The sequence below is a fragment of the Zosterops lateralis genome (genome assembly GCF_965231275.1).
Source record: "Zosterops lateralis genome assembly, chromosome: 1".
NCBI lineage: Eukaryota > Metazoa > Chordata > Aves > Passeriformes > Zosteropidae > Zosterops > Zosterops lateralis.
In genome coordinates, this window is record NC_139762.1 from 135274454 (window position 1) to 135346542 (window position 72089).

General features: G+C 38.3%; 1 protein-coding gene across 1 annotated transcript; it reads left to right on the forward strand.

Moving 5' to 3' along the window:
- The first annotated feature begins 11201 nt into the window (after positions 1-11201).
- Positions 11202-47800, forward strand: EMC2 (ER membrane protein complex subunit 2). The gene is made up of 11 exons (XM_083861965.1): positions 11202-11314; positions 17622-17735; positions 18362-18426; positions 22657-22742; positions 25583-25640; positions 36421-36506; positions 36677-36736; positions 39186-39267; positions 40363-40473; positions 41360-41464; positions 47373-47800. The coding sequence occupies exons 1-11, from the start codon at positions 11227-11229 to the stop codon at positions 47457-47459; spliced, it is 942 nt and encodes a 313-aa protein (XP_083718091.1). The 5' UTR covers positions 11202-11226; the 3' UTR covers positions 47460-47800.
- The last annotated feature ends 24289 nt before the right edge of the window (positions 47801-72089 follow it).

Genomic DNA, 72089 nt, shown 5'->3' on the forward strand with positions numbered 1-72089 from the left:
TATACTTCTTTCTCCTCTGCATATATACACCAAATAAATATAGCCCATATGGCACTCTGAGTAGGTATGTGCTCGCATTCATGCCACACATAGCTATCCTTTCAAGAAGTCACCTGCTAACTTGTGCTATTCTGCAAACTGGAAGTGCTCCTACTGCTACAATACTGCACTGAAGAAGATGCTGATCTGTAGGACAGATGTTATCCCTGAAAAAATTCTAAATCTGGTAGTGTATAAAAGATTGATTTTTCTGCTGAATTAAGTATTGATTTAATTGGAGCTTTTTCTGCCTCCAATTTTGAGATCATGGAACACTATTTCTAACGTTTGTACATATTGCTTGGTGGTTTGCAATATTTCAGTAATGCCTTGAGGCTTTCTGTTTCATTGCAATTGCATTTACAGCAATAAACTGTTCAACAAACACTGAGTTTTATTAAACTGGCAAAATATGTGATAAAGAAAGCTAAACAAGCCCACGGTCAGCTGTGCCAAAAATAAACAAATGCTTTCTTTTAAATGCTAAAATAATGTACAAATGAGGTTCAACAAAACTAAAATGCAGAATAATTCCAAAACTGAGGTATGTATAAAAATAAAGTTCACGAGAATAGTCACACTATCCAGCTGCAGTTCCACTACAGCAGGGATTCATCATTCCATGTGTAAGGAAATCCTTAGCCATTTTCTCCTTTCCATGGCCACAGTGTATTGCTTCTTCAACTTAACTGAGAGACTAGAGCACCATCCCTGAGCTGGAGCAAATGATCCTCCTTTGTTAAACCTTTTTTAGGGTTAACTTTCACCTGTCTGTATTGACTGGTTGAGAACCAGAGAACAGTTGTACCAGCACAACTGAGGACACACTGTGCTCTCAGGATGATAGCTGGACAAGACAGGCAACTCTTCACACCAGCCTTGCTGCCCAGTCTTACATGTGGCATAGGTATGGACCCCTAGAAATTATGTCCTCTGCAATCTTTTCCCTTTTCTTTCTACTTTCCCTTCCCATCTTTTCTTCCATGAACAAGTGTGTAAGAAGAAGAGGAAGCCATGGCCTTGCAGGCCTTCTTCAGCACCCACAGAATGACCCTCAGAGTTCATCCTCCAGCCATCTGGACCATCACTGCAATATTCATATAGAGCAGCAGGCAGCTCACCCCACAAGCCCCTATGTACTTTCAGTGTGGAAAGAAAAAAAATAGTTCCTTCAGTGTTTTGTTTTCAATTGACTACATATAGTTCCTCCTCATTTCCTCTTGTATCCTGTCTTGAGTATTGTAAAGCTACAGTTTGCATTTTATGGTTTCATCAAGACTACAAATATCCAACAAATATCTCCAAAGGTATCACAACAAGGGTAATGCAGAGGTGAACAGTGAAGGCAACACAATGCTGTAGAAGGTAAGTTATTGTTTTTTCAACCAAGTAATATAGGCAGTCATAGAAGCATGAAATCCATCCACCAATGCAATCACTCCAATTTTGCCTGTTCTTAATACCCTTCACTGACAAAGACTCTATAACTTGCCCAAGCAGTCTCTTACAACACTTAATTACCTTCACCATCTTTTTTTTAACTTGGTGGGTTGCAATTTTTTGCAAATGGAAAATGGTTATGACTGATACAAAAGATCTCTTTTACTAGTCAGGGTTCCATAGCTTTCTTCTAAGCTGATCATCTTGTTCAGGATATATTATTTCAGAGGTTCCTAACAGGAAAAGCATGGTGCCTCTTCATGCCAGTGAAAAACTTTCTTCAAGGACACTCTTTTACAAGTCTGGTGACTGCAGAAGATACACATAAAATAAGAGGCACGATCATTTCTTTAACTCATCGATTAATAAAAACTGGCAAATATCACTTCTGTATAATAGCTGGAGAAAAGAAGAACATCACCAGCATGAAGAAAGAAGATGCTCAGGAGCTTTGTGTTGAGAACTTTAATAGCCTATTCCTTAAGAGAGAGAGATTTCCTAAAAGGAGTTTCTTCTATCTCATTTTCAGTGGCTGTAGCAAGGCTTAAGAAAGGACAGGATTGACCCTCTAGAGATAGTTCATCTAACTAAACACAGATATTGTCAATGAAGACATCTGCAGATTAGTCTTCTCAATTCCCTTTACAGTTAATGGAAAGAAAGTGTTGCATTTGGTTGTGATTCTCATTATGCCTTGGACACCTTCTATAGGATGGGACATATCCCACAAATTTACGTAATTTGCTCCACTGAGTATAAACTGAACTTGAGATAAATAACTTGTATATAGACATCTAGACTTTATAGATTTAAAACAAAGTGAGAGGAACCCTTCTGCTGCTGACTTTTAACAGGAACATTTTCCAGTCATTTTATTTGCAGGCAAAATCACAGCCTTGTTCTCATTAACTTTTTTTCTGGAGCTGCAGTCCATTAACACTCACTCATGCAGATTGTAATGATGTATTGTATATTCTTTTTAAATTTTATGTAACAGCTCTAGTATGTAACAATGTCACAGTAATTAGAATCACAATTTTGAGTATTATGAGGCATTTTCTGCTCAGCTGGTGGTTCTAAAATGTATTCTCTGTCATTTGGCAGCTACACTGCCAAGAACGTAGCAAGGTGAGGGATACGTGTAAACAATTTACTAAAGTTTCTATCCCAAATCAAAGCTAGTAACACCCCAGAAGAGTCAAAATCTTGTTTTCATTATCATTTCATGAGAAAACTTTCTCCCCTCTGAAATTCTTCTTTCAACATCAAGCAAAGAGGGCAAATTTGAGACTTCCTGGTAGCAGAGGGTGCAACTTAGGCAGCACTACAAAAAGCATCTGTGGAGAAATTTCCCAGGCCATCTCATGGAGCAGGCTCAGAGCATAGAGGTTTGCACTTGCTGAGAGATACCTGCTATTGCAGTGTCCATGTTCTACCACTGCTCTCCTAGTCTGTTTCTACATCCACAAAGAAGCCCCAAGCTGAAGAACTGAATGAAGCAAAGAGTAGATGAGCATTGAGAGAACCAGTAAGTGTCTAAAATCAGGATTTTGTAGCAGGGAAGTGAAGACTTTCTTGGCCCTTTAACGAATTTCATTTGATTCCCAGCTGAGCTGTTTCATATGCGTGTTGTGCTTGTGGTTCTGGTAAAATAAAAACACAGCTGAGGCGACTGCTATTAATACTGATATGCTTTACTACTACAATGATTGTGTTCACTGTAGCTTCTCCAGACATGCCCTAGTCTTTGGACACACACTACTTTTCTAACCTGTGACTTGAGTATGAGAGCAACTGGTTGGAGTGGTAAAACAGCAGCTAGCTGGCAGTGTGGAAGCTCATAAAGGTTGGCCAAGCAGCCTCGAACAGTTTGTAAGGAAAATGATAGATTAAATGACAAATAATGACAGAATAACTTATTGACACTAATTTTCTAAGAAGTCAAGGCAGGAGAAAGGCTGGAATACCTAGGGGAAAAAATAAAAAATAAAATAATAATAATAATAAATCAGTGTTGAAATTTGACACCTCAAAAACTTATCCAAACTGCAGCAGGACCTGGCAGTGCACAATGAGAGCAGCATGTAAAAGAAATGTGTGTGAATGCTAAATAGCAATATGGTTGAAACCAGGAGTAAGGACTTCCAATTTGGACAGTTAGAAATGGGGAGTAAGTCCTTTGTTTTGCTTTAAGAGTTTAGATAAGTTACATGAGCTTAATATTATAATTTTAATTTTCTCATCTCTAATACTGAGATAAGAAATACATATACAGAATCTGGTTATTTTCCTCAGTATAAGGTGATGCCTTGCTCAAGGAACAGCGTGGAAGTAATTCCTGCCTCTGCTGAAGCAAGAATGAATTATCTAACAAAGACAAACTGTCACCATCATTTTGCCTTGGCAGGTAGAATAACCAATTCCTCTTTCTTTTTAAGGATAAAAACACAAATCACTTTATGCATGAATAAAACATGCTGCCCTACAAAGAGATCATTTCCTCTCCAAATCCTGTGGTTGCCCAGACAAAATCATCTCAGAAACCCCACAAAAACAATGAGATGTAGCTGAACACAAGGAGAGAGCTCAAGAAACAGAACAAAGTTAATAAATAAGGATGAAGGAAAGCACAGGAGAATTATTTGTGAGACAGATATGTGGTTCAGAAATGACAAGACTTTTAAATGGTCAGGATGTCAGGAGGGCATTAAAGAAACATTCCAAGAGCAGACTTCAGCCCAGAGAGAGTACTGTAATTCTCTTAACTTCAGTACAATTTATTTCAAGTTAGTCAAGAAAGATCCCAAATGTATATGACACAGCACTGCAGCTACGAGGAGATGAGTGACTGGGCTGGGAGCTGTAGAGGTGAGCGCAAGACGGAGCATCTGACCCTCCTTGACAGCTGCCTGCCGTGTCCCTGCCATCCCTGAAGGACATCCACGGGCCGGGAAAGAGGGCTGCTCTGGCTTGATGTGCCCTCCTCAGCTCCCACCTGACCCCGCCAAAGGCTTCTCCTAACTACAAAGTGGCTCACTTTAGATACAAGAAAAAAAACAGCTTCCAGCCAAATTTAAGCATCGGCAGTATATTACAAGTCAAGAATTCTTGTTGAGGTGTCTAGTCTCTGCCTTGGCCAGCCCTGACACCTCGACAGTGAAGGGCACGGCTCGGTAGCAGGGTGAACCTCACCGACCCTGTGAGTTCTTGCCTTGCTTGAAGGAGTGAAGCAACCACAGCAGGAAAGAAAGAGGGAGGCTGTTCTGGGTTAACTGCTGGCTTTATTCATCAGGGTATCTGCCCCAGCAGACACCCCTCAGCAGAAGCAGCGGGGGAAAAACGAGGGGAAAAAAGGCTTTGGGAAACCCCAGAATGCAGCACCTTTTATTGGGGGGAGGAACTCAGGGATGGGTTTAACCGGGGACAAATCAGGGGCCAACGGGGCATGGCTCTCTGGATAAATGACAGACATTGTAACAAATTAATAACTCAGGTGGGGAGACAGCTGATTTCCAATCACTTGGGGTCCTTACTGGAACTTTCCAGACTTTTGGGAGAGACCCCAAAGTGACAGACAAGACCCAGGGGCTGGATAACTTCTGACTGACACATAACTGGGGTTGGGGTAAAACCAATAAGGGTGGAACATGGGTGGCATGGGGCAAACCATTACAACTTATAAAAATGAACTTAATGCAAGGAACAAATACATACATAAAACTGATAAAACCAAAACCACACCACTACAAATTCTTACACTTCTTTAATGCCCACAGACACACTTAGGACTCCACAAAAATTCTTAATTAATTATGCCAAGAGGTGTCCTTAGGAGAGCAATTTCAAGCTTCAGCACACTCAGCTAGAAAACTTACACTGCCCTTACTCTGTGGAATCAGAAACTTGGATCTGCAGTGTTTGTTCACCTCACTGCCATTTTAGAATCAGTCTCAGAAGGCTCTCAGGGTACTCAGGTTTGGAGTATCAAGCCATAGAGGAAGTGTTGTTTGACTTGCTTATGAATCACTAACATTGTCAATTCATCAAGCTGATTTATATTTCTTTTCCCCAGCTTTCCAAAGTTGTCTCCTCTTTGCCTTTTCTCATGGCACACTGAATGATGTGATTTTGACATGTTCTCCAGTTATGATTGTCAATAGCCAGGAAGATTTATAGCCTAAGGTTAAAAAAATTCCTCTAGCTATGCTCTCCTCTTGCTCTTTAGCTTAGGAGTCAGAAACATGGAATTAATTTTAAATTGACTGTGAATACTACTGCTGGATTAAACATTCAAAACAATACCACTTTGATATGTATGTTTCAATATATAATATTTTGTGGAAAATTTTGCTTTTTTAATGAAAAAGCCTCTGATTTTTCAGGATGACTTGAGAAATTTTACTTGCCACTTCTTACTGTGGTGATCCTGTGATAAAAACCTAAAAGTATGTTAAAATGTTCTGCATATATTACCCATATATTACCAATAGTAATTCTCTTAAGGCAAATGTATTATTTTTTTTTTACTGATTTTTTTTCATTTTGGTGAGTTTTAAATGTGACGTAAGAAAACACCTGAAGCTCTAACACTTGTAAATGAATGCCAACTAGGATCAGATGCAAAGTCACTTACATTAAAGCACAAAGTCCTTAAATTGCATTATTATTTTTTTTTTAATTCCCTACATTTTTCATCCACTCATTTAACTTCTGGGACTGATCTTTAGCATCACTAAACAAGTAATATCTTTAAATGCTCCTCACATAAAATGAAGTTTGTCTATATCTGGAATCTTAACAAGCAAATGAATCATTGATTCACAGATAATAAATTCTCACTTTATTAATTCTTAACATACATGGATCCTACATGTGTACATTCTTCCTTGCATCATGGCTGTCCTGGAGTTATGCCACCATTGTTACACTACTAAACTTTGCTGGAACCCACTTAGATCCTGCACCTGTAGAGACACACAAGCATACCCTTTGCCCCAAGTTATTAGTTGGAAAGGACCTTCAATCTGTCCTGTCTCAGGGTTTGTAATTAAAACAGGAGGATTCTCTCTTAGTTTCGCCTTTGTGTTATTTGAAAAATGCCTAAAAATTGGTGGGTCGGTGGAGTGGTGCATTTTTTAGTTCTATTTGTTAAATGTATGTTTCATTAATGGTTTGTTCCTTGTATCCCTTAGCTCCTCCCTGTTTGGTTTACCCCAAGTTACAGTTATTTGACAATCTTATGTTATATAACCCCTGGTCCTGTCAGTCACATCGGGGCATCTCCCTGCATCTGGAAAGTTCCAAGGAGAGCATCATGTGGTTGGCCAGGTTCCCTCCTTTCCCCCAGGGATTGGTTCCTTGGGAAGTCCCTCATCCCTGAGACCACTCCCAAATTGTCCTTGATTGGGTCCTTGCCTGACACTTCCCCCTTGTTCCTCCCCTAATAAAAGCTGGTGACACAGGGCAGTCTGTGCTCTGCTGAGGCAGACTGCTTGATGTGAATGTTGCTCCTTTTGGCGCACTAATAAGCTTCTGTGGCAGACCCCTCAACAGAATCTTCCTTTTTTTCTCACTGCATTCACATCTTCATTTAATCAAGGACTCATAGGATCAGCAAGGTTTGCCTGCATATCAAGCCATACCTTACTTGTCTCCTGCGCCAGGGCTGGCTGAGGCAAGGTGGGAGGAAACTCCTGGAGACAGTGACAGCGACAGGTCGGGTTCTGCAAAAGAGCGGTTCAAAAAGTGAAAAACGTACAAAGCTTTGGTCAACCTCATCTATGGTGTCGCCTCTGCTCTCCCCTTCTCTTGGTCTAGAATGCATTTTATCATGTCTTTTCAATAATTGCTTGACCTATGGGGGGTGGGGAATACCAAAGGTGTGGTGAACACCCCAATCCATTAAAAATGTGGTCACTTTTTGGGATGTATATGCTGGCCCATTGTCTGGTTTTACTTCTTGGGGTACACCTAATGAAGCAAATGCTTGCAAAAAATGTTGACAGGCATGATTGGCTCTTTCACCTGTGTGGCCAGAGGCAAAGACTGCACCTGAGAATGTGTCCATTGACACAGGGATGATACTTACTAAGTGATGAGCCCAAATGTCTGTATGCCCCATATCTCATGCACAGGACACAGACTTCCATACTTCGCTATATTGGTAAGCTCCAAATTAAACTATTATATTTTTCTTCCTTAGCAAGTATCACTTGTCTGAACAGCAATTCTGACTGGGTTATTTTTGAACTGACAGATTAGTTTCACAATAAAAAGAAAGGTTTTTAATAGCACACAGAGTAAAAAAGCCAACAAAAATTCCTTTTTTAAATTTCCATTTTGTAGAACTGGCCATGGTACCTACAAAAAGTAGGTGGTGAGTTTGCTGCACTTTAAAATAATGCCCTCGAAAAACCTGTGCATTTACAACTTACTATGTGAAATTGCGATCCTTATCTTCCTACTTGGTTCCTGTAGAAGTGGCAGAAAATGACAGAAAAGCAGAAAATGACAGATCCAGAAAAGAGATTTCACATGACTGTTCTCTTTTTAGAGCATTTTAAGCTTTATTAACAGAACACTTTAAACTTTGAATTAAGTGATGAAACTCCTTGGCATTAGAAAACAGCTTTGTGAAAACCACTGTTTTAGTTTCCAAGAAGAAAAAGCTTAATACTAAAAACATTTCTGTTTCCAACTATAACAATATCTGGCATAATGTGATATTGTAACAGTAATTCCCATCTCTTGGTGAGTGTGGATGACTTTCTGCTCCACAGTAAGAGCAGAGGTATGCAGTGGAAGGGTCAGCTTTGAGCTTGGCAGAACACAGCATATGTGATTTTAGGCAAGTCACTCGAGGCCACGTCCAAGAAAGGCAGCAGGCAACACTTAGAGTGCATAACTTCAGGGCCTGGTCTCCTCTTACAGTTCAGGTGAAGGACTGCATAACTGGGGAATTGTCTAAATCTAGCTAGGAGAGGGATCACTGAAAACAGTAACTGGACTGGGTGCCTGTGGTGTACCGTCGCCTGCTTCTTGACGAGACACACTTGTGGGCAGGTGCACAAGCACAGGACTAGACGTGCAGGAAAAGTCCAAACCCTTCCCAAATGTGATTCTGATCTTTCAGCTCCTTCAGCATTAGGTGATAGCTGAGGGGGCTTTTAAAAGGATCAAAATTTTGGATTTATATGCCTAAAAGTTCTGTCTGTCCAACATTAGGCATTCCAGCAACACTGAACTCTCCAAGTTAATTTTTCTTTTTACCTCAGCTATTTCAGTGTTACCCATAATGTGCGGAGCAGGTGTGTGCTAAATTCTTTTTGCATCTGGATCATAATCATTCCATATTCATTCCTTTACATGTAGAACAAGAATCAGTTCCCTACTCATATACTATGAGAACAAATATAAATATTTTTGTAAAGTGTTCAGATAATACAGACACTGGCATTTTAAAATTAGATGGGACTACAGCTATGCTATACCAGGTCTAAACAATATAGTACTTAGAAGATCAGAAACCACTTTAGAGGGAAGAAAAATCAGGCATCCCCCATCTTTCTAGACCATTTGAATTCCAGTTAAGGCCTTTTAGCTGTCAAAGTTGTGATATGTAATTACACTGTATATAGTAGTTTATTAGAACTAGTAGTTTATTCTAGTCAGAGGAGGAACATAAATACAGAAATCATTCTTGATACTAAGATTCATTTGTTGATGGAGCTAGGGAATTAATTTTGTGTGCTGAGTCTGAGGGATTCCCCATAAAAGATCTTGTCAGAAGTAAATGTCAGACAAATAAGTTTCTGGTGCTATTTTCTAAAACCCAGTTTCTTTAGTATATCTGAAGTTAAAAATCTTTTTCCCCCCAATATCTTCAGCAGAGCTACATCTATTTCTTACCAACTATACAGTATTGAAATCAGGAGCCCTATTTACTAGGAAACACTTCATCTCCACAGCAGAAGCTGTGATGCCAGAAGGTAAATAGAGGAGAGGACACAGAGGTGGGCATGGCTGGTCCCACTCCTGCACTCCTGTCTGGTAGAGCCCCTCAGGGCTTCTCCAACCCACTGTGGTCAGACATTTATCACTGTGGTGGTTCAGTGCCCATGGGGTGTCCTGGGGCACACAAAGAGTGTATTGGTTTTGCACAGCCTGGTTTCTGGTAGCAGGGGCACCACAGAGGTGGCTCCTGTAGAAGCTGTGGAAGTTTCCACCATGTCCAGCAGAGCCAATTCCTCACGGCTCTGAAGATGAATGTGCTGCTGGTCAAAACCTGGTCAATGAGAGAGGCTGGTGAGGGCTGTGTGATGACACATGTAAGAAGGAAATCCAAACAAAGTCAGATTTTACACCTAGTCAGAGAAGAGGAGGTAAGAAAATGTGAGGGAAACCACATGGTGACACCAAGGTCAGTGGAGAAGGAGGGCAGGAGCTGCTCCAGGCACCAGAGTCGAGATCCCTCTGCAGGCTGTGGTGAGACCAGGGTGAGGCAGCTGTGCCCCTGCAGCCCATGGATCCATGAGGGATGCAGAAATCCACCCACAGCCCAGGGGATCCATGAGGGATGCAGAGATCCACCCACAGCCCGTAGGGGAAGTGCCCATGCTGGAGCGGGTGGATGCCTGGAGGAGGCTGTGATCCCATGGGGGACCCAAATAAAGACAGAAGGCCCCGTTCCCAGCCTGGAGCAGCCTGTCCTTGGAGTGCTGCACTCCATGGAAGAGTGACCCCCGCCGCAGCAGTTTTGGGAGGACTGTCGGCCTGTGGGAGAGACTCAGGCTGCAGCAGATGTGGTTTGGGTGCTGCTCACGAGAGTGAACCAGGCTGGGGAATTTCACAGAGAACTGTCTCCCGTGGGAGGGACCCCACGGCCTCACAGGGGAAGGATTCCTCTCTTGGAGCAGGGGAAGAAAATCTCGGTGATGAACTGACCAAACCCCCACGCCCTCTCTCCCTGCACTGTCGGTGGGAAGGAGGGAGGGGCTGGGGGAAAGAAGGTGTTTTAAGGGCTTATGTTACTTCTCATTATCCTCCTTCTGTTACTAATAAACTCACTTTGCGACCTTAAAATTGAGCCTGTTTTGCTCTTGAAGTGTTTCTCCTGGTCCTTATGGCACTCATGAAGCGTTTGTGAATTTTTCCCCTCCCCGCGGCCCAGCACTGTCAGGGGAGGGTGAGGGAGCGGCTCCTGTGGGTGCCTGGCCATGGGTCAGCGTCAAACCACGACACAGAAAAGCCGATGGTTCTCCGTGGACGGTTCATGCCCCTCTCCAGGATGCCACGGGCAGGAAAAACACTGGCAATTCCCATGCTGAACCCAAACCACACGGGTGCGGCACCTCTGCGCCAGCGTGTGTTCACGGCCTACAACCTCATGCCATGCGAGCTGGTCCTCCTGGACTGCCCATGCGGACTGTAACGCAGGAAATTAACCTGCAGCCCTTGGGTTTTAACCCTGGTGCCCGCGGGCGGGACAGGGACAGGAATAGGAACAGAGCGCCGCGGGCTGGGGAACACGCGTGTCCCCGTCAGCGCGCTCCGGACGCGAGCAAAGGCCCGGTGGGACAGGCTCCGACCCTTCGGGGGCTCCCCTCCAGCACGGTGAGGCTCTCTCTGGCCACCGCGACGGTGACGGAGGGGATAGAAGGGATAGAAAGGATAGAAGGGACGGAAGAAGCCCTGCGAGGCCGGGCCGGGCCCCGCCGCCGCTCCCGCCCCGCTCCCGCCCGGCCGCCAATGGGGCCCGGGGCCGTCACCGCGCCGCGTCACGGGGCGGCCGCCAAGATGGCGAAGGTGTCGGAGATGTACGACGTGACTTGGGAAGGTAACGCCGCGCGGGCCGCGCTCCCCGCCCGCCGCCAGGGTCCTGCCCGGCCCCACCGGGCTCCCAACGCGGGGAGGGGGCGGCGCTCCCGGAGCCCCGGGGCGCGGCAATCCCGGGCCCGGGGAACAGCGGCGAGGGGCGGCGGTTCTGGGGCCGCCCGGCTCCTCCTCGGGCCGGGGGCGGCGGGGCCGCGAAAGCCCGCGGGTCCCCGGGCGGTGACGCGCACCCGGCCCGGAGCGCCCCGCGCCTCCCCGTGAGCGGCGAGCCGGCCTTCCCTCGCCTCCCCCTGACTTCACTTCCCTCCCCTCGCCTTCTCCCGCCTCCGCCCCGCGGGGACCGACCCCACGTCCCCAGGGCGTCGCTGCTTCCCGGCCTTCTCCCCCCCCCCCCCCCCGGGTACAGCGCTTTAGCAGTAAAAATGGTCTCCTGGCAGGGCCAGCAGTTTGTGTCGTAGTGTATCTTCTCCTGAACTGAAAATTACCTGATATTCTGGTACAGCTCGCTCATAAGCGTTTGTGGGGAGAGTACAGGAAGGTCTGAAGTGACAAGAGTTTTTGAGACTCCTGCTTTCACGTCTGTTTGATTATAATGATTTGTTTTTCATATAGCATTACTGTCTGAGCTTTACTCAGCGTTCTCAGTGGTTCGTTTTTCATAACCGGTATTCACATGTGAGCTCCAGACAGCCCTTTGCAGTCTCCTGTCAAGAACCGATGAATGGCTTATTGTAATAATTTTGGGCCATAAAGGGAAAACCTTCAGCTATGTACCATGCATTGCAAACATTATAGTGTAGAGAAGATAGTGCAGGGAGAAGCTGTGTGATCTTGGGTTTTCATTTACTTACTGCCAATCTGTGAAGAAATAATTGAGCAGTAGAATAAATCCCCAATCATGAATTAATGCTTAGTTTGGTTTTGTAGCTAACAGGAGGAGCATTGCATGGGATGTATTTTGGCAGATGCTAATAACTCGCCCATTGAAATAGTGCCCATGCTATCTTTCCTGCACCTTTTCTGTAGGATTGAAGCAAAACAAAATAGAATTTTAAACATTCAGGCTTTGGCTCAAATTCCATTAATCTCAGAAAAAGTTTTAGCTGGTATTGAAGAAAATAGGGCTGTAACTGAATTTAAAAGGATGAAGAAGTGAGCTTGCTTGTGAGTGTGTCTGGAGGTCAGTATAAAGTTAATTTTACTTTGGTGGTTGGTTGTATCACCATGATGTCGTTAGACTAATGGGGAAAACCTTGATTGACCAGTCTTTTAAATCTCTTGAATGAAAGTATAGTACTTGTGAAGCTCAGCTTGGATGGTAATCATATGGATCAATAACTAGTGTTACTGTTTGATTTTCACAGAAGTTGCCCTAAACCATCTTGTGTTGAAATATTTTCCTGAGCAGATGTTGTCACAAAATGCAGGGATTTAGTTGTTTGTTTTGTTTTTCCTGTTGTTCTTGGGTGTGGGTGATGGAAAAGAGAAATGAGCTTTCTCATAGGATGGGTAACACACACTGTGGTTGTGTCTCTGTACATTTACCATAGATTGTTTTGGCCCAGGGTATTGCAGGGTGTATGTTTATGCTCTAACACAGAAGCCAGGGGTAGAATATTCAAGCTTACTGCTTCTTGGTTAATTCATACTGAGGGGAGCTTCTTATTCTTAGAAATAACTTCCACATTTTGTTTCTTAGAGTTCTGATTGACAGCTGTGGCACCGTGCTAGGTGTAGAGCTTTGCATATGGGTGGGGTTGAATGAGACACTTCAGAGGAGCAGCTGATGAGTTTTATCATATCAACTTCTCAGTCTCTTCAGGTGTACATCCAAATTAAAGGCTGGTGTATGTTGGCACAAGGGGTTGTCTCCACTTTGGAAGCAATTTGAAAATTTTTTTTTTTTTTTTTTTTTTTTTTTTTTTTTCCCTCTATTGGAAGAGATGAAAAGTAAAGTGAAAAAGGAGTTCTGTAACAGACTGTGCAAGGACTCCTCTTAAAAGAGATAACTTTTCTCTTTCCTCTCTATGAGCTTTAACAGATCCTGGTGCAACAAAGCTTTTCATGGGTGAGGTGATCCCAGCAGTGTTGTGACCTAGTTCCTAGCAAACAACTTGAACACAGTTCTAGGAATTTCATGTAGCTCATTTTTAATCTCTCTAAAATGCCAAATTCATGTGAAAGCAGGTGTATAGTTAATGTGTCCTTTATATACTCAGGCCTTTCTAAACGAGACATTTTATACTTACATATTGCTTAAAGATGAATCTGTGAGTCAAGGTTAGGAAAGAAGAATAACATGTAACAAATGAAATAGTTTGTACCTTGCTTTGCTTTTCACTCAAGTTCTTTGAGACAGAGGTAGCAGTTTAACCATGGTTAATTTTTATTAGGTACAGGTGGTTAGAAAAGATAACTGAAAACAACTGTGTTTTCAGTGTGGGAGCTGTTGTTTTTATTTTTTTTTTCTTTCTTTCCTGTGTTGCTTTATCTCAAGCTTTAAAGTGTATTTGGAAATCTGTGTAGCAAGAAGACATCTTGCTTAACCTCATGGTCTTGATCAAAGGACTTAGATGATCCAATACCACAGAGTGCTGTGGCATTGAAAGAGAAGGTTATGTGTTGTTATGTGACATATTTTACAGTAAAGCTTATTTACTTGTAAAGCTTATTTACTTGAGACAAAAGTGATATATTGCTCCTTTTTTCTTCTTTTTTTTTTCTTTTTTTTTTTTTTTTTTTAAATACTGGTACTAATTATCCTAGAGAAAATGACATATTTCCTGCTTCCTTCATAAATAAAAGAATTAGAAGCTATGTGGAGTGACAGGAAGCCAAAAACTGAGAGTGTAGCCAAGGAGCATGATGTTAGTAGGCTTGCACATTACCTGGTGATGTGCAGCCTCTTGCTAGGACTTTCTTAAGCTGTGTAGAACTTCATAGAATAAATATTTATCATATTTTCAGTGATACTTTAAAGATGAATTTGTGGAGTGGAAATATTAAAAAAGCAAGCACCTGTGTAACATCATTTTAGGAGCACGTTTGGGAGCACGTGTAAAATTAGCACGATCTGCCAACAGGCAGCAGTTCAAGAACTATTAAAATGACAATTGATTTTCACAGAAAATACATCTGACATATTGTCAGAATTGGACAGAATAAGCCAGGTTTTCTTTTCTTAACCTTGCACAGCAGCATAATGTTGTTAAAAACATCACACCCTGCTAAAGGGAACCAGTGACTTTTGGCTGTCACAGCTGAGCTTTTTTGGGGATCTTTGAATGCTGTCATAGCAACTCTTGTTTCACTCAACAATTCTCTTCAGTGGATATCAAAATGAAAAAGAGAAAGGAAAGGTATAGTTTTTAAATTAGCATTCTTTTGATATAAATTGAAAAAGTGAAAAAAGTATTTTTTAAGATTTTTATTAGCTCTGAATGCCTCTTGCTTAAGTTCCCTGTAACATTAAATTAATAATTTTATTTTCTGTATTAAAAATTGCACTGCTTCAATAGTGGCACTTAAAAAGTTTTCATTACCATGTTCATGGGAGACTTTTTTCAAGGAACCCTTCACAATTTTTGAAAATACCATAAAACGCTTTATAAAATGAAGTTTAACAGTGCGTATGTTTCTTGCATATGTGTGCATCTGGAAATATGTCATATACACAAAAAGAGAGAATTCCAAATGAATTTAAAAACTGAGGACTTCTGTCTTTAATGTCTCTAGTCATTAGAGTCCAATTTAGGTGACAAACTCCTTTTCACTTAGAAACTGAATTCATATTTATTTTGTATGGAAAGTCCCTAGGAAATAGTCTAGCATTTTATCTCTGCAGTAATCTATTTGCAATTAACTGTTTTTGATATGGTTTTGAGATGTTCTGTGCTGCCTTTGCTTTCTTCTGGCTATTCTTAATTTTCAGTTGTAATCAAAGGGCCAGATTAGTTTGCTCTGGGTTTTATATATGGATTTATGGGATTACAGCAGGCAAAGGTGAGGTGCTGTGTTTTTTTTTTTTTTTTTTTTTTAATTGAATCCCTTTTGACAGCAGAGTTGCCAGGGTTAGAGGCAGCACCTGCAGCACCCAGCTGTGACACCTGTGCCTCTGCCTGCACCTGCCAGATGAGAGTGCACAGAGGTGGCTGTGGGTGAAGGTTTGGTGTCTGGAACAGAGAATCAATATTCAAATAAGCTCTGGAAATGTGGTGGCTGTGGGGTCTGCCATGGTAGTGACTGCCATGGTAGCTGCTATATGCCAAGGTGATATTTTGGAGTTTGCCATTTCTGTCTGCCCCAAAGTGCTGATTTCCTTCATTTCATCAGGTGCTTTTAGATACCAAGGACTTGAAAATCATGTTCCAATTAATCAGTAGAAGCGTAGGTGATTATAGGAGGATTATTTCATGTCTGATTGCTCAGGCCAAATGAACTGACATCTTACTGGACACAAAAATGAAACACTGGTTGTGTCTCTTGGCTCGCAGTAGATTTCTTGCACGGTTTTAGGCAAAAGCAAACATTGTCCCAAGTGCCTCTGTTCCTTGGAGCTTGTAACGTTTTGGTTTGCACCTGCCATGGGTGCCAATTTAGAAAAACCCAAGTCTAAAACAAATGTATCAACTGCTCAGTACCAGCCTATAGGTGACAAGAGAGCTTGAAATTAACCTTAAGACATTTCTTAACCTTACTTATTTTTTTCTTCTGAAATCCCTGATTGCTTCTGCCCAGCCTTATATTATGTCTCCAAGACTTAAGTATTATTGTCTGACTCTTTTGATAGATATCTTAGTAAAAAATTCATTGTTTGGCAACATTATGAAAAGCCTTGTTTAATTTTACTGCAGTTCTTAGTGTTTTCTTTCTTCTACTTTTTACATAAAATTCAGTATTTCTAAAATTAATAAATGATTCATTTATCACCTCATGTTCTATTCTCTGTCCTACAGGTTTTTTTCCATTGCTGTAAATGTTGTACTTGTGTGATGAATGGTAGTTGTACCTTCTGTTAATACATAATTCAGACACTATTCCATTTGGAATCAGACTGGAATGAAGGCATTGATAATTTCCAAGTAAATGAGTGGGTGGAAATCAGACAGCTTATTTATTTTTAGGCGTTTAGCTTGTCAGCTTTTGTGAATGTTTGTGTTCACTCACATTCTTGCCGTCTAACGTTGAATTTCCAGGGACCATCATATGTCTAGAACCATTTAACTTCGCCCATGCATATGAAATGTAACCCTGTGGTGGTTTTGGTTGAATTTCAAAACACAAAATGTAGCACAATAACAGTCTTATGAGCGATCTGAGATCACTTCAGGTAGATGGAACAACTTTCAGTGCTTTATTTTTAACTGTCATGTACGTTAACTCTGTGTTTTGAAGTGCAAGGAATACTGACAGTGTTTAGATCTAGCGCTGTATTTGCTTTTCCAGCAAATTGTAAAGTTAAAAAAAATATTAGCAACAGTTATCCTGGTACCTTCTTATTTGTGCCTATTACTATCTGGTAATGAAAACTATTTTCCTCAAGTTTTCTCAAAATTTCTTGTTGTATATCAAACAGCTATACACATATAAAAGTGTATGTGTATATAAAATCACATTCTTAGCAATTTCTTAATCTAGAGGATAAATAAAGCTCAGGCAAGGTAGCATTCTCTAGCTTACTTGATGAATATGCCTGCTCTCTTGGAGATCTTAGGTGTACTCTTAAAACAAAAATCCTAATAATAAAATAAACTGTTGTTTCTATCTTGTCTAGATAAACAGTGATACTTTTTATACTTCCCTAGTGCAGAAAGCCTTCACATCTGTGTCTAGCTTTACTGAAGCTCCTTTCTCTAAGAGTGTGTAGATTCCTTTCAGAGTGGAAACTCTAATGTTTTTTCTAAAATTTCAAGTGAAAATTTACCCACCTGTAGCAGAAATTCAATTTTAGTGTTGTTTGTAAATGTGTGAAGCTACTCGGGAGAAATCTCTTGCCAGTTATTTAACGTAACAACAGATAAATTTAAATACTTTTTGGATAACTAGGTATACCTTTTTTACTGCATATGTTCTTGGCCTGAGAGACTGCAAACTTAGAAGTTGAATTGATTATGTTAGAGCATGAGCGTAGTTTGGGTAATCAGGTTTCGGAGATCTGTTCTCTAGTAGTTTCTTAATATTAGTAGAAGTCACTTTCTTAGCTCTGTTGCTCTTTAATCCCATTCTTCAGATGTGTATCTTAGCTATCATATGCACATTCAAATGCCATTACTGTCTGAAAATCTCAATTTTTTTCTCCCCTTTGCCCACAGATATGCGTGATAAAATGAGGAAATGGAGGGAAGAAAACTACCGGAACAGTGAACAGATAGTGGATGTTGGAGAAGAGTTAATTAATGAATATGCATCCAAACTTGGAGATGACAGTAAGTAAACAATTCTCGTCTGATTTTGTTTTCTTTTTTCAGTCTCTGTATATTTAACAGCCTTTATATTGTCTTTCAGTACATGCTGATGTTGATGAAATGTATATTATTTTCTTAGTCTGATAGACTTCCAGAATTCCAAGAGCTTATTTCTTTCCCAAATGTGGGCTGCAGTGAAAACAGCCATAAAAATTACCTGATAGAGCTCTTAGCTTTCTCAAATAGTATTTAGACTGCAATGTGAAAACTTCATTTGAAACTAATTAGATATTATTTGCCTGACTTTCTGTTCTTCAACACTGTGACAGGAATTGAAGCAAGTTCTCATGGGGATCTGTCTAGAACATGGCAGTTTTGATGTTGGGAAAAATAGAGAATTAGAGCTTTTTTTGCCTTTCAAGATGTCAGAAAGTACTTTGGCACTAAAAGCGCTAAATTGCTTAAATTAGTTTTTGATTAATTCCAGCAGTTTCTTAATTTGTTTATTTCAACAGTGATTCATGGGAGTAGAAGGGGAAAAATGTACAGACAGAATTAATTAATCCTGTTTATATGATAGGTGCTTCCTATTATCTTAAACAAACCCCAAAACCAATTATCTGCATTTATTGTCTCTTTGTGTCCAGTTTGGATAATTTATGAGCAGGTGATGATTGCTGCCCTGGACTGCAGTCGAGATGATTTGGCATTGGTAAGTTTTCAAGCTGGCTTTTCTTTCCCACTGTATGTATTCATCCTGGGTGTCTCTTCCAGATAGTTTTTTTGGAAGTTATAGGATATTCTGAACTGCATAGCTTGGACTGGTAGAAAGAATATCTATCAAAATTCACAGCTATGAAGAAACTGCCACCACCTACCTCCTCTAAGGCATAACTTTTGTTTAGACAGATCACATCTCTTCCAATCTAGCCATGAAAATATTTACAGCTATTCTGGTATGGGCTAAAAGTCAAGAATAATATTGAAGTTGCCATATTGTACAGAGAGTGTTTGTTTATTGAAAACCTCTCAAATTATGTTGGTTTTCTGAATGTTAGTTAGAATGGCCCATCTTATATATCATATTATATGTCATATTGGCTACCATCAAAGAAAGTCACTGAGATATTGGGGCAGGTCTTCAAGATGAATAAGGAACTGGACTGCATAATGTCTAAGGAAAGGCTGGGAGATCTGTGTTAAGTCTTAGGAAAGCCAAGAAGGAGTTTTTGGATATGTACTGATGGGAAAGAAGATATAAATAAGGTAGGCATATATTTTCATAGGTGTGCAACAAAAGACAAGTGCGGAACATAAGCTGAAACAAAGGAAATTCAACTTACATATTGGGACAAACTTAGTGAATGCTTTATGACAAATGGCACATTGAAGCTGTGGAATCTCCTTTGGAAATGCTTAAAAATAGATTGGGTTATGGCTCTGCACTCCCTTGAAAATTGGTTCTGTTTTGAGTGGGATTTGGGAGCAGGTGACCTCCAAAAGTCCCTTGCAATCAAAGTCATTTGGTGATTGTTGATAAAAATACTGTTAATGGATATTTGAGTTTTGTCAATTTGTATGCAAATTTATTTGAATGCTATAAATAGCAATTGAGATAAAATTAGCTTATTTTGAACTGTAGCTTGTTTGTTAGATTAAAAACAAACAAAAAAAAAGCCACTGAAACAAACAAAACAAACAACCCAGTCAACTTAAATAGTCCTTTAAAGGCAAAAACAAGAAAAGGTAAAAGTTTGTCTTACAAAAATTTTATTGATCTTTTCACCCCTTCTTCACAAAACAGTCAGAAGAAAACAGAAGCTTACCTTGTGCCCTGAAATCCATCAAGCTTGAGCTTATTCTAAGTAAAAATCCATTTTCAGGGCTTCAGGTCTCTCATGGCAATTACTCCTCCAGTGCCTTGTTCTCTGTCAGATGACAAAATATCTCATAAAATCTTTGACGTTCATGTGATGTCATTAGGGTAAAACTTGATGCAAGGAGTCAGACTAGAGGAGGAAGTTGGGAGAAGGGCAGTTTGCAAGTCACCAGAACTAGGGTTATCTGGCATCCTATGTATATATATGGTAAAATGGAATATGCTGGAAAGTATAGTACAAGACTTTGAACTTATGAACCCACTGAACTTCCCTCTCTTCTGTTCCTCAGAAGAAAATACTGTTGTAGTATAGCTGTTTGTTTAAACAAAAACAAATAGACTTACTGTTTAAATAAATACATTTCTGTGTCCTGATTTATATGTAAAACAGATTTGATCTTTATTTTCAGGGTCTTCTAAAGAAGACTTTCACAAAATTGTTGATGGAGCCAGTGTTGAAAGATCAGTTGTGAAACATTCTTTGTTTTTACTAACCCTGGCAAGGGAGTTTAAATTTCAGTGTCTGTGCCCTTTAAGGAATATTGCTTGAGATGAGAGAATGCAACATTTTATATGCAGCTCAGAAATGAGATTAAAAGCATAGGTGGAAACTTTAAGGGGTTTTTTTAATTTTTAAAATTTGATTTATAGTAAGTAAGTAGTTAATTCAAATAAGTCAACATTATCTGTGGCATTTTACTGCAGCTGTAGGTCTAAAGTAGACAAACAGCTTTGACACTTCTGTTTTTTTAGCAGTGAGCTTTTGACAAGCTGGGATGCATTTTGCTCAGGGGGATGGGTATCGTCTACTCCAAATGAGAAGCTGAGGTAGATTTCAGAGTAATTTCTCTGACTTCTGTTTTTTTATTTTTCTTTCTTCTATTTATTACTTTGTCCTTTATGCCCTGCACAAAACCCCATGTGTAATGCATGCCCCTGCTGCAGCCAGTTGGTTCATGCAGGTGGTTTAGTGCAATCACCTGTTGTTGGCAGCACTTGCATTACCAGTGTTTTACCTGCTCAAGTCCAGGTTTATATTTCTCTGCCTTCGATGTTTAAAAAGCCAGAAAACATATTAAGTGCAAGTTGAAGTTTCACATACAAATTATGTTTGCCATTATGACTGAGGGAATTCTGAAAGAATCTCTTCACAAGTAGATTGTTGACATGGTGCAACACCAGTCCTAAATAAAACAAACTATTATGGGCATTACAAGTTCTATTTAAAAAGAGGACATTCAGTGCTACTGAGTCCAGAACATTTTGAAGATACAGCTGGCATAGTTTATTCATGTGCTTTTGGTTTTATCAGTGTTACAGTGAGTTGTTCATGACTTTCTTACAGCATTTCTTGTCATTTTGTGTCTGATAGTTTAATCTACAGGAGTTTATTATGGCCCTTGGAGTGATGTGTTTGATTGAGTAATAGTTGTGTAGTGAGACCTAATATGAACAATTCTGGTCTTGCATTACTCCTGCACTCGAGCACTACTTTCATGTTGTCAATGAGAATTTTTTAGATGTAAAAGTTCATCTACAGATTTTGGACTTTAGTATTGTAAATGTGACAATTTTTGTTATTGGTACTTTTTTTTGAGAGAAATAGTTCATGTGTTTATAAAAACTGCTATCCTTCAGGGTTCACTGATCACTGGACCACAGGATGGATTTCTTGTATGCAAAAGTTCTTTTTAAAGTCTACAAGGTTGTCTGGGTTTTAAAAGCTGGAGTGAGTCTACTTTTCTGGAGTATTTAATAAATTTTCCTGCCTCTTAAGAATGGTCAGAGATTAGTTCAGACATCATGTAACATGCTGCTAAGTACATGTAGGTTTTTTTTTTTAGTAGAGCAACAGCAGTTCGTCTAGACATCACTCAAAGTGCCAGTAAACAATTTCTGTGCTAAACCTGAGCCTTTCTATGTGAAATTGCATTGTAAAGATCTTGGTTCATTGCAAATTAAGTTGATTGGGATGAAAATAGTCTGTTCTTGCTTGAGGCGAAGCATCACAACTTTGGTCACTGTTGCTTTTCTCTCTTCTATTTCTTGGCATCTGGGAGAGATGCAAATAGTCCTCTTGGATGTGCTTCAGCAACCTGTTTACATACAGAAACAGAGAGGGATCCTACTAATTGTTACTGATTTGTACTTTTTCCTTTGACAAGTGGATTTGATGGGATGGACCAGATAGATTGGCCTCTGCTAGAACCTTAGGTCTGAAGAACAAGTTTCTAAGTTGAGTTGTATAAATCAGTGCCTGGAAGAGGAGGATTAAGTGTGAAGCTTTTAACATGATGCACACCACTGGTCTGTTTTGGGAGCCTGTGGACTGTCCTGCCTCACACTGTCATGAGTCAGCTACAAACCTTACAATGCTGTTTAGCCACATCCATGATATGGTTATGAGTTAGTTTGCTGTGGGGAAGTTGTGAGTCGGTCCCTATACCAACATCCTCTCCTAATCCAGAAAAATCTGCGTGTGATGAATTCTTTTTATCCAGCCCAGGTGTCTCATTGATTTCAGGAGTTAAAAATTATGCCTCTTCTGCCAGCAGGCTGTACCCAAGCCAGTAGCAAACATTTTCTTTGGATGTCAGAGTTCTATTTTAAAAATAAACACAGAGCATTGTATTAGCATAGTTTGTTCCATTGTGAAATATCCATTTATTAAAGAAGTATCACTTAAGCTCTTACTGTCTTTGGTTTTTTTACTGTCTTGTGTCACTGTGGGGCAACTAAATAGAATTCAAGTTTTACTAGTGTCAGAGCTGTTTTATAGGTGATTGTAATTTTCTGGGCAAATAACTATTTCAAAGGGGGCCTGACAAATGCCCTGTATGGAAGATACTTGTTAAAATTAGTCATCTGACAGACAGAATTTCAGTTTCTCTTTATCAATGCATTTTATTGCTTGTTTCAAAAATTGGTATTTACTTTTACTCAGAGTTGGCATGGCAGGTGGTTGAATTATGAGCCAAGGCCTTTTTTTCTTCTATTTTTTTTTCTTCTAGCTTCTGTGAAGATAATTATAATTCACAATAGTATTTTTGGTTCTTTGTGTAGTTTTGTCTTCAGGAGCTGAGGCGGCAGTTTCCTGGGAGCCACAGAGTTAAACGGTTAACTGGAATGCGATTTGAAGCTATGGAAAGGTAAAACCTGAATTTTAAATAATGTACTTTCTGTCTGAAAAACATGTTTGCTCTTTCTTAAAAAACCATTCAGCCGTTACAAAATGGCAAAATAATGCTGAGAGTTTCTTCATAAGAAATAACAGTGTTCATGATCATATTAAGATCTTTAGATATTTGTATTGGATTTTTGCAGGTAATATGCAGTGTTTCATTTTCAGAATCTTCCCATCAGAGATCATAGATCAGAAGGATCTCTTACTTCACAACATAAGTCATTATGCAGTAGAACACTGCACAGTTTTTTGGCAAATACTGTGAGGTGTAGGTTTCATCTCAGGGAGCTGGGGCAGCATATGGAAATCAATTCCAGCAGGTTTTTTTGCCTTATTGTTCTTCTGTACTCCTGATTACTGCAGGGTGCAGTTCTTTACCCTTGTTTCCTGAATGTGGATAAATTAACTTAAAAAGGATTAAATCTATAGATTTTTTAATAGAAAGAAATCAAAAAATGTATGGAATAGAATGGCAGAACATAAAAATCAGACTGACTTTTTTGAAATATCCTGTAGAAGGGTTATAACATACTAAGTTCAACAGGAATTACTAAAATAATGAACATACTAAAATTTGTCAGCTTTCAAAATGAATGAGCTCAGGACTTGAGGATGAACTTTATTTTACACATTTCTGCTTGGATACATCTTTGTTGTCAGCATTCTGATCTATAGCACTTGTCTTGGGTGTTAAGAATGACTTCCAGTGCCTTTGAGTGATAGGAAATTGTTCCATGCCACATTTTGCATACAGAGTTGGTGAGTTTGGAGCCTTTGGGCCATTTTGATAAAAAGGAATTGGAAATACCCCCAAGTGCTTTTTAGAAAGATACTTAGCATACATTTTTCATCCATTACATTCTTGCAAAATTAGCTTTGAAAATGGTATTTGATATGAAACACTGATAAATGTCCATTGCTTGGATCAAGAAGAATGAATAAATAGACTCCATTCACAGGATCTGTCTCAGGACAACCAGATGCTCTGTGTTTCACACTTATATATAAAATGTGTGTTTTTGAAGAATTTCCATTAAACTTAGCTCTCTTTTCTTCATTTTATATAGGGTAGGAAGACAGAATGACAGCAGTTTTTCTCTCTTCCTGAAACCTATTCAGAAGTACAATAGATCATAATTCAGTTCAGGCTTATGTGACTACATGAAACATGTTATTGCATGGGAACTGATCTTCGTGGGAGATGACTGCTGTACAAACGTCATGTGTGGTTTCAGCAGTGAAGCACTGTTGAGCCATAGTTTTCTGAACGTGCTCAGCAAAGTTCTTAACAATGTGTCTCCGTCAGATCAGATCCTTGCGATTAGAGAATCCAAGAGCAGAGAAATTAACAAAACCTGAGGTTTCATGTCCATAGGTTTTCTCTAGGAGTCAGAGCAGAAAGAGGCTTCAGCTTGGGGTTGTTTTGAACAGGAACCCATCTGCAGGTGCTCTAAGTCTTGCTCAGGAGGAGCTTGTCTGCCTCCCCTGACTATAAAAGAAGTCTAGAAAGATTTAGGCAGCAGGCATCGTGTTTCACTTCAGTTGAAGTGAACTTCTTATTAAAATCTAGGTGACTTGTGGGATCTAGGGAGGATCCTGCTTTCCCCAACAGGAAGAGGAAGCAGTGAAGAACATCCCCATCATAGACTGAGGCATCCTTGTAGACACTTGCTAATAAAAATAATACTATTCTGGAACTTCACCATGTAAAGCTGGGGTTATGGCCAAAAGATTCAGTCTCCCAGAACGCATTTGACAAAGCAGCAACTAACAGAGAACAATAATAGAGCATTTTACAGCACATCTGCTCAAGTCTGTAGCAGTCACCTTCTACTTGTTTCTGCTTTTGTGCTTCCTTTCACGCCAGTTCCTATACCTTATGGTAGCTGGAGTGGACAGCTGAGCTATGGTAATGTCAGCAGTGCTTAGGGAACACTGCAAGCATGTAAATGAGTGTCTAAGGTGATGTCTAAGGAATGTGGAGCATCAGAAATCAATCAGCAGTGTTTCTGATAAACTACTTGTCAAACTACACATGAAGACACAATATATGCCCTAGTTCTGTGGCAATAGCACAACAGCTGTTGATGAAACGGTGTAGTGAAATGTGGTTTGAATTTAATTATTTCATTTGTTGGGGACATGTACACAGCTGACTGAGCACACAGAGCTGTTTCCAAGAAGGTATAGCACCTGAAGTAACCTGTTTCAAGCACACTTAAGATAGCAGAATTAATTGATAAACAAATAAAAAAGCAGGAAATGATGGAAAAATTTTCTGTAAAGATTTATGTTATAATCTCTGGTAGACTCCTCTATGGATCTTTCCAGTTTGCTGTTTGCAGCTGCTTATACTTTTTAAAGTCACAACAGAATGCATTTTACATGAAGTTTTAAGTTACAGCAGTGAGGTGGAATGTCATTATTTTGGATGGCTTTTCAAATTCTGGAGTTTCTGTTTCTTGGGAGATGTGAAAGGGGGAGTAGGAATGTGATGGTTGAACCTATTGGGTAGAGATAGAGAACAGGCAGGAGAGTGAGATGTTTGGTGTAAAATATCTAAGTTGCTGCTGAAATGGTATTTCATGAAGCAATTCTCATGTCTTTTTCTTAATTCATGATAAAAAATACTGCTGTTGATACTTGGCACTCTCTCAAAAGAATTTTGTATAAATAGTTTGCTTTGTATATGTATATTATATTTCAGTATAAAAAAATGCTGGAGGGTTATTAACTATTGTAAGGAGAGTCAAAAAGTCAGAAATTCTGTCTTAGCAGAAATAAATGAATGATTTCTTTGTACAGGTATGATGATGCTATCCAGTTATATGACAGAATTTTACAAGAAGATTCAACTAATACAGTAAGTTTAAAAGTTAATTCTAAACTGCAGTGATGTGTTATTTGATATTGTGACTATATTTTGTGTTTCAGGGTGGAAAAATATGTGTCTATAGTAATGTATTTGTTTCCTTTAGTCTTCTGCTATAATAACCAATATTATTATAGCAACGTTACTCATTTCATGATGGGAAGGTGTGATGTGATATCTTATTTAAACACTGATTTCAGGAGAGAGATTATAACCAGTGATCTTTCCAGAAGTCTTAGTAGTGTTTAGAGTTGGGCCATTCAGCTCTTTCGTTTCCCAGAATATTCAGTATTTAGAAGACTAACAGACTCTGCCACGTCTTCTCTGTTCCTAATGTGTAATCTTACTTAAGGATTAACTATTAATACATTAAGGTAGTGCTTGAATAGCAATTATTTTGATTTATGTCTGGGACACTTTACTAGCTCTTGAATCAAAATGCATGAAGCATGCCAGTTGTATAAAACAAAGTCTGAGACAGACTGTACTTTTCTTCTAAGCATTTTTTGAATACTGTTTGTAAAAGCCACTGTGAGCTGTTAGCTGCCAAAATAAAAGTCTAGAGAATCTTGAAGCAATATATTTTCATTGATAGTTTTTCCCACAAGGATAAAACTTGAAATATGAAGAAACTATGGAGCTTCAGATTTTTATATGGCATAGATATTTATTGGAAAGTCAGAAAATTATTATTAATCATTGAGGGTATAAGTGTTACTTGGTTTTGAGGAACTGTCTATTGGGTAAACTTCTATGTTAATGTAATACTTGGGCTACTGCAGATGTTTTGGCAATCTCACATAAATTTTCCTAGGTGTGTGTTGAACCTCTACCTTTCCTTGCTCAGCTTACTTGATGTGGTCTGCTATTCAGGGAAAGAAAACCACAGAAACACAGATAACTGAGGTTAATTAGGATATGCCAGAGCTGGATATAGATCATGTGCCATCCCTTAAACTACGTAAACCGTTAAAAAAACCCACAAAACAAATAAAAAAGCAAGCAGCAACAGTAAAAAAACACCCCAAACCACCAGAAAGTTATTTTCAAGGCAACACATCTGGAAACAACACCAAGTTAAGCACTTGGACAACAGTGGTAGGTTAAAGTCTGTCTGTTAGTAGTGATAGAACTTGCAGATTTTGTGCAAGGGTAAAAGGAGCTATTTCAGTTTTCACTCTTTTTCACTCTCCCTGAAGTAATTGAAGCTTGAGCTCAAGAGGTTTTGAACACAAGATGCATAGGTGTCCACAGTGAATTGTGGATTTTATCAGTGTGTGGCCCAAAGCGTTTCAGAGACACTAAGTCTTCAGAGTCGTGTTGAACCAGTATGGAAGCCATTTGCAGTGAAATCACAGAATGGGTCACCTTGGTGCATGTTTTATGACCTTCTGCTGACAGCAGTGGAAATGGAGCACCATATTAAGAGACTTTTATGGACCACAGATCTTCGAAGTATGCGTTTTTGGCAGCTTTGCTTTTCAGCTATCTCAACATAACTAACGTCATCGCAGTGCTTTGTTGGATGGCTTTACAAAACAAAATTATATATTTAAATAAGTAAAATGCATGATTATTTCTTTATTCTGATTTACTCTGTAATGAAATCATAAAGATCCATAAACTTGTTATACTTAGAAGCATAAGTTATAAATATTAGAACAGTTGTGTGGTTGGATTTCTTAAGTTCTGGTAATAGAATTGGAGAATGTTAAATGCAAAGGAAAGTTCCTTCTATATAACTAGAATTGGTTGGGTAAGGCTCGCATGTAAAGAGTGAAAGTTAATGAAAAAACTTTGATCATTGTCATGTGTAGATTTCTTTGTCATTTACCTGTTAATTATTTCCAAGCACACATGTGGCTGCTGTAGAAAATAAATATTTCAAGATTTTGGAAAAGCAACTGTTGCTGAGTTTGTCTTGGCATTCACCTGACTTTATAGAAATGTTTTCTGGTCTGCTGACACATGGAGTTGCTTATATACATTAAATGTTTTGGCAAATGCTTTAAGTGAAACGTAGACATTGGTTCACACAAATCATGCAAAAATCGTACCTTGCATTGACTGATCAGAACGTAGCATGGAAAAAGATTTTTGTAAAAAGTTACTTCTTTTAGACACATAGCAGAAATTTCCATTATAAAAAGTAAAGTTTGAACTCAAACTGTGTAATGGACATTTCCACTTTCATATGACGTTTTGTTGCTGAAATTAAGATAACAGTAATTACTTAATTTCTAGGATAGAATTCAAAATAGTCTTTATTTTTAAAATATGATCATCTCTAAGTTCTATCTCACTCTGCACTTACTTGCTGAAAAAGATATCTCATTTGACAATGGAAAAATGTAAATGTCACCTCAGAGATTTTGTTTCATTTTTCAAAGCATGTAGATGTTGAGTAATAGTCTCTTTTCTAAAGACTTGAACGAATGAAACGTGACTCTTGTGAAATGCATAACTTGCATACATTTCAATAGGGTAAAATTTATACTCTTTTCCACTCTTGTCTCTTTTGGTTGTAATGATGGTGTGTTAGAAGTGAAGCTGACATTCCTCTTACTAAAGCTGCATAGTATTTTCTATCACAGGGCTCTTTTTATTAAAATTTCATGTAGTGTCCAATTGAAAATGTTTATAGTGATGCTGAGAGTGATTGATTTGTTTGTAGATCTTCAGATAAAATGCTTATTCTGATTCTCAGAACAAGATAGAGTTATTGTTTTTTTAGGAGTGTTAGTAGAAAGGACTTTTTTGTTTGTTTTTGCTCTTTATGAGTTTCATTGACAAATCCTTATCCTGCTCTGCTTTGGAGGAAAAGCTTTTAGTTAGCTAAATATTTTTCATCAGTCGGGCTGATGAACAAGGTGGTCTGTTCAGCAGAGCAGAGAAGCTTGTTGGTGAGAAGGGAAATTGAGTTCATGTATTCAAGATTGGTGTCTAACCCACTCCAGTGTCATCCTAGTGCACCTGCAGTTTCTCCTGATTATTCAGCTCAGCCATCAAGAAAATTGCAGAGCACTTGATCAGCACCAGATGAAAGTGAGATAAGGCACAAAGTTCTGCCCTGATTCTAATCCGTAGAAAATCTAGAGTCCTTATTAGGGTAATTCTTCAGTTGTTTTTATTGCCACTTTTTCAACCAAGCTTTTCATGCAAGACACTCTGTATGCTGCCTTAGCTCAGGACCTCTGGATAGTCTCATTACCATCATGGGTTTACTAATATAATTATGTGAATGAGGAATTTAAAATTTTCATAGTAAGATGGTTTTCCCATCAACTCTATAGGACCAGGCAGGAATGAGTGTATGCATATGGTCACATGAAGTTACCCTTTCTCTTACTCGTTTGAGATTCTTTTCATAGATGAGCTGACATATTTCAGAAGAGGCACAGGAGGTGGTTGAAGAACTCTGGGAATCCAGAATGCTAGAAAGATTCAGAGCAAAATCTTAGTACTTAGTATCACATAAATAGGCAGCAATTATATACCATGAATATCTTTTATCTCTTTCTGTGCTATACTACCATCTTGACTGTACAGATAATCTTTCTTTCCCTACCTCCTTGTCTCCACTAAATAAGATAAGGATAATGAGCACTGAGTTTGAGCACTGGGTATCTGTGTATCATCCAAACTGTGATAATTCCTTAAAACTGCTGCAGTAGCTGTCAATTCATTTTTAACAGAGACCTCCTGTGAAGATCTTGCAGCTTTGTACCTTTATCTACAGGATGCTCTAAGTTGCAAAAGGGAAAACTGCTCACCAAATCTACTTATGGGGAGGATTTTCTGAGGTGACATGTATGTTTCCTTAAATATATTGGCCATGCTGCCAGAAAAGACAGAACTAGACCTAGACATAGGTGTGTACAGTGGTAGTTTTAAAGGGAATCAAAAAAGATAGCTTGTGTCTGACATAGGATAGAGTTGGTGAGAGTTGTGAAGAATGGCAGCTGCTACTTCAGTTAGTTCCCAATGAGAACTGATGGGTAAGCTGGCACTGTGTGGTCCTAAAAAAATGGAGTTTTGCTTTTGACAGAGCATCATTTACTATTACAGGGGTTTTTTTGCTTCTTGTTCAGTCATGGTTTGTGAAGTGAGAGAGCAGAGTGCATTCCACCATTTTTCCCATGTTTTATGCATGTAGCACTTCTAAATGTTGATGGAGATTTTGTTGCTTGAAATTAAGTATTTGAGAACAGAAGAGCAGCTGTACTGCAGTTGTGGCAAAAGTCCATTTGACTTGTCCTATGTCTGGCTTTGATTTATTGCAGATACAGAAGTGTGTAAGAGCAGGGCAATGACTGTATGCTGTGGTCTGTTCTGCCAGTTTCTATTCATTTTCGTCTTGCGATTTTTCTGTGCCAAAAGCGATAACTCTGTTCTTAATGACTCTTCATAAAATTTCTGCATAGATTTTTTTTAAACTTACTTAAGTTTGCCATGTGTACATTTACTACATAATTGAGAAATTAAATGTTGTAATTTTTAATGGATTGGGAAGGTCTCCCATTTGTGCTTTTTTTTTTCTTTTTCCACACCTTCAATCTAACAATTTTATTTAATGCCTCTGGATTAGTCTGTTACTTTCAGCAGTTGTTTTCACTTTATTAATGCTCATGACTTTAGAGATCTTTTGCACTTTCCTTCCCTCTCAGCTAAGTCCTAATGTGAAGCTGTTCTTGTTGCCATTCTGTGCCTTTAAACTCTGCTGCTGTTCTCTGTGTCATTTCTGTGCTTTTTCCAATATTTGGAAATATTTCCTATATTTGAGTGAGAAACGAGAGGACTGAACAGTCAGTATTAAAAATGAAAGAGCATTATAGACTTTCAAAGTGATGCCATGGATGTGTCTCTTCTGTATTCTTGTCTGATAACTCCAATATCACGGTTTGGGGTTTTGGGGGAGGGTTTTGGGATTTTTTTTTAAGATGGTTTCTGAACACTGAACTGATGTTTTATAGAGCTGTTTATTGTAAGTCCAGTATCTTCCTCTTAACCAGACAAATTCAGACAGGTTTTCTGTGTGCATTAAATTAGTATTGTTTGACCCTATATGCAGCCATTTATGTAGATTAAATTTCACAGGTTATTTTATTGTGCCGGTAAAAGTATTCATTAAGATTCATTATTGTGAATGCTATTCTTTGCTGTTGTCTTTTGTTCTTTATACTTAAATAAGTCCTTATCAACATCTAACTTTACAGCACTATTAATTCCTTGTTAGATCTCTTATCAAGAGTGCTGAGCAGTGGTTTTTAATACAAGTGATTCTGGGATTCTCAGTGCAGAGAACTCTTTTCTCTGTATCTTTTGACTTATTTATCCATCTGAAGACCTTCCCCTATTAGACTGTGGTAACTTTAGTTTCCTTCAGAGATTTCAGCTTCACGGTGAGGCATTTTGTTGAAATTATTTTATAAGTCAAAGATGACTTTACATCTTTTTACAAAGATGACTTTTAGAGACTGCTTGAAGAACTCCACTAGATAAGGGAAGCCTTACTTTCCTCTGTGTAAACTGTTCTTACTTTTTGTTGGTATATAACATTTTTTGTGTTTGCTGATTCCAGGCTTTAGCTTTTCAGCCTGTACAGCTTCTAACAATTTTCTCTATGCTGGTGTTAGACTTTATAGGTTGTTTATTGGATACAAAAAGTTATGTTTTGCTTTGACGTTATCCTTAAAGGAGCAGCTTCAACCCAGTAGCTCTGTGCCTGCATAGGTGTGCAAGATTTAACTGTCTTGTATGACTAACTTTGAAAAAAATCAGAATTCTGGTAAAAATAAATTCATTATTGTGGTTGTTTTTGATTGTGTGCTATTTTTGACATCTGTGTAATTTTTCCTTGTGCCTTAGTTGTAACTGTTGACACTTCTGTTTTGATTCTCATATTGCAATTTGAAGGAAAATGTTTCAATGTATCAAACTGTTAGACCAAATACATATTTTCTAAAATGTTAAAAAGAAAGAAAAAATTTCTTGTTAAGATGAAAAAGATCATATGTTTAATGCTGTAGTAGTTATACAGATAAGAAATTCTTCCTTTCCTAGGGGTCTTAATCCCTGAAGATTCTCCTACTAATACTTTACAGTCATGAAATTTAGAACAATGTTAGACTCTCGGTATGTTTTACTATTGAAATGCAGAAGTTGATAAATGTTCAAGTCCTCACTTCATTTTGAGTCTACTTAATGCTAATTAAAAAGAATCATGACAAATGGAGGATTAGTTCTTATACCAGATTGGGAATTACTAGACATTAAAAGAAATACCTTAAAAAGCTTCACTCCTTAATGAATTTGTGCATACTGAAGTAGCTTAGTCCATATGATACTGATTCTTTAAGTATTTCTTTAAGATGCATATATCTTTCCATTAAGAATTATGGATTTACAGAATTAGCCAATAACCATTCCAGTGTTTTGCTTTAAACTCTGGAAAGTTGAGGGGGAAATCTGTGTCATAGTATCTGCGTGGTCAATTCTCCTGATCTTGTTACAGCAGTGGTGGTTTTGCCTTTTTCTTTTTACTTAAGGTGGAAGGATACAGAAGGTTGAGTTGTTTTTTGTATGAAGCTTGTTCTAGAAAGTCTTAATGTTGTGATGTGAAGAACTGAAATGTAACCCTTGAATGCTATTTTTTAAATCTTTATCAATGTAATTGTTTGTGACTGTTTTAGTGGGCTTCTTAGACATCAAAATAATTTCAAGTCCCTGTATTTAAAAAAAAAAGTTCTCAAGAATATTCTTGGTGGACTTGAAATTAATAATGGAACAGATTTGTATTCTGCATTTTGCAGTTTTTTAGTATCCTGCAGTAGGTCCTCTAAAAACGAGTTTATATTTTGACATGTGAAGTTTTTGGTAAAGAGGGCCTTTAACATAATGCCTGGTTTTCTTTTATCATCTGGTTGTAAGACAGGTAATAAATTGGAAATACGATATGAATGCTTGGTAAAGCTTCTGTAAAATTGGTGTGAGTCTGGCTTTACTTAACAAGTAACTATCTTTGTATGCTAGAGTGGTTGTTAGTGTTAGCAGTGGTTCTGTGCAGTAAAGAAAAAAAATTGTTTAATTTGTATGGAAATAAAGAAAAAAATGATACTATGAGTGTAAATTGTTGTTAGTTGCTATGCTGTCCTCAGGATGAGCACACAGCAGCACTTGAGCTGACTCACATAGTGAGCTCAGGGGCAATATAAATGAGAAAAGAACTGGAAGTTTACAGGACAAAAACTGGCCCATGTTTTGGTTGTAATGCAGGCCCTTTTGTATATATTTATATACATATATATATTATGTACATATATAAAGTACTGATTACTGGAATTTTTGAATTTTATTTTTATTTTAAAACTGATAGACTTTATGATTCCGAGAAAAACTAGGAATAGGAAGTCAGATAGGAGAGTAGTCCGAATACCATTAAAAACAATAGTAGTTTATTTTCATGTCTTTATTTTTCTACCTGTCATATCATTCCTGTGAATCACAGATCTACTAAACACCTCTCTGCATATTTCTTGGCCTTATGATTTTACTCATGTGATGGAAAAAGTTAGAATCTGCTTTAAAAAAACCTCTACATTCTCACTGAATTCTTTCCAGTGCTTTTAAAGACTTTCAGAAATTCTGTGCTGCTAGACAACATTTTGTTCTTCCTCAGGATGTCAGCACTGTTTTGAGTGGCTGAGCCTCTCTTTTGTAAACTTGGAGTTCTCTGTAAATAAACTTATTTCCCAGCATTTTTGAGGGTGGAGAGAGTGCAGATTTCAAGCCCAGATGCTGTTGTATTTTTGGTGATGAGAAAGGTGGATTAAAAAAGGAAGTTTTAAAAGTTGTAAAAGTGTAATTTTGAGGAAATTTCATGGCTTTGGTGCAGCAGAGAGATTCTGTCAAATGTGTATGTAACTCATGTAATTCTTAGGTGCTACCACCAGAATTTGTTAATTACATGTATTGCTTTTGTCCTTGTTATTTGATTGCAGTGGGTTACATGCTTGCTATAGGTAAACATCAGCTTCTGTTTGTGACTAGAAATAGTTATAGCTTTTCATTAATTAATGTCTTGAGGCACTGGTGATTTATGTTACTTGGGAGTGCTGTGGTTAAGAAATAAAGCAGCCATGGAAAAAATCTGTTTCCAGCCTCTTGGAGGACTGACTTGGATGCAGTTGAAGGAGTTGCATTAGAAACAGAGAGGAGAGTGATTTACATAGACTGTTCTTGTTTGCCATTACAAATTAAGTTGTCATATGAATTGATTGATTTTATATATTTAATAGATTATTTTAGTTCTCAAGGGTTTACTTTAATCAGACTCTTGATTTCTTTAAATTTTGAACATTACCCAGTTGCCCAGTTGTTAATCCAAGAGCTACATTTGAAAAGCTGCATGTATAAAGTCGATAGTCTGTTACCTGCAAAACCCTTCTGTCTTCCTGGGCTGTAATTAATTGCTTGATGCATTCCTGTGGCTGTGCACGCTGTTATCCCCACTTTCTCTCTTTTCATGTTTCAGGCTCAGTGGGCAGGTCACTGGGCTGTGGATAATGTCAGCTTTGGGTAGAGGGTTAACACTGCCCTGGTGTTCCCACCATAGAAGGGGGTGACCTGCTTTACAAACGCCTTGAGAACCACATAAAATGTGACAGCAAACAATGGTTTTGGTTGAGGTTTTTTTGATTGTTGTTTTGTGGTTTTGTTTATTATACCAGCCTGATAAGCATGTGGGATTATTCCTTTTGAATTTAAAGAAAATGAGTTTAATTATGCTGTTATCTTTATTTTTAAAATAGCTAAAATAGGAAGTGTGTTATTGTTACAGTGATAAATGTGTCAGCAGTTAAAATTTCCAGTTATGGCTTTTAGCCAGATGTCTCCCAGTAAAAACAGAATGATGTATGTAACTTCACAGGTTGCAGTTTGACAGAGAAGCAGTGGAAACCACACTGCTTGTGTTCTAATTTGGCCCCTGATGACGCTTCTCTCTGCCTGTGTCCTACATTTAATCAGAAGGGTGAAATATTTTTTTCCTCACTTGAATTGTTTTCACTGAATTTCCATTAAATATCTGTTTGTGAGGGAGATAAAGGGGATGAATTAGAAAGAATGAACTTAGTGTCAGAAGCATTTCTGTCTCTTCTGTTTTGGTGCTTGAGCTGATCTATCACTGTCTTGTTTTGGGAGCAATTGATTTGTTCAAATGGATTAAAGGATAAAAAAATATTTAGGAGAGTAGTTATGTTTAAAATGCTATAACTATACAAGAACTCTCCCAGGGTATATGTGACTGTGAACTTAGGGTTCATCATGAAGAAATTGATTTCAGAGCCTGTGAAATTCAAAGATTAAAATTGTTAAGGATTTTGTTCAAGAGTTGTCCTGTCAAGGCTTCTGAAAGGTGATACCCAGCTTCATAAACTCTTTATAAGATACGAAATAGGATGAGAGCTGTGAAGGTGATAAACAGTGGGACTAAATTACTAGAGAGGTGTGCTTTATATTTTTTGTCATTAATATTACCTCATGGAGAAATGGCATAGAGGAGAGTGTGTGTACATGTAGACATCATGGGCACCAGACTGTCTGTTGCCTCACATCTGACCACAGTGGTTGTGGTCACCCAAGAGCACAGGCATTAGGGGCAAGGAAGGAAGCTGATGTGCCATTCCTTTTTTGAGTTACGTTATGCTGGGATTGTATTTGCCTTCCATTCTGTCAGATTTCTGCTCTGATGACTTTCTGGCTGGCTGAGATACGCTGTTTGCTCCCATCTGGGAAGGTTCCTTTGTTTTGAATCACACCTCAAGTGTATGTTGATACTCAGTTGGTTTGAACATGGTGCTGATAACACCAAGGACACAAGTTCAATCTCTATATGGACCATTCTTTTAAAGGTTGGACTTGGTGAGATCCTTGTGGGTCCCTTCCAGCTCAGAATAATCTGTAAGACTGACAACACCTACAGGCCTGAAAACTGTAACCAGCATCATTCAGAAGCTGGAATATTGGATTAAAATACAGCATAATCAGCTATTACAATCTTCTATATATTTCCTCCTTGTGGTCCCTGACACCTTTTATGAACTTCAAAATTTAAATACATTGTAATTCTTATAACTCATTTCTATATTGTTTAAGTTGAAATACATTTTCTACCCACATATCAAAGTACCACTCAGCTTTTGCCATTTAAATGGCTATTTTATACTCCCTTTACATTGCAGAGCCTACTTTGTGCTCCAAGAATGATGAGAGACTTGTTTAGGAAAATTGATGTGTATTTAGCATTAGCTAAAGGTGCTGTTCAGCACTCCAACAAGAATATTTTGTAATGGCTGAAAGCCATGCTAATACAGAGACAACCAAGATGAATCTGTGGTGTTTTCTAGGACTCAGTCACCATCTCTCCTCTACAGTCATGGATCTTGTGAATGACAAGGTGGGGATCAGAATGGCTGAAGATTAGCATCCCCTGCTGTTTTGTAATTATCAGAATCTGGACAGTCATTTATTTGAATGAAATAATGCATACAGTTTGTGCCTCCAAAGAAAAGCATACATAATGTGATTGTAAGAAGAGGTTTTCAGTCTCTCAGTGGGATGTCATAGGGTATGTTTATAAACTTCAACTTAGCAGTGTCTGTGCAGTGGAATTCCACTGGTATTGAGATAATAATTTGCACAGTCAAATTGCTTTCCTTACAAAAACCCAGGGAATTATGAAGCCTAATCCTTTATTAATGTCAACCCATAGGCAGCAAGAAAGCGTAAGATTGCCATTCGAAAAGCCCAGGGGAAAAATCTCGAGGCCATCCGAGAGCTGAATGAGTATCTGGAACAGTGAGTGTCTTACAAGAATACGGATTGTGTTTTGCTATTCTGATAAATCTTTTTAATTAAAGTGGAATTTGCATTTAATTTACGCTTTTGCTTCAGTGCTCGTCATTTACAGAATCCCTTCCACATTCTTTCTTTTTTTCCTTTTTCCCTCTCTTGTATTCTCTGTACAGATTTGTTGGTGACCAAGAAGCTTGGCATGAACTTGCAGAACTTTACATCAATGAACATGAGTAAGTCATTTGCTACGTTCACATAAAAACCGTTAATTTGAAACCCAGTCTGTGTAAGTCAAAAACCTCAGTGATTTTTTTTAAGTACTAGTGTTACAAAGTATGCTGTCTCATCTCCAGTATACTGGGCCTCAACTGGAAATAATTACCAAGGTTATTTGGCTACCAAATACTTTAAGAAGGCATTTGTTTTTCAGACAAGAATTGTTTACTTAATTACCTGTATGTTTCAGTATTAGTTAAAAACCTGATGTTTAAAAGAAGTGGTTTGAGTGCAGCAGAGAACAGCACTTATTTCCCATAATTTTTCTTACAAGTTATATATATTTTACTTGTTAGAGATGTTAAATTCTTTCCTTCTAAAATCAATTCATCACAGCAACCAATATTCCAATTTTCTTTTAGCTTACCTCTCCCAGAACTTGTAGTAACCTTTAAAAGAAAAACCCACAAAGCAAAACATGGATTCAGGGTTGGAGGCATTTGGTCGCCTGGGTACAAAACCCAAAGCGATGAAGAATGCTGAGTGTTGTAGGAACTTGCTTATTGGATATTTAATGTTTTTTGTTAGCTTTTTTTATTGCTGTAGTGACAGGAGGAAATCCCAGTGTGAGAGGATTAACTCAAAGCCTTAGTGCAAGTTTTCTAATATCACAGCATTAATTCAAACCTCCACCCAAAGGCATATCTTTTTTTTCCCCCTCTTTCTTTGGTTCTTCAGCCCAGCCTGAATTATATCACATTGTTTCCTTCTTTCCTTTTCAGAGGGTGGTAAAAGAATCAAATTGTCAAGGAAGAAATAGCCATTCTCACTGTGAGGAAAAAATTGTTCCCCAGTCACCTCTCCTCACACACCATTCTCAAAGAAAATACTTATTAAACTCTTTTAAATGGTGACTTCAGGAATAAACTAGAATTTTAATACCCATATTTCCATTTCTTTGGGGAAATCTATCAGCCACTTGTCCAAGAAAATAGCTACTAAAAAAAAATTGGCTAGAAAGATATTTAAGCTTGTCAAATCTGTCAGTATGAAAATGAATGATAGAGTGGTGCAAACATACATATCCCATTATTGGGGTTTTTTTCCTATAATCTTTATTATGAAATTGTGCAATAAAACTCAAGAAAGAAATTACTTTTGCTTGTATTTGTTTTGGTCTCTAATTCCAGTAAAAAGCAATGTGTAGAATTTCAGCTTGTTGGAAGAATTCACTGTACTCACTATACTTCCATGAGCATCATTATTATTATTTTGATAATAGGGAAAATTGGCTAAAAGCAACTAAAAGTTAAATTTAAAAAAATAAGGCAATTCACCAGCTTATATGTTTTATCAGGGTCACAAGTCACGGGGCTTGTGAAATGACCATGTTTTCATGGTTGTGCATAAACACATGTAGATGTACAAGGTTTACACAGTCCTCAGTTCTACCCTGTTCTGCAATGAGCACTCTGGCTTCTGCTTTTGGGGAATGAGGTAGCTACTCTCTTATCTCTAGATTAATAAATGATATTAATACATGACTATCATAACATGCACTGGAGAAAACCACAATGTTATTTGTTTTAGGATACAAGATTTTACAGATAATATGGTTTAATAGGGTCTCATAATTGCTAAATTGCTTTTACTGTGATATTAAATATCTACCCACACTGTCATTATAAGTCTTGTATTTCTGAATTTTGGAATCCTATCATATAAACTGTGCAATAGTGCTATCACATATCTCTAGATGATGCAAGTTCTGCAGACAATTCTATTATTTGAAAGATTATGAAGCTAAGATTCTTCTCAATAAACCTGCATTTTGAGCTTGACTTCTTAATTATTTCTGAAAGCTTTCACTAAAAATCTCAAGGACTAGCCTTTTCAAATGGTAAGGATTTGCCTGTTTGGAGAGGTCTGATGCTATTTTCATATTTTCATACATAGATTTGAACTGTTTAAATTTTAAAACTGTTCTTTTTATCTCAGTTTTTTATCTTAGTTCTGTGGTTGACTGTTGGTAGGTAAAGCTAATTGACAGTGTAAATGCTGTGATCAGTAGCTGTATTTATGAATCCTCAGGTAGCTGAATTTTCTTAGGAAAGAAAAGAATTGTTTTGTAGTCAGTTCCATGGCTTACAGTACCTAATACATGTTTCTATTCATCATTCTTGCTGATAAGAATTGGCACTTATTAATGAGATTAGTTTATTAAATATTTTTCATGAGCTGTTCCATTTATACCTAGACCTTTAGATTTTGTGTATTTTTCCCCTGTCTATGATGTAAAAATAGTAACTTGGTTCTAAACATCATTTTAAAATTAAACATTTTTATTATTTGTGAATCATGTGATTTTATGGGGAAAAGTAAGACTTTTTATTGTGCTGTAAAAAATCTGAACCAAAGAGCTATGTACTCCTGTTTCATTTTATCACTGTTTTTTGTATTCCTCAGCTATGCAAAGGCAGCCTTCTGCTTAGAGGAGCTTATGATGACTAATCCACACAACCACTTATATTGTCAACAATATGCTGAGGTAGGTATTTCAGAAAAATCAATTGTTTGATTACATTTTCTGTTTTTATGTTACAGAAGTGGTGAAAATGGTTTCTTTAATTTTTCCCTAGGAGATTTAAAAGAGTTCACAGAGAATGGTAACATCTCATAGAAGGAACATGTTCTGAAAGCTGGTTTCTTCTCAGTGACTCAGTCACAGTGTGTGACTAAGCTAAATGTAAGAGGGCAGGAATTGTTGAAGATAACTTCTCATGCACTTTTCAAATAAAGTGCATGAGAAGTTAAACTTTTCTACACCAAAGCTGCCCAGGAGGTTATTATATAGCCTGTTACTGTGGACTCAGATCTTGGAATCCACATACCAAATTCTGCCTGAAGGAGCACTAGTGCAAGAGAGGTAAAAACTAGAGGTAAAGTTGGAAGTTTGAGCTCAAGGTTTTAGCCATTTGAATTCATCCTTTCTTCCAGATTATATTTTTTTCCTAAATTTTACTGTTAACTGCTTAGAATGGTTTTATTTAGTTAACATGGATAAAATTGACATTGAAACTTGAAAGCCTAAGTAGCTTTCTCATAGAAAGACTTTAAAGCATATCTTCTAGTATTTATCCCTCTTTTTGTTGATCTAATATCTGGAAAAATGAGTAGAAAAACAATGGAGTAATCCTCTAAACTTTGTGTGCTATTTTGAATACATAATGAAAGGCATTGTGTAGTTTTGTGAGCTGTTTTCATGCATGCTGTGGGAACATTGTGTCAGTATGGATTTCTAGTACTCAGAATTTAGATTTAAAGTTTGTGCTGCTTTACATAAGGAACAGTCCCAAGGTTTCAAATATTTATAGGTGAAAAATAATTACTTTTTAATTTTGTAGCAGTCCATTAATGAAATTAATGCTGGGTTTGTTTCTCCTATAGTTAAATATTTTTAAATGCATATATTGTGAAGAACTTGGATTTCTCCCAGGCCAGTATTTGGCCTTTGATAGACATCATCTGATTTGAAACGTTATGTGAAACAAACCTGGAGTGAATTTTTGTAATATCATTGCTTCAGAGTGAATGCCTGAGGTATGAATGACACGCAAGTTTCAGGAGGTTCCGATTTTTACAGGTTAAATACACTCAGGGGGGGCTTGAAAACCTTGAGCTGTCAAGAAAGTATTTTGCACAAGCACTGAAGCTGAACAACAGAAATATGAGAGCTCTGTTTGGACTTTACATGGTAAGCATGATTATAGATTTTCCCTGTTATCATTTTGAATATGTTTATGCATGTGTATCATCCTTTGCCATTTGCTGTTTTGTTTTTTCTCCCTGATTTTTAACTTAATAGCTCAGATTATTAACACCGCTTTTAAATACAGAGTATGTTACATACATTTGGAGTATGGATAATTATGTGCTAGTAACTACTCCTTACTGAAGTGCTCTTAAAGGTGAAGTCTTGTCTGTATTTTCAAAAGAATTACAGTTATTGGCACAGGAAGGTAACTGCTTGAAAAAGGATTTAAAGACAAGCTCATTTCTAGAGGATGATGAACTGCTAAAAAGCACCAGCACAGTAACAGTGATTCCTTGCATAGTGGCTTTATTTTTATAAGTAAAAAACTCTCTTTGATTCTTAAGTAATATTTTTTCTCCTTGGAGGTGATGGTGGGCGTATTTTATGTAGAGTCTTACCTGCTTTAAAATGTGTTTTCTGATGCTACTGGGAAAAATGTCATGTTTTTAATGGCAGTTTGGACATACAAGTGATGTGTTTTATGTTGTCTGTGGGGACAAATTGAATGTGGAAAACTAATTCATAACTCTCACTTTAAGAAAAGCAAATTGGATTAGCTGATCATGTCCCAGTGTGGTTCTTAACTCAGTACACAACTGAACTGAAGTCTAATGTAGCTTTAAATAGAAAAGTAATAGTTTAAAAAGTCTAGCTAATCCTTATCTGGATGCTGTTTGCCAGTAATTTTTAAATTTTTTTTTTACTTTTTCCACTATCACTGTGCATGGTGCTTGGACTGTAAGGATGCTGAAAGTTCTCAGCTTATTTCATGCACATAAATTTTATAATTACTCTGAATTTTATTTTTATTTTATTGTATTCCTAGTCTGCCAGTCATATTGCCTCCAATCCAAAAGCAAGTGCAAAAATGAAAAAAGATAATATGAAATATGCCAGCTGGGCAGCAAACCAAATAAACAGAGCATACCAGGTTAGTACTTCATTGCTTTATGATATTCTTAACATGTTCTATTGTTCTTTTCATCACTTTTATCCACTGCTGTTCAAAAGGTTAAATATGACATGTAAATCAGCATAATCTGCTTGGATTTTTTACATTCGGCTTCTGTTTGATTTCCTGGAAACCTTGATTAATATAAGGTTGATATTTTACTGTTATTAATTACTATCATTTACTTAATAGTTTCAAACAGATTTTTCCTACTCACATTAACTGAATGTACATTACTGTAATACTGACCTCCATGACTTGGCTCTACAGCTGTTTTGGTAAAGCTTGGTATGTCTTAATTCTTAGAGTGACTTTGTTATCCACTTCTCTTTTACTAGAAAACAAATGAAAATTCTAGAATTTTTGTTTTCCTTGAGTTTACTCTAACCTTTCAAAATCATATTTAATTGCCTGAGTATTTGTGACTGAAGTTAGTTTTCTATAGTTTTATAGAAAAAGGCTGACTGAGTTGTGAAAATGTGGACTTTGTAGACCATAATCAAAGCTTGCTGAAGTCATCGGGAGTCTTTCCAACTTTTTGAAAAATTGTGTAAACTTTTATATTTCCTATTGTATTCTAAGCCTCTATTTCTTTCTATAACTATGAATGAAAACATGTTTTAGTGCATAGGCTCTGCTGTCTCTGTATCCCAAATATATAATGTCTATTTGACTCTTTACAGCTATTCTTAATGATCTGCCAATCAAAGTTTATATATAAGTTATCCTGGACATCAACATCATACTGTCCAATTGGCCCCACAACTTTTTTTTTGAGCTGAAGTATTAATATTAAATGCAAAGACTTTGTATACATGTAACACTTCTTTCTCTCTACAGTATTTCAGTATTGGAACCCAATATTTAATTTTTTTCTTGTTGCTGCTATTTCACAGTTAATACTACCAAATGGCCTTTTTACAAGTACCATCTATTATGGAATTAAATTAGATTTTCCTTTTACAGCCAGTGCAGTTTTCTTAATACATACTCCGTTTCAATTCCTTGCCAAGTGTGCAGCTTCTTGTGGCTGATGTGTTTTTGATGTATTCCAACTTAGAGGTATTTTCCATTTCTCCTAATTGGCCCTGTAGCTTCTCACTGTACAGTGAAGAGCATTGTATCTCTGGGGACGTAATGAAGCATTTTATACTTACATACCTAAAGTTTATTTCTCTTCTGCTTTTCATTAATAAACCATTTACCTGCTCATGATGGTAAGGTGTGTGGGAATTAACTACTTTGTCTGGTGTTTTTTAAATAACCAGACCTTCTTTTAACTTGAAGTATGCCTGACATTCCTGTAAGCACAGTGCAGATGGAAAACTCAAGTATTGCAGGATTAAAACCAAACAAAAACAAACAAACAAAAAAAACCCAACAACCTCCCCACACAAAAACAAAACAAAAACAAAACAAAACAAAACAAAAAAAAACAAAAAACAAAAAACAAAAAAAAAAAAAAAAAAAAAAAAAAAAAAAAAAAAAAAAAAACACAAACTAACACAAATCCAGCCAAAGCAACCAAACACTTAGAAAAAACTGTCAAAGGATGAAATTCACCATGGTTTCATAATTGACAGAACATAACTGGTTTTAAAAGATGTGTGAAATCTTAGTAAAAAACACTATTCGGTGTTTTACATCTTAGTAAAATGAACTGCTTAGATTAGAGTGGATTTGCACATGTTTTAAGTAAAGATTGTGACTGGAGTTCAAAGTACTGGTAGAGACTTGTTAGCACTTCTGGGATGCACTTTCGGGGTGCCACAGGGTGGAAATTTAAAACCAGTGTTGGCTATGGCTGTGGAATGGCCTAGAAGACCTGGAAATAGGTATCTCCGGGTTCTAAACATAGTGGATGCTTAATTATGACAGTTTCTAGTTAACTGATTCACATTCAGATAAAGCACACCTGTTTGTTTTGTTGGTTTTTTCCTTTTCCTTCTTTTCTCTCCACACGGCTTTCTGTTGACATCATAATGTCTCTAATAAAACACTATTTTATTGGGGAGTGGTGTAATGCTGGGGGCATTTTTAAGTGCAGGAGGATTAGGGGTTTTGGGAGTTTTGGGGGGTTTTTTTCTTTTAGTTTGAAATTTTTATTACTGTTTCTGTGGAATTCTTCTGGATCCTACATTAAGCGTTTTTGGTTGATGCTTACCAGAACAGGCCATGTTAACACAGCTGACATATATACATACATACATACATACCTACATACATACATATGCAGATATATATGTATGTATATGTGTGTGTATATCTATATATAGCCTACTTTAGCTGCTCTTCTTAGCTGTTTGGAATGTAAGGTAAAGAACTGTGTGTGATTAGAATCTTAGGGAAAATTCAGCTCTTGAGAAAATGAAAGCATTCAAGCCCAAGCCAGGATCTGGCAAGTCAATGGAGTAAATATTCCCATTCCTCTCCCCAGAAGAACCACAAGAAGCTTTAGTGAGCACAGCTGGGCAGGACATCCCCAGCCCAGCCCTCCTGACCTTGTTACAGGGCTGCAGAAGTGTTTGGCTGCTCCAGTCTCTGTGTCAGAGACTCAGAACATCCAGCCAGTGGTGTTAGGTGATCCAGGAGGTGGCAGTTCCCCCTGTGAGTCAGTGTTGATTTGTTGCTCCCTCGGTGAGCTGAGCAGTTGGAAATTGTCACCATTTGGCCCTGAGGATGAAACTTTGGTCACTTGTGCCAGGGAAAGCCCTTATGGTGTTTCTGCCTTAGTGGGAGGGTATGTCTAGACAAGTTTTAAGCTGGATATTTATATGATCTCTATAAATCTTCTTCATGCATTATCCACCTGTAAAGTGCAGTAAGAGCCTTAAAAGCTTTTTGGGTTTGACATTGGCTTGTTTTATTGGTTGGACATTCTCATATTGCTAAATGAATTTTTTCTGGTGGTCGTGTTCTAGAGAGCAAGATGAATTTAGAATCCCAGTTTGGATGTCTGTACAAATTACACAAATTTGTGACTTTAAATTCCAAGTTATGAATGCAAAAATTTAATTTTGAGCAATTGTCTTGCAGTGAAATCTTTCCCCATTTTCAGTCTGGATTTGAACTTGAATTACCAGCAGTTTGCTCAGTAATTTTGGAAAACTGCCTTTATTTTTTCAAATGACTGCCTATAAGTGCTTTTTAATTATTTAATTAAAAAAAAAAATCTATACAATTTACTGGAACTATTTTTACTGGTCCCCATCTTTCACTTTATTCTGTCATTCAAGCAGTGTGCTTTGGCACTTGATTTTTGCTTTTCCTCTGCTTTCCTCTATGACATCAGAAGAACTTCTTAGTTTATTGTCATCTATGGAAAGCAGTGTTTGAGTATAGAAAGAAAACCTTATTTCACCAATGTTGGTTAGACTGTGCAGCTCTGTCTTTACAGGAAAACATGGTGATAAAGAATAATTTAAAATATTTCTGAAATGCACAGATACTTGACACTCCAGCTAGTTAATATACTTAATTTGATGTTACATATGTAACCATCTGTGCTGATTAGTACTTCTCATCTGTGTCTAATCTAGGAGAAATGTAAACTTCTTCAGGAAGACAGAAAGGTTTTGTAGCTAGGGCTGCTGTAGGAGCAGGAATTCCTTGCTGCTAACACATCCTCTGAAAGAAAAAAAAAAAGTCATTATGCTCCAGGCTTCTTAAATTTAATTGACTGGGTGGAAAAAGGACCCAAATAAAATTTGATTTTAATCTTTTATTCCAGAAGTTAGTGAAGTACTCTTTATTCAAAGAATTAGTTTTAATATTATTACAAGCTTACTTACGCTCTGCGACTGGAAAACTGGATCATTCCATATGTGCAGACCCTGAGAAGAGCTTCTGTCTCTTCTAACTAAGGACATGAGTCACAGTTACTTTAACACCGAAACAAAATAAGGCTACCTGGAGCTCTTCAATTAGGTAATTGGTTTAGCATGTCCTCTGGTAGAAGCATTTCAGCAGAGGCAGGCGAGTTTTGATTAATGCTCACAAAAATCTTTAATGTGATCCTACTCATAGCAATTTTCCAGATACATGCTTCTTGGGTACATTGCTAAACTCTTCTGTGTTAGCAATCTACATCTTATTTATGGCTGGAGAGAGGTGATTTTGTTACTAACCATTTGGGAAACAGAAAATTAAATCATGATTTAAGAAATGGATTCCAGCTCAATCAGTCAAATTGCTGTGTAATGGCTGAATAGACAAAATAATTGTTCGTCAGGGCAAATTTGAAGTGATTACATTTCCAAGTGTGCTTCTGGTTGTTATGACGCAGAGTTTGGTTTTATTTGTTCAGCTTAAACTACATGTCAGTATCATGAAGGCAACCACTCTTGAAATTAGCAAGTAGCATTTTTAAAAACTAATGTCATATGTCAATTTTCCTTCCAGTGTCCATGACAAGAATAAGTAAACTTTTTCTTATTTTGAAGTTCTTCTCTACATGCTTCCTGTGTGTCTTGCCAAGTGTGCTTTTTGACCACAGTATATTTAGGCTTCTGTGTTTTTTATTTAAATTTCTGGATGCTTTGAGTTTGAAACAATTCACTTGAAACTTATGACTTGTGTTTTTAAAACTTGCTTGTTTTTGTGGAAGAATTTGGAATTTCCAAGTGCCTGTTTAATGTGAACAAAGAGAGGCTATTTTATTCAAACAGATATAAGCAGAAGTTACTGCTTTCACGTTGGAATGTGTTAAGAAATTTTGTATTTTCCTCTGAAGTTGACTATTGCCAGTCACTATGGAAACTGCACAACCTGAAGAATGTATTTATATGTACTACTAGAATCAAAACCTGGTACACCAGTTAATCACGTGGAAATATAGAGCATCAAAATGTGGTGTTTTCAGTGCATCTCTAAGCTGTAAAGTGTTGTCACAGTAACAAAATTTCTCCTAACTATTTGATTGAAGTAGCTTATAATTTACACTGCCAGGACTATTTTTTAAAAAACTCAGTGCTGATTGAGAATCACAATGCTAGATTGTAGCCTGAGGGTCAAAAGCAGGTTAACAGGTCCTGCAGCTTGTTGCTGGTGTGATATTACCTGAGTTTGATGACTTAATCTTTCTTAAAAGGTCATGAAGAGTCTGCTAAATTAAGTTAATTTCAAGGGAGAAGGGACACATTATAAATCAAGGACTAACTATGCGAGTTTTTTATTTGAAATAAAAAACTTCAAATTGAAAATTTATTGAGTGTTTAGATGTTAACATTTAAGTAGAGAATTGGCTGTTTTACTAGAAGCGAATTTTAGTTACTGTTTCTGTAATATTTTGCCACTTCTCCCAACCCAAAATGCAAAACTTTTTAGTGCAGGTGGACTAAAAATAGTTATGAGTTTCGTTTGACTAAAGACCAACCTGCTCAATGAATCCCCTCTGTTAGATATGGCTGATGAGTGATGGGGATTGTCAGTATCATTAGATAGACCCTTTTGAGTTCAACATGGGGTAGTCAGCATTTCCTATCCTTCTACCCCTTCCTTTCTAAAGCCATTGCTAGTATTTATTAAGCTGTAGCTTTCTTTCTTTATCGAGAGACTTTATTTCAGTTGTTCTCTGAAATTGCTGTTTTAATAGTAGGCTACAATCAAGTACAACGTCATCCCTCATAGTTACTTTGAACCATAAAATATAATTAATTATATGTTGTCTGGATTATTTTATAGTAAATTTTGGTAAGTAGAATTTTTTCTGTCTTTCTTTAACAGAAAGTATTTTTTCTTTGCTTCATGGAAGAAGGTGATACAGCTTGTATTCTGATGAAAATTTCGAGGTTTAGTTTTGTGTTTTTAAGCTCGTAGTAAATAGAGTTAATTATTGGTATTTCTATTATATATTTATAAATAACAGTCTTTTCTTTCCTGTGTTTAGTTTGCAGGTCGCAGTAAGAAAGAAACGAAATACTCTTTGAAGGCAGTGGAAGACATGTTGGAGACCCTGCAAATCACTCAGTCTTAGCTTGGCACAGAAATCTAATACAAAATTTTCCAAAACCACACTCAACCTGTAATGACCTGTGGGTTATGTTACTCTAGTGCTGTTAAAAGTTAATTTTGTATTGATTACGTGCTATATAAAATAACATTTTATGAAAAGTAAAATGCCTATTTATTGCTGCTCTAAGAAATGTGATGAATACCCCTGAAATTAATAACTTATCCCCATAAACAACATAAAGAAATGACGTGCTGCACATCAGTCTTCTCAGATTTTTGTATGTACAGTACCTGCTTCTAAGCCATAATTTGTAGAAATAAACTTGTTAAATGACTAAAAAAATACAGTGACTTATTGAGCTTGCAAATGGAAATCACAAATTTATATATGTAGATTAATAACATGCTAAATATTTTTCCTATTTGCATATTTAAGAGTAAAAACATGCTACAGAGGTACCCTTTCTGGAAAATACATCAAGGAGTGATTATGAGTACACTTTATTAGAGAAGAAAGTTTTTTAAGGGTTTTCTTAGTGAGTTGGTATCTAGTATTGTAGAAATGGAGAAAACTTACTTATGGACTTTGCTTCAGAGCAAAGTTCTGGCTTAAGGCCAAAGACATTCTTTTCTGTGGCTTTGTGAGCAAATGCTTCCATGTCCACATAATTCTTCAGTCAGTGTATGCATATTCCCTTCTTTTTTTTTTTTTCTCTTTCCCTGTGTCCTTTCTTGTGTGTGTGTCCCACATGATGCATTTCAGCTGCGGCTCTGTGCTAGTCTCTGTTGGTCCGTGTCCCTGGTGTGGGTACCCCTTTGCTGTGGAGCTTTGGTTTCTCCATGTGGAGCAGGGGGTACTGCCCTCAGAGGGCGACATGAGAGCTTCTTCAGCTGCCTTGCACACTGGGGGATAGTGTTTGTCACACCATCTGCATAAAGCGTCAGCACACGGTAAAACTGTGTCCTTAGGCACCTGTTCATTTACTCAGATAATGAGTCAAACACCCTAATTCAAGCATTTTGCACTCCTGATTGTTCTGGATGTTGTTCAGTTGTGTTTTGTGGCAATTCAGTTGCCCAGCTATCATTTCATTTACTACAGCTTCAGTAAGATTGCATAACAGCAGCAGCATACCCTTGGCAAATTCTAACACTAGTATTGCAATGTTGTTTTCATGGCTGTTACAACCATCCAAGATGATTAGACTTTCAGATTTTACACTGCCTAATCCATATAGATGAGTAGGTTAAAGGCTGTATATTAAACTGTCTTTATTATGATCCTGGACTTGATGTAATAAAACACAGCTGAGTTCCTTCTTTAAAACAAACCAGCAGCAAAAACTTCCTTCAAAGCTTGAAAATTTGTGTAACTAAACTGTTTTTTGCATGAGACTGGGCCTTCAAGAAATATATAGGATCTGACTCTTATCCATGAAGTAGGTTGGAGTGTGAGGGAATGGATGCCATGCCGTGAGAATTAATTGTATGTGGAATCATAAAATAGCCTAATTCACTGCTGTTGAATTACAAAACTGCAAATACTGCATAGTGGTATATTAAATCATCCAATTCTAACTTGGGGAAATAGTGCATATCCTTTTATAATAATAATTCAAAAACTGGCCTCAGAATAGTACGTGTGGCCAGATTATATATGCTTTGTGTGGAAAACATCATAGTTGAAACACATCATAATTAGTCCTGTGTATTTCTGTTGGAGTCTTTGATTGTATGAGTGTGCCATCTAGAGTTTTAAGGCCACATTAGTATTTTTTTCTCTTCTGCCTACATCTCATATAACTTGGTTGTATTTTAAAATGAAAAATGGTGGGAAGTTGCACTGAAGGTTAAAATTACTTAGTGCATAACATTTTACCTCCAAGGTATTAAAAACCAGCAGTGCAGTATTTTTGTGTAGCAGGCATCTCCTGCTAAAGTGTGTTGTATATAAAGCTTTGTTCTGAGGCAGCTTTTAATATAGCAACATCAGACTTGGATATTTAGTATATCAGTTTCTCTGTAAGGAAATCTGTTCTGTTTCTTGTTTTCAGTTATTTGATAATAATTTTCATGTCATTTGGCTGCTTAGCACCTTCTCATTTTCGTTACTGCTTAGCGCCTCTTTAAGTTATTATTTAGCACTCTGATTTGTACTTGTATTTTGGCAAAATTTACACATACTAGAGCTTACAAGTTAACCTTGCAAGTATTTCTGACAAATTTGTGTTTACTTCAAAGGTTAACTAAATTACTCGTATGAAAATGCATGGGCAGTCTCCAACAGAACTACTGAATTGCAGCAATGGAAATTGACAGTATTTTCCATATTCAAATTTTAAAATAAAGTTTAAAAATCCTCTGCAGGGGAAGTAACTGCATGAAATTCCCTGTACTCTCAGCAAGAAAGGGCTTGCTGAGAAGAGAAGCTGTCATATAATATGATCTTTGTAAAAGTAATTTTCCAGTTCTAGTAAATGATTTTGTAATGTTATGGATGCTGTGTTGCATTAAAGAATAGATTTTCAGAGAATGGGTTACTTAATTAACAAATGAACTTCATTATGTTCTGTATTGTGCTCTGACAGTGACAAATGCTACACAAAAATATTATCAAGCATTCAGTCTCCTCTTTCCAAAATAAAAGGCCGTGTTTTCATATTGTTTCAGTTGACAGCAAAAGCTTGGGACCTTTGCAATGCCAGACTGTGTAGCAATGACTGTGTCTTTATTTTCTCAACCTATTTTCTCATACTTTGGTAATAAGCTTGACAGGGAGAGCTCAGCGTTACCTGATGAGGTAGTCATTGGAGAGCCACCAAAACCTCTAGTTCTGCCTTTGTGATACAAATTATTGGTGGCTTCTTCAAAGCCTTTTGTCCAAATGTTATACAATTCATATTATGTGGCTGCAGAAACACATCTTGTTTAGAATAGATCCCTAAATCTCTTCAGTTCACTGCCCAGAATATCTCACAGTTGCTATTAGAAACTCTGTTATTAGTCAACGGAGGACTTCCTCTTGGCGGTGCTGTATTTGTAATGGCATCCATGTTTGCTAGTCACTGCATTTACAGTGGAACTTGAATTTAAGCCAGCTTTAGAAGGGAGGGGAAAAGGAAAGCAAATTAAACTTGACTTACTGGCATGAATTTGTTAGCTTCTTGTTACTTGCACTCTCATCTTCCAAGAACACCAACTGGAGCTGCAGTCAGGTTTGCAATAATAATTCTTGTAATTTAAGAGCTTCTATATATTCAACTCTAAACTCAAAGCTCCGTTATAATCTAAACCATAGAGATTCCAGTGAAACAGTGCTATGTGATGTGCACATACCCCCATGTGCAGGAAAGGACTACACCCACCCTCCTCCAAGTTGATGTCAGAGTAGAGGAGCATTAGTACAGTTTTTGACTGTGGTCTTGTCTAGAAAATTAATGTGGCTTAGTATTTCTCAAAATATTGCTTAGTACTTGCTCAGTATATTAATAGAATGTTACCTACAGCAAGTAGTCTACTGTACTGTTGTCTACAGTAGTACAACAGACTATTTGAGTCTACCCAGAGACTAGTTACCAGGAATAAATAGATCATTAATCTGCCTCTCAAAAATAAACTGAAAAAAAACCCCAAAACAACAAAACCCAACTCCTCCCCCCAAAAAATGCATACACAAAAAAAAAACCCCAAAACCCCCACCAAAACAACAAAAACTCAACCAACCAGAGAAAAAAAAAAAAAACACAGAAAAAGTCAACCCCACCAACATCACCTGGTAAAGTTGTTTTTCAGCTCCTGGATGTGAAACGAAAAACCTTTATCTGTGCACTGCATAGGTGAATTTATTTTCCCCTGTGGTGAGGAAGTCCCCTGTACAAAGCAGTGCAATCCTTTCAGTGCTTGTCAGGAAGGAAAAAAGGCTGGAGAAGCACATAGGCCTGTTCAACCCAATGCCATAGTAGAGTTTCCACTGTCACATTACAAAGAACATGCCATTCATCTGCACTCTGTATCCCAGAGCTGAGCTGTTGTGGTGTAAAGGACTAAATAAGCCTGGCCTGGCTTAGCCCAGAGCCTGCAGGGTCAGTGCTCAGGGCCATGTGCTCGAAGACCCAGCACAGCACCTGAGCTCTGCCCAGCTGCCGCTGCGGCTGCACATCGCCATGAGTCTCCTCACAGGATCTTACTCCTACTAAGGACTGTCCTATCCTCTGCTTTACTTTTCTCCCCTTGGCGTCTCCACAGCTGGAGAGTCTTGGAGATCTATTTTTGCTTTGGCACTGGTGGAGGTGACAGTAGAGATGATCAGTTTGCTGGAGTGATCCTGGCTCTGTGAAGGTTTTACACATTGTTGGTTTCAGTGCACTGAATGACCAGTGCACACCTAAAGGTCAGCATGTAAGCCTTTGCCTTGGACTGAGTCTGCTCAAATCCTTTGTGAGTACTTGACAAAGAGTGTCTGAGGTTGGATGTGATCCGTGCTGAATGGCCTGGAGGTGGAAAGATCTGTTACAGTGATGTGGCAACTGCAGTTTGGGTCTCTCAGTCCCTGGACCTTTTTTGTATGTGTGTGTGAAACAGCATGGGGTGAATGACTTCAGGAAAATAGTTTCAGATGGGAGGCTCTCTATCCAAGTCAGAGGGGTAGCTGGAGGGAGGATGAGCCACCTTTTCAGCTTGAGTGAGTCAGCCGACATCCACTAGCTCTCTGCCCTGTAGGAGGTGACAAAATCTGCTGCTCTTTTGCATTGCCAAAAACAACAATAGGTCTTAGGTTGTGTTTAAAAAAATTAAATTGTTGTGCAAAACTGTTTCATCATCCCTGTGCACTTTAACTGCTTTCAATGTGTACTTGATGTTATGGTTCCTCATGACGTTTGGGTGGCAGGTAGGCATCTACCTCACGGCAGTGGAGAAAAGTACATTTAGAGTGAGTGACTGCTCCCATGGGAAGTTTCTGGTGGCCTCCCATCATGCCAGGCCACAACCTGTGTGCAGTGCTTGCCTCATAGATGAGGCTTGCTTAAATAACATTCCTTTAGGATCCAGGCTAAGTTTCCCCAGAGAAGGAAAGATCTTTTCCCAAATTTATTCGTTTTTTCTGTAGCAAGCTTTTAGGTTTTGGACATGACGTTTGGAAGTGAAACTTTAAACCAGGCAGATGTAATCCTCCCAGGAAATCAACAAAAAATCAACAGTGAAGCAGTTTCAAAAAAGTGAGCAGCAAGTAAAATTAACCATCGCCTGTGTTTATTTAGGTAATTGAGCTTGACACCGTGGTGTGTCTGACAAGTTGGTTTGTGTTTTTTATTCAATTAAGTACAGACACAACACTCATAGCTGTCATTGCCCATCTGAGAATGAGTTTGTTTCAGTTTAGACATTGAAAACCATGTAAATGTGGATAGATCATGAGGTGGGCAGGAGTATAAGAAAACTCTCCAGTAGAGCTGTATCTCTTTCCCTGGACAGCTATTGCAGTTTATTCTGTTTAAGTTAGAATCAAGAATGAAAACCATAAAAAAATATTAATAGATCTGTTAAATGTCAATAGCTGCTGTCTGTTCAATTCTGAAATCAGTGTTGTTATGCCTTTTTAAATTAAATTATTATTCTATGGGCTGCTTGGCCATAATTAGCAGGCTTTATTGTAAGCTGGAAATATGTTTGAGAGATTCAAAGAGAGGATGAAAACTGAGAAATCTATAAATACCCCGATATTTATGCAATTGAGATAAATTGTATATAAAATGAACACAGAATTTCTGTTTTAAACACATCAATACCATTTAGTGCCTTGTAACAATATTGTAATTGTAGTCATGCCAAGCTTTTTGATCAAAACTTCCCAGAAATGTGATGGCTATATGGAGCCAAAAGCTCTAATAAGCTTTTAAGTAAAATTTGATTTAGTTAAGTGTAGGCACCACCCAGACTTAGAAAGGAGCCTTTGCTAATACAGATCATTTGTTCCTCTTGGGAAGCTCCCATATTCAGGTAATTCTGAGCCTGATAGTCATATGAAAGGAACAGCTACAACTATTACAGTAGTTTCAAAAAACATCAAGGCTTTTCAACATACAAACATATCTTCTCAGTAGAGATGTAGATGTGATCATTTAAGAGCATCTTTGAGAGCAAATCAATACATGATACCATCATTGGAATTGGGTGGAGAAGCCTAGCAAGAGACAGATCTGATTTTCTTTAGACCCTTTTTAATGTGAAGTTTGCTGAAGAAGAAGGAAGTTTGTTTCAGCTAATTACATAAAAGTGAATTTTGGGGGTGTGAGCCTGACAGGCTGGTGGGTGGCTGGGGTCAGTGCAAGGAGCAGTGTCTTATGCTGGTTCTGGGTTGATGGCACCTGAGCCTTCCATGCCAAGGCAGTAGGGCCTGGTACCCTGCTCTAACATGTGTCTTGGGGATGAGAACAGACTTTCTTGTGTCTCTTCAATGCCCAACCATGGTATTCTATCTTTTGGAATGCCTGTATAACATGAACAGTGCTTTAAAAAAAAATTCCAGTGATTTCCCACTTCAGAGGAGATCAGTGATCCAATTTATTCCTTCCAGCTCTAGGCAGCATACATACAAATATTTTGCTCAGAATGAGATCCTGGTCTCTATTCCTGGATTCATATTTAAACAACAAAATTAGGGATGGAATTCTTCAAGTCATCAACTCCCAATTGGCCTTCCTGGCACTTTCTTGATTCCATTTTTTTTTTTTTAATCAGACTACATATTTAAGTGCTTAAGTGCTTAGACATGGATTTTATTCTTACATTTAGGCACCTTTCTTTTTCTTTTTTTTTTTTTTTTTTTTTTTTTTTTTTTAAATTTTATCTTGTGTCCTTCATTTGCCAGACTCCTAAGTGGAAGTAGAACAGATAGTTGTCTGAATCACCCTGGCTATGTGTTTGTAAGCAGTTGAAGAGTAACTTTTCATAGACAGCCATCTGCGCCTAAAGTAGAGAAAGAAAGCAATGAAAGTGATTGCTGACTAATGCGGTAAGATCAACATTTTAAACAAAATTAATGCAAAAAAGGCTACAGATACAGGAAGATGTAGGAGTTAGTGAGGTTAGAGGTCTACTTGAAATATGGAATCTGTGCACTGCTGGATTCTGGATAAGTCTTATAGTCCTTTGTCTTCATGTCTCCATGTCCATTCCCACAGTCTCTGGCCTCTTGCCTCCCACCAGTTACATCTTTTGTAGTGGCTCTTTGGGGCAGGTTCCTCTCCATGTGCTGTGGCCAATGGTGACGTGTGAGGATGGAGGCATGACGTCTGGGTGGTGGTTTGTCTGTTGTTTTCTCCTGTTTCCTTTTCAGTGGTGGGTGAGACCTGAGAGTGTGTTCTTTGGCAGTGAAAAATAAGTACCGATATAATACCAAATAATATATGGCAGTGTTCACTTACCTGTGGTCATTTCAGGTATATGAGCCAGAGAAATCAAAAGGGTCAGAAGGATGTCTGTCTGCTGTTGCAACCCCAGTGATCAGAAGAAATCTATGGGACCAGCGCTTCAGTGCTACCATGGGAATAGGAGCACAAACACCCTGAATGAAGAAGACTAAATAGATGGGAAGTTACACTACTGAGGACTGGCTAGCATGCCAGAATTTAATTTTACAATAAAATTGAGGTTTGACTGCTGCTTTTGTTCCATAGCAGAAGAAAGAAAAAGCCAACAGAAACCTTTTCACCACTGAAAAAGCCATAGCCACAAGGTTTACTCCACACTGGCTTACCAGTAACCTAATGACTGAGTAATTTCCCTGTGTGGTAGGAGGTGAGGGTTTATGCTGTCTACCTGATTACAAGAGACTTTGAACTTGTGTTTCTTGTATTCCCAGCAAGTAACCTATCCATCATGTGTGGAGTCAAGTCTCTGGCCCAGAGATGGTTGGAAAAAAGAGAGAACTCAGTATGAGACAGCTTCTCTTGGCAGCTTGAAAAGACAAACTTTGCCTTCCTTTCATGGTGAACTTCATGTATCTGCAAACTACTGAAGTGTTAACTGAGCTTGAATAAAGTAAATTATCTTTCAGACATACAGATGCATCTTCAAATCTTTAACTTAGCACATTGTTTGGCTCAGACCTCAAGTGACATAGCTGGTGCTGGCAAGGAAGGTGCTTGCCATTGCAAAGACAGATCTTAAAACATAACTTCATTTTTCTTACCTGCTAAAGTATGGTGAGTTTTCATTTTTTATATTATTTTAGCAGGGTTAAGTAGATAAATTTCCTTATTATGCTGATTTTTCTATGAAAGACTCCTGTAAATGCTGTTCTTTGTTACATTAGTAATGTCTTATCTCTTGAGTCATTCAGTCTGTGGGGTTATTCCTTTTTCACCTCCGTGGGTAGTTTAAAATATCTCCGATGAAATCGGTGTGCAGCAAAAAGGTAACTTCACTGGAAATTATATTTGATTAGTTATTTTTCCCTTGTGCAGTGGGAGTTACTCAATCTTTTTTAATGACAAAAATCTTGTGGGTAATGGTATAGTTCTGTAACCAGCATGAAGCAACCTCCCACTTCCTGAGTTTTGTTACTGACTTGGCTCAGCAACTTGTTTCAATTCAGTAATTTAGGGTTTTTCTCCTTCAGATTTCTCAAATGTAAAATGCAATCAATGAAATCTTCTGCTCCCCCAAAAAATCACTGCTCATAGGTGTTGCTACAAAATTAATACACTGGTTATCAATTTTACCCTGCTTAACTTCATAAATGTTGTGTTACTAGTTGGCTGATCAACAAACTACATCTGTCTGGGGAAAGAAGTAATTTCTCACAGGTAACAAGAAATTTATATCATGTGAATTGTTCCAGTCAGTGCTTCGAGTGACAGCAGAGTGTAGGGTAAATTTGGCAGAATTCATGTACATTTTATACTGGTTCCAGATGTTTTAAGCATTCTATGCATTCATTTTTAAAAATGGTCCTTTAATAGTTGAGGTGGTTATTAGTTTTTCTGGTCAAACTGAACTTCAATATGAGTTTGAGGGACATAAATTAGCATGTCTTGCTAACTTAAACTTTCATAACTTATCTATTTTATTTTCTGTAGTTGTCAGAGCTTTTGATCCTGTATTCTTCATTGACTATATAAAAGATAATCTGCCATTTAGATTAACAAGAGAAAAATATTTGAAATATGTTGTATGCAGAATTATTGTATGATCAAGTGCAAAATGATAGATCACACAATAAAGGGATGTGGAATAAAGTATGAAAAGGTCTTGAATAAAAAAATGAGATGTGGTTCTGAATGTTAGTGGGGTCACAGCTAATCCTGAAATTAATTATTCTGTATACTGAAAGTTTGATCAACTCTGATTTAACTCAGCATGAGTTTTTATTTTGATCTGAATGTGAACTTGATGTCATGAGTTTTAGGTCAAATATTATATTCCATTAAAATACTAATTTCTATTTTGTAAATAATTTTAGACCATTTTCACTTACAATCACAGGTTCCTCTATACTGAAGGTGCTGCAGTGCCAAATATCTTGTAATGAATGGGACACATGGCATGTCAAGTGTTTAAAGTACATGATAAAATAAGGAACTGTTCAAATTTTTTTTTTTTATTTTTAAACTATTTTTGTATCACAAGTCTGAAATGTGACTGTTTTGTTTTTGGGGTTTTTTTTGGGTTGTTTTGTTTTGTTTTGTTTTGTTTTGGGTTTTTTTGTTTTGGGTTTTGTTTGTGGTTTTTTTTTTTTTTTTTTTTTTTTTTTTTTTTTGTCATTAGGCAGCTCTGGTATAATTTATGTTAAGAGGTTTTGGCCTGTTTATGTGTGCTGAAATTTGCCAAAATTGGTAATGTGATATTCCATCTTTAGCAAGCCTATAGAGCAACAAATAATGACACATGACTGTATGTGAGTGTTGTTTGTTAATTTTTTTGGTGGTGTTCATGAAATGCAACAATCTTCCAACCTAAATTCTGCAGCATTAGGCAGCAAGTTGTACTCTGAACTAAACCAGATGTTGATCAGCTCTGTTCCTATTATCGACTTGGGGCAGAGATGGTAACCAGACCTTATTTGCAATGTTAACATTTGGAACAGATTAACAGCAGTTAGGCTGAAATGAGAAACCTCCACTTCACTGAAAAGGTTCAAAATGTGTAATGCTGTAAAAATCAGGATGTCTGTAGTATGTTAGATAGGAGTAAATAAGTTAACTGTAAGCCGCACTTTCTCCTTCTCAGGATCTGTTGTTTCCAGTTTATGAGTGACTCTTTGAAAGGACATGTTTATGAGGTAGAGTCAAGGCTTAAGTCCTGATAAACCATCTACCTGATGAGGTAAAGTATATCCAAATTTGCTGTGCCTGTTCATCGTGAAAGAGCCTTTCCCATAGCCAGGCTGTACAGAAGACTTTTGTCTGGGGAACAAATCCCACATGCATTTGTGAAGTGCAGAGACTCAGGATGCTTTTGACTGCCAGGCTTCTGCAACATTCAAACCCAATGGGGAACGTCCCCCAGAGGTCCTGTCAGAGTACATGGAACACGTGGTGGCCTGGACAGGGCATGCTGGGCTGGGGATGTTTCTCCCTGACTGCTTGTGGTGTCTCAGAGGATTCACTGGGAACTGGAGGGCTTCAACCGGAGTGTAGCACAGGCCTAATGCTTTTTAGGCTGAAATTGGGCTAAGCTTCACTACCTCTTTGTTAATATTATGTAGATACTGCTGCAACCACAAGCTTCTAGAATGCATTATTTCTGGTGTCATATTACCCTCCTCCTCCTTTCCTGTGCTTTTTTATTGGGAGTATTGCTTTAGCAGGAATTGAATAGCAAACTTGAATCTAATGAGAGTATTTCTGCAAAAGTCAGAGGTGTTTCTGGGTTCTCATTGTGTCACTTGCTGCATGGTTTTTCCATGTGCCTGGTCTGAATACATAGTATTCAGGTTTGCAGAGAGTAAAAGCCTTTTGAACACTCACATGCAAGGCTTCTATTTAAATGTAGTTGTTCAGCACTGTCAGTACAGATGTGGAGGGAGATGAAGTGAGGACATTAGCTACCCTGGTAATCTGGTCAGATTGTTCAAATAGGAGCCATCTCAGCCTAGGAAATCTCCAACCACAGCTGCACACATGGAGAGCTTCTCTGGGAAAAGAATTAGCAGCAAAATGCTTCCACAAGTGGATGGGCCTGTATTGGTGGTGCTGGGCACTTGCTGGTAAGCTAAAGGGGAAATCAAACCTGATCTGCTCTAATTTCATTGCATGAACTATTGCATGGATTTCAGTTCAGTTCATGTTGACGTAGAATGGTTTTGGTTAACTGTACAGTGTGGCTGGAGGAACATGCTGGAGCAGTAGCTGTGCTTGTCTTGTAACTTTCTACAGGTAAAGTTATAATCCCTCTTGTAGGAAGTAGCAACAGCCATCTCTGTCTTTTGGGAAGGAGCAAACTTGTAATGACAGGGACTCTGCCCTGTACTGCTGTGGCCAGGTGACCAGCAAGGAGGGACATGTTTGGCCTTGTCCTTTTTGGGATGGGGAGAGGAGCCAAGGTGTGGTCAGGTGGAGCAACAGCAGCACTGGGACAAGCACTGCAAGGATGGACCTGGAAAAACACCAAGACATGGAAGCATTTACTCCATACAAGCTGGCTAGAGATATGATCTCAAACATGTCTTACCATAGGCAGCAAATGAAGGGATGCTGGAAGCATGAGACAGATGCCTGCCTGTGTGTGCTGAGTACAGGCTGGTGTACACTCAGACCCACACTACCCAGGGGTTTGCTCCTGGCATTCAGTCATTAAAAAATGAAGTTGCCTCCTAGCTTGTGTCCACCCAGCATGGATGTGAGGCAAGTTCTGGTGAATGAATAGGTTCAGACAGCCTTGGACCTATGCTGCAGAGGTCTGCTGGTTTTCCCTCCAGTAGTTCACAGCTGCATCACATAGTTCCTGAGTGAATCCACCTATAGGTCACTCAGGGATGCGGGTGTAGGTAAACTTCCAAAATTTATTGTAAAAGGTATGTTTGCCTTTTTCTTGACCTTCTAGGTATTTGGGCCTTTTGAAAATTGATCAAGCAGTTATTGAATTACAGGTTAGTGTGGAGCCATCTCTGGCCATGATGTTACTTAGAAGCTAGTCTGAATTTCAGTTTGCAGCTGGACCTCTTCCCTGCTCCCTGTATTTTAAATCTGAAAAAAATATTTTCAGATGCAGAAGAAAAGCTGAGAGTACTTTGCAAGTAATAGTATTTTCCATATAAAAGTGAAAAAGTAGTGCAATACTAAGCTGTTAGTATTTTAAAGCATGACTTCTTTTAGATGGTGTATATGTGAGGAGCACAAAGGAGGGATTAATTTTCCCCCTCAGGTTAGCAGCTATTTCCAAGGAAGCTTAGAGGGAAATATTTTATGGCACTGACACTGCAGAAACAGGCAGGTGGGAACTCTGAAGCATGGTGGATGTTGCTATCTCTACTTAAAGACTCTGATCTGAGGCTGAATTTAGAGTATCAAGCATAAGCACACAGTGCAAGGTGGTGAAGCAGGAGTAAAATGCCAGCAAATAACTGCAGCTCAGCATGTCAGTACACACTGCTACGTGGCTGTAGTGTTAGCATCTCCCACACTGAAATGGCTGAAAAACAGTTTATGAAGTGGAAGCATGGCTTCAAGCAAGGCAGAATTTTGAGAAGAAAACTTGAAGTGGCACTGTTGGACAGAATGTTTTGTGTGCCCATTCTTTCATATTTTCAGTCCTTCACCTCTCTGCATTTCTTCATCTCTCAGGCAGATAATGGTTCTAAGGGTGCTCTGCTCAGCTGTCATTTCAACATCCACAGGACCAGTAACCAGGTCTCATAACTGATAGTAAAATTTTGCTCATCCTTTACTTTGGCCACTTGAAAAATTTTGCAAGGCAGGGGCATATTTGCATAGGCAAACTTTTGCTCTGGAGATAAAATCATGCTATTTCTAACTCTTGCACTCTAACTTCTGTCTGCTTTACCTTTGCAATGGGCATTCCTATTGTAAAGAGTTCCTTAACCCTTTAAGCCCTTTTTAATATTGCTTTTAAAGCTGCATTTTCCCTGCTGTAAGAAATCTGACATGTTGGAATTAGTGACAGAGTTTTAAATATGGAGGTGATATGCTGTAAAATCTCAGTTGCAGTTTGCATTAGATTTAGATTTAAAATGAGCAAAAATGTAATTGAGGGATAAAAATTGGCAATATTCATAGTCTAGGAATTATGTTTCAGACTTTGGAAGGAAAATGGTTTGGCTTCTTTTTTTTTTTCTTTTTTTTTTTTTTCCTTTTTTTTTTTCACTTTCAGGAATACTATTATTTTCTTACTTAATGGTTTTGGATGCTGTTAAATGAAAAAATATTTCTGGAGTAAGTGACTTTTGCAGGTGCTTTGTCCTGGGGTGTTTCTTGGAGTTTTTCAGTATGACTTTCTGTGAAAGCAACAGGTCACAAACCTTCACAAAGTGGTTTCCAGTCAGCCAGGAGTGACAGCTGAAGTTGCTGTGTGACCAACCTGCCCAGCCCAACATTTAACCATGCTGGGGGGTGGCTGCAGCAGGGGAGAGCACTCAGACATCCCTTTGGAAAAACTATGTTGTATTGCACACAAAGAAGAAGAAAATGGATTCAGATCTTACAGACCCAAGGACTAATAATGGCTTGGCACCTTGAATATATGTGGCACAATCTTATTGAAGTATTGACTGGACTTAGTTACCACAACTGGAACTTTGCTGACACCCAAACTAGTGGGAGAGGTTTGCTCTCAGCAGGAGCTGCCCAAGGGCATCACCATCTCACATATTTATTATTTATTTATATATAACAATATATTATTCTTACTGTCTCAGGCATGCATTTGGGTTAGCTATGAGCTTAATTATAAAGAAAAAGCATTTTTTGGTGGTGATCCTTAGAGGAAATTCTTGTCTTTTCCTTTCCCTACAACTGAAGAAGTAGAGTCCTCCTACCCTACCTCTCCCTCCTCAAGACCCCAATCCCATGCTGTGCTCACACCTCCAGTCACAGCAGCAAAGTGGCTGAAACTCTGGAATTTGGTGGAGTGAGAGCTCATCCACTGAAGACCAGCATTGCTCTTACAGTCACTCCAAAGCAGCCAGAATCTCTATCCTGGCACAAACAAGGCAAATTTGATCAATTGGCATTTGAGCTGCTTCTACTAAAAAAACCCCACAACCAACCATGTGGTCATGAGGTCTGAGGCTTCAGCACATTGAACTGGGATGTGGAAGTGACCTTGGAAAGCTGAGGCTTCGGCTTTCTCTTATACCCTCATTTGTCTTGTAGCCCCTCCCAGAAACAACCAGCTCCCCTTGGGGAATGGTAAAAATAATCTAAATATGTACTTTATTTTAAAGACAGCTTATGATTTTAGATGTATGATTGCTTTCCTTCCTTTTACTTGTTTCACTAAAGATCAAATACATTTTTTTCTGCCCAAATTTTCTTTTTTTCCAACAAAAATTTGCATGTCATGTCAAATGATAGAAAAATATTTTCGGTGTTTTTGTTAAGATCATGATGCGCTGTTTAGTTTTTCTTTAAAAAAAAATCAAACACATTAATTCTTTAATTTCTTAGATACATTTCTTTGGTTCCCTCCCCCTCTTTTTAAATGGAGAAGCCTTTTCAGGCTTATGTCAGGTCAGATGCTCTTTTCTGCTTACACAGTGTCATTGCAAGGCACTGGATGGCTGAGGTGCTTTCTGGAGCACTTTATACCCCAGTAACAGTTTCTGAAGACATCTGCATGTTGTCTGTGTTGGTAACATCCTGAGGCTGGACCAGCCTCTTAGAAGTGTCTTGATTTTGTTTTGTTTTCAACTTGTGAAACATGAAAGAGAGGTAGGAGAAATGTTAGTCAAAGGTGAAGGTTTTACAAGTATTTCTCATTCAGTTGATGTAAAATAAATTCTTTACAGCGTAACTGGAATGTCTTTGCAGGTGTTCCAGGATGGTTGTACCCAGCTCTGAGAAGAGAACAGTGCATTTCCAAGTAACACACAAGGTTAGCTCTGCCAGCTTTACTTGTAGCCTTTAGTCAGAGATGTACGTAATTTCTATTTTACAGCTGTCCAGACACACTTCTGAAAAACCTAAGCCATATACACCAGATGTTACTTAGTCCAGTGTGGTCTACCTTGGACCCATTCCAAACTTGCCTGCATATAATTTTCAGGTCCCAACAGCCCTGCAGTGCTAGAAGATAAAAAACTGACCATAAATGTACCCTTTCATATTACTTAGAACTCAATTTAATTATCTGAAACACTACCAGATATTTAGTTCAATCAGGAGAATTCCACCTTAACATTAACTACTACCATATAATTTTATTTTTCTAATTTGAGACAGGTTTTGGTTTACTGGCTCTGAATTAGACAAAGTTCAAATCAATGATTCATATAATTACCTAAAAAGGTTTTTTTTCTTAAATTGTAAATAATTGAGTGTGTTTATATGGCCTTATAGGGAAAGCCAGTCCATGAATTTATAGGATTTTGTTTTCTGTATACACATGGTTGGGGTATGTGTTTATGATTTAGACTTGATATTTAAAAAATATGATTTACAGACCTGCTAAGGAACTGGCAGTGCTGGTGAAATCCTCTCAAGAAAGAAAAATTCTCAGATTTTTTGAGTCAGCCCTGCTTAAGCGTTTGCTTATAATCAAATGAATGTGAAATGCTTCCCTGAGGACGTCAGTGACCCGAAGATGGTCTTAAATCAGGGCCTTCAGTGCCTGAAAAGTTTCTTTCAGAGCCCTGATTCTGACTGTAGCCTGACTCTGAAGAGCTATTTAGGTTTCTAGCCCTCTGTTCCAAGATTTTTGTGCTTTGTAGGCCTCAGCCCTTGCCCTGTAAGCATAGCAATAAGAAATATGAAGTTGTATGGAGAGTCCCACTTTCTTTAGACAGTATTTTCAATGTATTGATTATTATCTCATATTAAAGGCATATTTTAATATGAAAAAAATAGAAAGTTTAATAATTTGGTTATTTTTTAGTCATTGCTGATTTTCTTAGTGTTTTCCTTTTTTGGTATGAATTTTCTGCATATATTGACTGTGATGAGTTTATTTCATTTGTCTTTCCTGAATTTTTTTATTTGTTTCACACAACTGTTCCTTTAGTTTTGGATCAGGAGATAATTCAGAGAAACAACAAACCAAGGAAAATATTACTGAGAATTTTTTAAAAGTGATGACATGCTCAAAATGTGTAATCAATGGAAGCAGCAGCCACTTGATTATGAATTAATTTTATCAGCACACATAAGCAAGACCCATGTGACAAATTAGAATAAACAAACACATTTGATTTTGATGTTAAGTATTAAGCAGGTTTCTTTTATAATTTAATCTATGTCTTGGGTGTTATTTCCCTGAACGATCCATTTCATTTCAAGTAGTGGTACTGCAGGGTAAAGCTAAATCAGATAAAAGTGGTTAATGAAGGAAGTAGATATTTCTGTCTCACTCTGTGAATAGCTTCTTTCCTTTAAGATTTTTAAATAGAAATAACAACAGTTATAAGAAATATTTCCAGCTAATATATTATCTTTTATTGATTTCTTATGACCTATATTATTAGACCCCTTGCTTCACGTTTCTCCTTTTTGATTCATATTATCTTTTGTTTTAACTTTCTTTTCAACTTTAAATTTTGTGATCTCCTTCATGGGTCAGAATTACAGAGTACTGAACATTTTTTACCTCTTTTTGTCTTGCATTTTAAGAATACCTTTATTTCCCAAACTGCCTTTACATCTGTGGCTACAGCTCCCTGCTCCACTTTCTCAGTGCTCCATTTGAGCTCCTGCTAAAACTGAAAGCTTTGGGAAAAATAAATCTAAGATGTCAGTGACTTAAAGCTCAGTGCTGTAAGTTTAAGATGTTTGCCTAATATCACATCACCGAAATGGAACAGATAAAGATGAAGTGTAAAGTATATGTAACGTGGCTTGCAGTTAAGTGCAGTAATTGGAGAATGCAGGCAGCAGATCTGGGAAGGTGATAAGGTAAGCAAAAGCTTCTTGGGAAAGGTAAACTGTCTGAAGAGCTGACAGTGATATGCACTGACTGGAAGGAACCCAAAATTGTTTTAGCCTTTAAGCATCCAACAGACATTGAAGTAATTGAGTAATCATACACTCTGGGTCCAGTATTCCTGTCACTGATACCCCATGCGTCTCAGTTATTGGTGTAATTTAAATCTGATAGCCACATAATGGACCAAATTCTCTCCTCCACTTTTCATAAGTTGTCCTATTGGATTCAAAATGAAGAATGTTTGCTTAAGTGCAGTGAGCAGGATTTGTGTCATGAGGCTTATTTTTCTTCTCCAAAGTGGTGTTCCCTCCTGTATGTACTATATAGCACCACAGAAGACAAAATACTTTTTCTAGAGGAAAATACCCTGAAGCACCACAGATTAACTTAAATTCTCAAAAAGGTGTGATCTTTTCTGTTTCTTCCAGTGTTCAGGCACTTTTTCTTAATTTTTGTGCCAAAAATTGTCCCCACGTCTCCTTTTTGGTGCCAGTATTTTGAAAGTGTGTCAGATTCTGCGCCGTAAAAGATGATGCCTGCCGCTATGTATTTCTTGGAATGACAGCTTCTACCTTTCAAAGGTCATTTGGGTCAGAAATTTTCATTAAAAAATATTTGAGTACATGCCACATACCTTGTCTGCTTATTCCATCTTAATATTCAACAAAACATTTCAATATTGCTAAGCAGCCAGATTGGAATAAGCTCATTGGAGCATGGGAACATCTTTTAGTGCTGGTTTTGTACATAGCACCTCATATGCTGAGGCTGGGGTTGCACAGGCTGTATTGTGGTGCAAATAATAAATACTAATCATCAGGAGAGCTTTAAGGTGGGACCCATGCAATGAGCAGACAGCTTTGCAGAACAAGCCAGCCCTAATTTGTCCAGTAACATGGGTGATGGGCTTGCACGTGTCTCCTTAGTACTAAGGTGATTGATTAATATGCATGAAGTGTTATAGGACAGGTTGAAAGGGTCTGATCAACCCCCCAGCCTGCAGTGGATGGAAAGCCAGGCCCACAGCTTAATGCAGAAACTTGACTGTTGTAGAATTTTCCCAACTAGGAGTACATATGCCATGGGGGAACCTTTTCTTTAGATTATGTGAGTTAGTTAATCTTGGGATTTGTTCAGCAGGTTTCTTTTGCAAACTCCCACCTCTACACATTTCCTTCCACCCTCTCCACTTTCCTCAGCAATAGGGCTGCTTTCAGGCTGGCTCTAGCACAGTAACACTAGTCTGGCAAACTAAATTAATCTGAACTACTCCTAGTAAGCTAAACAAGACACAGCACTGCTGTGCAGTCATACAATGTAACTGGTAGCACACTTTCTAGCCAGACCTGGGCTGGGACAACCATCATTTCTCCATGGAAGTATGTCCATGGAAAGAACATCCCCAACAGTCTGGGGAACAGGGCAGCCAAGGAACTGTTCCAAAACACAGAAGAGATGAGACACCCTCCTGGGGGAGAGAGGGGCAGGGTACAGCTGCACTGACATGAGCTGTGCTGTGCAAAGCCAGAAAACACTCTGGCACATCGTATGCAATAAAATAAGCAGCAGATATATGTGGATTTGGGGACAAAAAGTTGTCCTCTGGTTGCAACCTGATTCTGTTCATTGAGACTCCGTATTTAGCTGAGATATCTTGTCCCCTTTATACTATGAAGCAGCCTGCCAGGTTCTGAGACTCCCCTTCATTATCACTTCTGCAGACAGCAGCACCTCATGGCTGTCACCCATCTAACTAACACAACACCTCCCCACATCTTTCAAAGTTTTCACTCTGGGAAAGACGACTGAGTTTTCAGAGAGAAAGAAGAGTTGAAGATGCCCTGCCTCTCTAAACATGGCTGGTCCTGTCTAACTGCATGGCTAAAGCTCACCCTGTAGCTTTCACCACCTCATGTCTTGATACCTGCACGCTTTTTCTGGGTATGATGAATGCAGCCTTGCTCTTTGCTTCCATCGAGCATATTGCTGCATGGGTCATCCTTGAGCCTTACTGCTTTGACCTTGACATTTCTCTCTGTAATCCTTCCCTGGTCCCTCTTTATCATTTCAAAAATAAGCTCCTTTCTTTCCATTCATAAAACCTTTCCAAACTTAATGTTCATCCTGCCCATTGTTCAGTAAAAACAATCAACTCCATCTTCCATTACACCTGTGAGTGGTTTTCAGTCAGACACTGCCAAGCTCTCTCCTGCTGTCCTGCAGCACGGGCAGGGCTCTATCCATGTCCCCATTCCTTACAGCCATATGCACACCTTCATTTTACCTGCTGCCTATGGAAAACTAGAATGTGAAGTGTCACTGATTATCCATAACTCATAGTTATACTGTCTTGCCAATCTACATCAAGCCATTGCCTTCGGCTTCAAATTTGATTTAAAAAAACAGGTTTGCAAATATGTTTGTTAGTCAGAAGTATAAATTTTAATAGGACATACGAAGCTCAATGTTTTTCCCTGAATTTGGGTTTAAGATCTTCTAGAGGAAGGTTGGTATATTATCTAAATCAGACAAGTCTAGGAATAGACTCTAATGTGTTATTGTAGCGCAGAGTATTTTTACAAATAATAGTACTTGGAAAAATAACTGAGCCTACTTCATTCTGCAGGAAATATACCCTATCTTCTGCTGCCTCACAGTGTTTGTCTGCTTTTGTATGTACTGTTATACTTTTGTTGCTCTGGAATAGAAGCACTTGACTACTATTTCTGATTTCAAAGTAGGTGTTGATTCCAGCAATTTCCCAATATGTCCTTTTTAAAGTTAAAATCAAAACAGAATCTGGTTCAAAGATATGACTGAGAGGAAATGGTACATATTTTCTCTTGTTTAGTTCTGGATGCTGATAGAAAAAAAAATCTAGAGCCAGTCTAAAAAAATGTCTTTTAAAAATGTCACTTTAAAAAAGGTGATTTTTGTGGCAAATAGATTTCTTGCTGCTTGTTTCCTTATTTTGCAATTACAATTAATTTCCTCAATGCAAATAATGAACCACAAATCATACAATATGTATGATTTTTTTTGCTAAAAATGGAATCAGTTGCCTTAGAGATTTGTAAATGTTGGAATAATATATGAGATTGTCTTTCCCAGTGCCCTGTAAAGCTTAGACTTTTCCATTGATAGATGTCAGCTAAGGTGATTATGCTCTGAGTAGACTAAGCCTTGGGGTTTCACAGCAGATCTCAAATGTATTTAGTACGACTAATCAGCTCATTTTAAACTGGACTTTGGTATTTTTTTTTAAAGAAGAGCACATTTGTATTTTTTATAGTATTTCTATAGGACCAGTTCAAGGTAATTAAATGGAAAAACAATGTAATAAATTCTTGGAAACAATCCCCTATAAATATTGGTTTATCATTTGGCATTCTCCTCTCATTTCCACCGGATACCAGTGGGATTTGTATATCCGCTTCCTTTATGTTTCTAATTAAGAAACCACGTCAGATTTGTGGAAAACCTACACAATCTGTCACTTTGACTGCTGAGGAATGGGCATGCTTCCCTGACCCCTATCCCCATCAATCTGAATAGATCCAATTTCTTTGATTTATATCGAATAGAATTTCATTGGTGGCTACTGCATAAATCTACAAAGACTTTCACATTTTGTTTCACCTAAACAATGACTGGGTGGAATGTGTCTGTTTAAAAGTGACCTTGCTCCAATATTTGAACTTTGGCTTATAACAGGGGAGAAAAAGGTTTTAGTTGTTTTTACTCCTAAAGACTAAAAAAATTAATCGCTGAGTTTTTCAAGGTATTTGGTTCGTTTAAAATTTTTCTCCCCAAGTCTGACATTCTGTCATGCTTAAAATGCAATTTATTCAGAAAATAGCCTTAATAAATGTAAGAAGATTAATTAGGATTGGGTTATTGGTAAAAACCATGTTTCTTTGTAAAAACATGCCTTGTGCCAGCACTACACAATTGACAAAGGCAAGGTGAAGTGCTTTAAAAATTTGAAGACATTTCATTGGCTTCCTTATAAATGTTGAGACAAGCATTTTCTCTTCTCCGGGCTGGACTTTCAGGAGGCTCAGGGCCCAGAGGTGAGAGGGCTGTTACAGTGCCTTGCACTCCCATCCCCACAGCACATTCATAAACCAAAGTCCAAGGGCAGACAGCAGGCCCAGGTTGTGTCCAAGCTGACTCTTTTCATGCCCCACACTCCTGCCTGCTGGGACAAGTCCTTGGCCCCACAGTGTGACCTGATGTTGCCTGGGTGAGTGCTGCATGGAGCAGCATATTGTGTCTACAGGTATCTCTATGCAAGTGAAATAAGCTGTAGCCTGGGTTCTCCCTGCCTCAGAAAATTTTGGAGGGCCCCTTCAGCTTATGCAGGAGATGTCACAAGCTGGATATCACCCCAATTGCACAGCCCAGAATTCAGTGATGCAGGTGGAACTGCCTCATTGCCAGAGAGCACACCGATGCACATTTGCATCATTAGCCATCACATCATATACAGTATTCACAGATAATCATAGACAGCAAAAGCATCTGAAAGATTCAATTTTTCTACCTTAGAGTTTTAGCCACTACCTACCTTACCCCAGGGACAACATTCACCATCCCCAGCAAGAATCTTCCACTTTTGGGACCAAAACTCATGCTTGTTTATTCTAGCCCACCCTCCAATTGCAGAAGGAGTATCTGCAGAGACAACCTGCTGAACCCCAAAACCAGTCAAATCAAACTATGGCTCAGTTTAGCTTAACAGCAATTTAGTCTCCTCTATACTTATTTGAATCACATAGTCAAAGTCAGCTTGCCATGAGGCATTTTTTAAGCCTTCCAAAGGACTTCTTTTTGCTACTAGAAGAGAATATTTAGGTAAATCTTTGGTATTTCTGAAGTTTGTTTTTTTTCTTGGTGGTTTATTCAAATACAGTGTTTTTGCATTCTCAAATGCTCTCCTGCTGGTCACTGTAGTGCTAACTCCCATTCCAAAGCACTGACAAATATGATTTTGGTTGTGCAGGGTGTGCTGTAGGAAGAATTTTCATAGTGCAAGATTTCATTACAAGAATCTAGAAAAGTTAAAGCCTTTCTATTGTTTTCAAAGTGTGTACAAGATGGATCACCACTGGGTTCCTCAGGTTCCACGAACAAGCTTCTCTGCCAGAGATTACTTATCTGTTATTTAGTAACCTATCACTCTCCTTAATTATGGGCACTGCAAAATTCCTCATCTAGATGACTATATTACATGTAATTGCTTACCATTCTGGAGTTCTGCATCATAAACTGCTCACTTTAGATGTCTGAGAAGATACATGAAAAATTTTATTCCAGACTTGTAAGTAACATCTCTAAATTGAAATATTACTTTAACCCTTATGGTTCTTTGATAATTCCCTTAGTGTCCTTCTACATTGGTCATATGTCTTCTCCGTGTCCAATGCTGCTTTGCAAACATACACATTATTGAATTTTGACCAGCAACAGATCACAGGCTTTACTAAATTGCTTCATGAACTTGCCTTGATATTATAAATATAATTTCTGTATTTCAATCTTTGCATTCCTTACTCTTTGGCATCAGACAAAAAGAGGACAGAAGCAGTAAAAATGAGATGTAGATGTTTCTTTGAATATGCTTCGTCTCCAAACACCTGTGGAAAGACCCTGAGCAGCCCACCTAGGACGATACAGCAACAGCCAGGAATGGCGCAGAAGCTCTTGCAGATGCTTGGGACTGGTGTTTGAAGTCATTCAGGAGTGTGCCATGTGTGCAATCTGCCTGACAAACACTCAGCTGCCAGCTGTGCTTGACGAGATGCTAATGAGGGTAAGGCAGGGGGAGGAGCAGAAACACAAACACGAGACAGACCCTGTGCACCACCGTTCCTGTACCCTTGCCTTGGCACCTCCTGCCACTGCTTGGTCTCATCTGGGAACCACTGGATGAACCAGTAGTGCAATCTCCTGACAATTTAGGGGTTTGTGCTGCACTGCCCAACCCTCCTGCATGAGTTGTGTCACAGGCCTGGGGGCAGACATGACAGGACGGAATATGTCCTGCTCCAAGGGGCTGTAGGGTGCAGGTGTCCCCCAAGCCGATACCTGCTCCTTAGCCCCAGCCACAGGGGCAATGCTTCAAGTGGAAGTTTGCAAATAGCCGGAGAGAATCCAGGGAAGGCTCAGTAAATGCTCTGCCATTTTAGGTACAGATGGAGCTTTTGTGAATGCCTTAGGGCTGGTTGATGGGAGCTGTGAAGATTTACTCTTTGTTTGCTGACAGAGCCCTGAAATATTTGGATAAACATGGAGATTACTGCTATCAAGTGGAAAAGTCCAGGGTTGTGTAACATGTTTGTACTCCTGAGACTGAGGAATTATCTGACACTTTAGAGGGGAAAAAATCATATATTCAGGGCAGTGCAAATGTTGTGCTTTACATTTAAATGGGTGCAACAGTGATAAAATAGTGAAGTCTGCATCAAGAATACAAAAAATTCTATGTTTGTAGTCTCTATGTAAAAGATGAAAAGGTGTTTCCAGTTTATCTGTGGCCAGAGGGAGAGTTGCACTGAAAACCACTGACCCCATTTACCCACTACAGAGAAGAGCGACACTTGACCTTGGAACCATAATGTTCCCAACTCCTATGTTTATCAAACATATGCTGGCAGGCCACAACCAGAAAATGGAAAGTCTGACCATGGAAACTGTGACTCAAAACCAATCAGGTACAAACTGGTACCTTTGATTTTTCTGGTTGCTAGACAGTAACCCAAAACAGGGAAGCGAATATTGCCACTATGGCTTATACCCTCACCTGACTGTGCTGCCTGGATGCCCAGCTGGGAGTGCTCACAGCCAGCTCCACAGGCTGTGCTGGAGCAGGGGCTGTCCTGGGGACCCTCCTGTGGCCCCTTCCCACCCCAGCTGCTCTGTGAAGGGGTGGCCGTGTTCTGGAGCACAGCAGGCAGAGTGTGGGGTGCACGGAGCCCAGGCAGTCTGCCCCTTGTCCTGAGGAGCAGGCAAGGCTGCTGCCTGGGATCACATGGGGCCTGGGGGGGTGACAGTGATAACATAGGGTTAAATTGATTTCTAAAATAGCAAGGGCCCAAAAACAGGGATCGGCTCCACTTGTGACCAGGATGTTATTCCGTGCTATTGTTTTAATTAAATGAAGTATAAAGCATAACTTTGCACAGGTGGTAGGGGAAGAGAAAGGGGGAACCTTGGTAGAATGCATAGGCCCTAAAAGAATAAAGTTAGGTCAGGAGGATCTGTACCGATATAATCATTAGCAAGACGCATGCCAGAATTGTCAATTGTAATATCAGTTTGGTAACTAAATATGATTATTTTCTCCAACCAGAATCTTGAGCAAGAATCACACAGACTATTGTTCCTCGGGATGGAATCAATGGAACAATGGGGTTTAATGATTAACATGAATCCTTATGTAACAAGAAAGGTATAAAACTGTAACCATAAAGCATGTTGGACAAGCCGAGATCTGGGTCTGGACCCCCGGCTTCCAGAGCTCTGAAATAAAGCATCGCATACAATTTCGCGA

Excerpts from the sequence above, each read along its gene's own strand:
- EMC2 (XM_083861965.1), top strand. The coding sequence starts at position 11,227 with ATGGGGCCCGGGGCCGTCACCGCGCCGCGTCACGGGGCGGCCGCCAAG. Across the intron at positions 36,737-39,185 it reads CTTTACATCAATGAACATGA|CTATGCAAAGGCAGCCTTCT; the intron begins GTAAGTCATTTG and ends TGTATTCCTCAG. Across the intron at positions 41,465-47,372 it reads AAATAAACAGAGCATACCAG|TTTGCAGGTCGCAGTAAGAA; the intron begins GTTAGTACTTCA and ends TCCTGTGTTTAG.